Source organism: Lissotriton helveticus, chromosome 5_1, assembly GCF_964261635.1.
Source record: "Lissotriton helveticus chromosome 5_1, aLisHel1.1, whole genome shotgun sequence".
Taxonomy (NCBI): Eukaryota; Metazoa; Chordata; class Amphibia; order Caudata; family Salamandridae; genus Lissotriton; species Lissotriton helveticus.
Window position 1 is genome coordinate 1790508592 of NC_136065.1, and position 72089 is coordinate 1790580680.

The 72089-nt window shown below is 45.8% G+C and overlaps 1 protein-coding gene across 1 annotated transcript; it reads right to left on the reverse strand.

Annotated features, from left to right (window-relative positions):
- Positions 1–3112: 3112 nt before the first annotated feature.
- On the reverse strand, positions 3113–43630 carry METTL2A (methyltransferase 2A, tRNA N3-cytidine). The gene is made up of 10 exons (XM_078645099.1): positions 43608–43630; positions 43265–43524; positions 36640–36731; positions 31077–31453; positions 23428–23477; positions 15296–15356; positions 14732–14871; positions 7830–7936; positions 4740–4805; positions 3113–3725 (listed from the first exon to the last, which is right to left on the reverse strand). Exons 2-10 carry the CDS (start codon positions 43435–43437, stop codon positions 3553–3555), a joined length of 1239 nt encoding a protein of 412 aa, XP_078501225.1. The 5' UTR covers positions 43438–43524; positions 43608–43630; the 3' UTR covers positions 3113–3552.
- Positions 43631–72089: the final 28459 nt, after the last annotated feature.

Here is a 72089-nt window from a genome sequence, read left to right on the forward strand (position 1 = left end):
AATTTTCACAATAAAGGTTTTTAAAAGAAAACATGGTAGTAGTATATACATTGGTAAAGTTTTTAATAATAGTGACTGTTTTAGAATCATTAAAAGGCAAGTGAAATAAAGCAGACCAATTACATGAAGGGTAAAAGGTATAATACGAAGGAACGCAGTAAAGATAAATGGTCAAGGGCTGTTGTGTTTTCTATTCCTGCAACATAAAGTGATCGATAAGAATCTCATATTCAGGCGTATCGGCGACTAAGACAGCAGGTCGACCCTCTTTTGCTCAACGGCTCCGTCATGGGACGAAGAAACGCTCTTTTTCTCGAAAAAAGAATATATTTTACTTGCAGGACAGTTGTAAAATTTCCGGGAAAGTACATTAGCCTGGAACATTATAACATATATTTAAGAAAAAATAATGTTCGGAAGTAATGAAAAGCGTAATTTTTAGGTCATATGACCAAGCCTTTCATCATTACAATAAGAAAAGTAAAATGAACCAATGAAAAGTTTTATTAACAAGTCACATGACTTGTTATGCTTACGTTACGCGCTGCGCGCCCCGGATGACTTCCGGATGCGCTAACGCGGCGCGTCATATGACGCATTACGCGACAACGCAGGTACAGAATATAGTCAAAATGTCTCCACCAACCAGCGGTCGGAACACAACCCCTTTCAGCAGGCTAAATAGTTCTGTTAAATGACAACAGAAGGGACAGGCAACAAGAACCATCAGTCAAAGAGGGGAGGGCTAGTTCTTCTCTACCGGGTTACATTGGGGCGCTACCGGAACTGATCGAATTGGTAGTCTACAGTGTTTCTGGATGTTTCAGACTGAAGCTGGGGTTAGCATGAGAGCAGCACCATTTCGTAGCTCCGTCGTGGCCATTCCGCAACCAATCATGGCAGCCGCTCTTTATCGTTATTTTGGGCGGGGTGGGTGGCGGAGCCGAGCTGTTTTGCAGCCATCATTGTGTGGAGTTCAGTTCATCTCACTAGTTTTGTATTTGTCATGAGGGGTTGTTCCTAATGTTTCTATTTTAGCGAGGTCAAAAAGAGATCCCATTAGTGGCCTACTGATTTTGCTCGATTCCTTTTCTTTTTTTTTACACGATTTTTCGTTATCTGCAAAGACTAAACAGAGTATTGCGACTCTGTGTTTGTTTGTAAATAGAGAATGAACCAAAGAGAACTAATTCTAAAACAGTAAATACTTGGATAACAATCAATCAAATGGAGAGAGAAGCAGGCACGACGGATTACAACGGGGGCAAAGGCCTGCGTTAACTACCTTTCACTATCTGCAAAGAGAGAGTACTCCTAATAGAAATGAGGGGGGGGGGGCACCATTCAAAGCAGATCAGTGTGCATAAACACGAAAATGTTTTCACTTACCACGTACTTGACATTCGACAGCTTATGATATTTGCTATTAAAAAACCAATGAAATTCACTGAAAAAACCATAGGTTATAGACCATATATAGTTAGGAATTAGCATTTACAAAACCTTGAAAATTCACTGAAAAAACCATAGGTTATAGACCATATATAGTTAGGAATTAGCATTTAAAAAACCTTATTTTACTCACACAAAACCATTGAAATTCCATATATAGTTAGTTGCACTAACTATATATCGCGCACCCGCAATCCACTGCTGATCATGTCACATATTACATCATTCATGACATGGTCAGTGACATCACTGATGACATCACTGATGACATCTCAAATGACATCACTGATGACATCACTGATGACATCTCAAATGACATCACTGATGACATCACTGATGACATCTCAAATGACATCACTGATGACATCTCATTTGACATTACTGATCACATCACTGATGACATCATTCATGTGATAATACGATGAACCTCTTCAGACTCTAATATAACCTTAGATACACTCAGTGTAAACAGACACTCATAGACTGTCACTCATCCATGGAGTTACTCAGACACTTAGTCAGTCATGCAAAGAATCAATCACACCTCCATTTCCTCAACTATACAGTTATACACACCTTACTTATTCAAACATATACTAAAACATATTTACTCACTTCTACAATCCTGGATACAAGTTCACAATGATCCATACAGCCACTCACACATTCACTGGCTCTTATGCACAGTTATTTATATATGTCAACTCTGACATGTAATGTGTTTTACATATGTACTTACTTTGACATGTAGCACTGAGATATCCATTCACTCACCAATACACTCATGCACACAGTCAACCGCCCATACAGCTGTTTCCACATGCACTTTTGAACCCATACATCTAGTCAATCAACTGCTCACACATCTATGCAGAGAGTCATACACCTCCCAGCCACCCAGACACACACTCAGTCTCCCATACAAATGCTTGGGCAACCAATCAATAACCCATACAGTTAATCATATAGCTAATGATCAACACATGCAGCAGTTTACAGAACAACAGACATAATGATGCACAAATTAAGACAGTTTAGTCACTAACCCATGCACTCAGTGAGACACATTTAATCAGTCACTCATACAGTCAGCCATATGCCCCTACTAAATCCTTCATCAAGACACTTATACATCCACTCATTCTTCAATATGTAAGACATATTTTAACTTTACAGAATTATACAGTCACTGGATGTAGTCATCAGTGATGTCATTTGAGATGTCATCAGTGATGTCATTTGAGATGTCATCAGTGATGTCATCAGTGATGTCACTGACCATGTCATGAATGATGTAATATGTGACATGATCAGCAGTGGATTGCGGGTGCGCGATATATAGTTAGTGCAACTAACTATATATGGAATTTCAATGGTTTTGTGTGAGTAAAATAAGGTTTTTTAAATGCTAATTCCTAACTATATATGGTCTATAACCTATGGTTTTTTCAGTGAATATATATATATATATATATATATATACACATACACACACACACACGACTGTGTGATGGGGTAAGCTTATTTTTTGACTGACTGATTTATTTTTACGGCTTAAGCATGCTATGCGTAAGAAAAGGAAAACTCCTTCAAATATTTGCAAAAAACATCTCCGTTCACCCACATAGTTCTAAAATGTCGTTGCCTAGACACATTTATATAATGGCACTGTGTAGAATAGCAATTTATTAAAACGAGCTTTATGATTAATTTATAATAAAATACCTTAAAAAAGAAAGGGTTTGCATCTGAGTGGGCTCCCATGATATTCAGCCCAGTGGAGGTGAACTTCAATATGCTAAATGATACAGCAGATGAAAGTGTAAAACAAAATGTTAACAAGCAGGCTGGAGCTGGTGATGTTTGAAGAGATGACATACTTGGGTTTTACAGTGGGGAAAAAAAGATGCTCAGATCTTCTTCACTGGTCCAGAAAAGTCAATAGGAAAACTGAGAAAAGAGTCTGACCTGGGGAAAAAAGACGCTTCAGCACATGTCCGCCCCGTCTGTGGTGTTACTGTTTGCTATGGCAGACCATTCCCGTTAAATCCTTGGGGGGGATTTATAGATATCAGCTCACATCCTAAAAGCCAGTTCCGTTTAAGCTGCATCTTCACTGGTCTCACTTCCTAGAGGCAATGGCTTGCGGTACTTGCACTGGATCCACACCCGGTACATTGTTAGCTGCTTCCCACGATTCACCTGAAGGCGACGGTCAACCACATTCTGCACCTTCTCCAAGCCGGCACCTGTCAAGAGCTTGTCCAGCTCATCTAAGAAAGCAAAAGAAGGAACACTATTGGTTAATTAGTCACATCTCTTTTAATGTAACATGATTAGCTCAGCCTTCTGGCTAACAGAAATAGGACCCGATGGGTGACAAAATGAATTTTACAAAGCAATACTTTGTTCTACAGACATTAAGAGACAATGGGGAAACAGCCCTGCATAACATGACAGTTGTTATGCTGACCTCACTGTGCATTAATAAGTGACACTCACAGTGATTATCTGGAGTTGGAGCACAGAGGAAGACAATACATAAGCCAGGTAAGGCTGCAATTTAGGTGGACAAATGGCACAAAAGACCTGCAAAATTTATGAAACCTTAGTTTTAGGAAGGAAAAACTTACTATTTGTAGAAGTTAAGCAGTAACTTGTAGTCTGGATTAAGCCCTCTCAAATAGGCAATACACATGCGGAGCAGGGGCAACCTTGAATTTCTGTGGGGCTATGTCATAATATGACATCATACGACTGGAGAAGGTGGAAGTGTGGGCTACATGCTTAACACAAAAGATGCAGTCTCTAAGAACAATGATAAAGGGTGGGCAAATGAATATATCTAAGAAAACCATGTTGCCAAAATGTCCCTCTACATCTTGTGAGGTTGTCAGCTTCCACACAAAAATTGAGCAAATATGATTCAGACAGGGCCATAAGTGGAAACGGTGCAAACAGATCAAATCACTCTCCCATTTTTACCATAATGGACTAAAGACAGGTTTCATTCGTTTGTTGGAGATGAAGGGTTGTTAATTTCCTGCACACCAGCTTAAAAGGCTCTACGGGAAACATAGCTCACGTAAAATCAGATCTGTGGGATAGGCCGGCTCATAAATGTCACCAGCTTCTCCTCTATTTCGCTAATGAAATCATGCATAAATGTGTGGGGAAAGCTATCTGAGTTCCAGAGGTCTTACTAAGTGAGAACTGGTGTCCAATATATTCCAATCACAATAAAAGAGAACACTTCCTTTGCCCCACAGTAGATGGGCACTACTTACCTTGCGTGAAGAAATACACCCTGGTTCCATCCCCTCTCACATAGAAATTGTCAGATAAACAGCGACCTGCAGAAAAGGAGACATGATGCACCTTTACTTTTATTTTGAATATCTGCACAATTTACTAAACACACCAGAATTAATAGCACAACAAATATTTAATAGAAATACACAAATTGCACCTTATTAGACAACAAATCCTCTGTTGGGGAGGACCTTACAGAGAGAAAACATTTCACAGGAGACAATCAGAAACACATAACTGCAGACATAGACTGCTGGTGAAATCCCAGCAAAACAGGATATTATGGTCTGAACAAGCTGGTATGCAGGCCTCCTCAGAAGAGAAATTATGACAATTCTCAAAGCACCTAAGCCTGGTCACCAAAGCCCAAGTGGGAACATGAGCTATGCCTCTAGACGTTCCTATTGCTTCTGGCTAATTTTCGAGTTCACATTCATGACTATGGAGTCTGCAGGTGTTAGAGCAGAAACCAAATGTGAAGTTGAGCTAGCACAGACATCAGTAGAGAGTGTCACAGAGTTCTACGTGGTGAAAGAGCCGTGCAGGCTTAAATTCCAAAATGATGCAAGACAGGTGAAAATTCACTAGAAAATAGACTGCATGATCAGCAAGGTCTTAGTAAAGGAAAATCTGTGTTTGTAAGTCTAAAGAAATATATGCAAGAGACACAAAAATGATGGACGGAATGCGGAACAAATCAAACATTCACCCCAAGTCAAGAGATCTGGGTTAAATCCATTGTTCTTTTGCTCACCATGCCACCCCAGTTCTCCAAATTTCACGGGCAGTTTTGTAAAAATCGCTACCTTTTTACAAAACTGCTGATTTCACGATTTTTTTGCATATCGCGAAATCTTGGAGGGTCTGCTTAGCCAGGGATTTGAGTTTGAAAGCATGAGAGAGAAATGTGTGGAATGTATAGCGCTGTAGCAGTGGTGCGCAAATGCGCATTTGGTTGTACATTGAGAAATGGAGTTTTACCTGTATGCTTTAATGTGTCTTAAATTCTGACACTTTGCGCGTGCGCGCACCCCCCACCCCCGGTTACACGTGGTTATTCACGTTCAAGATTGTTTTCTGTACTTTCAGAGAGGTTTTCTAATTTTGCAAGCTTCACTAAGAGAAGGGGCTGGGACGTGTGGGAGCGCAGGACAATACTTGAGCTATCCTTTGCCTTGGAATGCTTGCATGGAGCTGGGACAGCACCTGAAAGTTTCCTTGCTGTAGAGGATGTCTTCTCATGCAATGAGAACATTATAAAACTGGGGTTTCTTGGCTTGGAAGCCGGATTTCTCCTGAGAAACAGACACGTTTACTCAGAGCTGTATTTCCCGGCTTGAGGAGTCTCTTGACCCCAGGACTGTGATTGGGAATCCCCCAGTCTTGTGTGGGTTAAGATGAAGATATTGTAGCCAGTGATTAATTTCCTCGAATCATTTGTATTGAGATATATGCAGAGATATAGTTATTTCTATATGTGTTTTTGTCTGTGTGCTGAATGACCAGCCTGTGAAGTATTTTTATTATTCATTGGTTCTTGTTCATTGGCATCATCTGATGTATTCTGTATATATTTTAAATGCTTCCATTCTGTGTATACATGCTCTTTATATTTGAGTCTTTCATTTGATAGTATTATTTCTTGTATTTGATTACTTGCATTTGACAATGCTTGATTTTACCGCCCATTATTATTATATTTGCTCTCTTGCATTTGATTTATGAGTATTTCTTTATTATAATCTGCTTATGTTTTGCATCATTATTAATATTTGACTTGTAAGTGCTTATTATTTACATGAGTTTTACCATAAATATCAGCTATTGTTTTATCCCATGCAATATTTGGTTATTTTGTGAGTGTTTCATTATTGATTGCTCACATACACATATTTACATGTGCCAATGTAGGGAAAGCCTGTTAAAGAATGTTGCAGTAATAAAACCCCACTCTTTATTCTGAAAACTGTCTCTTGATGTGCCTCATTTGGCGAGTGCTGCGACAGATTCCTTTCCAGGTGTTTTCTTGCCTTACCAAATGCCTCTTCTAGGGAGTGCTGATTTTTTTTTATTTGAGAGTGTAAAGCAAGACAATTTTAAGCCCTGCTTGACGGAGCATTTGTGCCCAATTACAGCTGCTGACCCAGTGTCATGACCGTGTGCACAGAATAACCTGACCACATTCAGCAGGTTCGGTGACCTCTCCACCCCTTGAAGCATGTAGCTCCTCATGTCTGAGCAGAGATGGGATTCTGAATTGTGCTAACCCCAAATGTATTTCCTCGCATAAACAAAGCAGGCCGCAAAACATTTGAGAGTTTAGAGGTGACTAGGAGCTAACAAACCATGGGAGCACCTAACCTCTCAGAAAGTACCAAACATCATACCATCTTCACTGTAGAAACAACATAATACATTTTTCAAGATAGCAGAAAACATTTTAGGTTGGAATCAATATGCTCAATACCAACAAGAAATATACTTGGAGGCTGGTTAAGTAATCATCTCATGACCTGCTCAAAAGTGATCTAAAGCAGCTGCCAGAACCTGGCTCCTTTGCAACTTTCAGTGATTTATTAGATGAGTTTAGAGTAGATACATACTGATGGAAGCAAAAGTGAAAACGCTACATTTATGTTTAAAAATGATTTTCCAGCACCTGTTTCTTAGGTGGCACTGCAACCGCTTCACTTTGAAACACACACTTTGTGCTAGCAACCAAGGGGAAAATAGTTTAAAAAACTGCATATGAATATTTCATCTATTATATCACTCTGTCCAACTTTCTGTTCTATTTTAAAATATCCACATGCACTTACATTTGATTGACCTTCCTGTGGTAAAAAAGTTGCTGCGGTCTTGTTTACAGAGTGAAAAAAACAATCAAGTCACAAAGTTTTCATGGTAACATGACATGTCTGCTATAGACAGGTCGCTGCACTGGAATGAATAATGAAAATGGTTCAGTGAAAGAAGGAAAGAAGATGACACGGAGAGGGGAAGAAAAAAAACTTCTGAAAATACCATCTCGGATTTGCATTGTGGCTGCTGAGAAAGTAACCTACCTTTCTTAAATCGCAACTGAGCCATGTCGTAGCGCCCATAGTCCCGCAAAAGGATTTGCCCCCCAGGTTTCAGCAGTCGGCCAAGTCTGCGAAGAACACCTAACATCCTGAGAAAAGAGAAGTCAGTGAAATGAGTATCTGCAGAACCCCTGAACAAGAAGCTACGAAATTAGGTTTTACTCACAAGCAGAAAGGTAATGTGGGCTTGGGAGAGGAAGACACTGGATATAGGAACACACTGAGAATGGTGAAATGACTTTAAGAGCAGGTGGCTGGGAGACATTCGAAAAAGGTGGCATTAACACAGAGACAACAAAATATAATAAATAAGCACCAGGAACAACTGTATGGTGTTACTAGGTGGTGTACTGCTAATGTGGGCACTGAGAATGTGGGTACACTGCTGCAGTGTTTCCCTGTATCTAAGGTACAGCTAACTATGCATTTTTGGTCACTCATCAAGCATGTTTGACTGACGAGAAGTTATCTAGCGCTTCTGTCTGATTTTAGTAGCCAATAAGTCACTCATGTAATTTGAATTAAATGGGACTATGCTCTGTAATATAAAGACATATTATGTAGGTTAAAAACCATGAAACAAATGCTTTGGTGAAGTCCTTTTTTCGTCAAGATACATTTCGGGTGAGTTGTCATCCCCCTTAAGAATTAAATCGCACTATTTCATATAAAAAAATAAATAGAAATAATTGAAGCCCAATTAAACACCGATACTTGTTATGAATACAGTTCTAGAGATTGTGTAGCTTTGTTCTGTACATATTAAATATATACACCAGCCATTCTTTTATATCCACCAGAAGGCTGCACCTGCCATTGAAAGAGTCACTATTGTCTTCTATTACGTTAAAAACCTTTAGGATATACTGTTCTGGGAATATCTGGGGTTGTGCATTGAAAATATACCACTGTTGCACAGTGTATGCGGTATTTGGTGTTGATACGTGACAGAAGTACATTACTTACTGCATAGAGAGGTAGATTTATACATGATGAGACAGGGGGTTATTAACACTAGGACAGGATTATACCAACAGGTCTACATGGAGACACCAATACTGGTCGAGGGAGGCAATCACTGATGTTAAGGCAAGGAGATGTCATCTATCTATTTTGACTCCAGGAAAACACACAAAACAATGTAGATTTGTGCTGCCCTATCAACTCACTACACGGTGAGGCCAGATTTCTGCAGAGGTATACTACCAAGGAACGTAACGCAGACCATGGGAGAAAAGGAAGCAGAAAGACATCAGCATTGTAGTCTATCAACCGTCTTGGGCTTGCAACCCTTTCTCCCTTTCAAACTGAAACAGTCCGCATAGAAAACCCACTGCTTTTTCAAGCCACTGAAATGCAGAAATCACCTCCAAACAGGCCAGTTCAACTGCACCATTTCCAAGGTTGTAAGGAGAGTGTATGAGAGCTGAATATGACATTGGTAGGATAGGCTAACACAAGGGCAGAAATAGAACCATTAAAGAAAGGTAGACACATAGGGCTTGATTTAGAGTGCAGTTCTCTGTCAGGGTGACAGAGTATTTTACTCTGTCGCACGATGGAGTGACGGTACTCAAATTCAGAGATGTACAGTGACCCCGTGGACATCTCTTACATTTGCAGGAATCACAGTCAACATAATTGAGTCATTCGGCACACTTTCAATTTCATTATTTATTTACAAACAAAGCAGTATTTTCTTTTTGATAGTATAAAAGACAATGACCTCCTTCACCATGGGAGTTTTCTTCCATGGAGCGGGAGTCATTGAAATGTTTTTACTTTCACTTATGGGCAAAGTAAAAACTTGCCATTTGCTTGTCCACTCTATCAAGGCTGGACGGAGATATGGCCAAACCTTACTCTATCGGGCCATTGGAGGTGTATGTCAGTGGTGGAGACGGAGTAGTCTCCCCCCACAGACATACTGAAGATCCGCCTGACTCTTAAATGAGGCAGGCAGACCTTTAGAACGGCGGAAAGGGTACTCCATCTCTGTTTCAACAGAGTACCCTTTCCGCAACACTCCATAATACGGGAACAGGATTAGTACAATGTATATGGGATCATGTTATGTAGACATTATCATGATGACTTGGCCACTTAAATCTTTCAAGGGGCAGGAGACATATAGCAGACAATTCAAGTAGTTCCCTGGTTGCAGGTGCAAGCAAGACCCCACTTGCTAAAGCTCTGCCTGAGGTATAATTAGGCTTTCCTATTTTCATTTTCTTTTCTTGGGAAATTCTGGTGGTGTTTTTTCAGTGTTTTCCAGTGATTTCAATACCTCAAAAGAACAGTGCTTTTCAGTGGTTACTCATTTTCGCGCCATAAAATATAACTGAAATAGTGTTTTACCGGTGTTTATGGAACACTTTGCTTTTATTGCTTTTTCCATTTTTCTTCAGAAATTGTATACTGCTCTACATTTCAGAAGCTTAATACAGTCATGAAATACTTTCCATTGTCCTTTGAGTCCGCTGCTCAGATTTAACAAGCATTTGCAATGCAATAGGTCTCGCATTTATGCAAGTTTAAGCTATTCGTGTTGTAAATGACAAAGCCTTTTATTTATGTTTTAAAAACGAAAACAAAAATACAAGGCATTAATAGTTGCAATGTCAATAGCTCAAACTCACATAAATGCAAGACCTATTGCATTACAAATGCTTGTTTTAAATAGAAGCGTTAATTGGTCGCTCAGCAAGTCGGAAGTTACAGTCTGTGTTCCAGAGTCGCTACCCCTCTCCTGCTCAGAGAGTGTTTCATTGCATTGTATCATCGAGGGGGTAAAGGGATGAGAAGGAAAAAGAGAAGGAAGAAGAGAAAAAAACTGAAGGAGGAGAGACAGAGAAGGAGGGAGACAATAGGAGAGGGGAGAGAGAGGGGAGGAGGTAAACAAAAGGAGGAGAGAGGGAAATAAATAAAAAAGAAGGGGTATCAGTGAGATTGGAGGAGAGAGAGAGATGGGCAAAAGCAGAAATGGAAGGGGAAATGCAAATGTGAGGCACTTGACTTGGCTATTGCAGCAAGTAAATATAGCCAGACATGCGCTAGACAACTCAGTTGAATTAGAGAGAAGATCTCAATTAAGAAATGGAACACTGATGTGCTCTGCTGTGAATTACTGCACTGTTCCCTGGAAGCTGCCGAGCTCCCTGCACCTTCTGAGTACAGTGATAAGTAGTGTCAGTGGGCCCCCAAATGTGAGTCAAGACGTGCTCAATCTTTGCTGAGGGTCCCAGTCTTCATGTGCCCCACAGGTCCCACTCGTCATGCTAAACTAGTACACGCATGCTAGGATAAACTAAATGCTTCTGGTGAGTAGTAATGGTTCAGGTGTGAAAAGTAATCCATATACTAATAATATAAAGAGAGAGACCAAACCGTTGAGGTGGGTAAGCTCCGGGACCACAGCGCCAACCGGAACACCGCATACAGCATTGGAAAGGTGAGGCAAAGCAGATGGACATAGGCTATACACCAGCGCAACATTTACTTTGGAAAAGGACAAAGCACGTTGTGGGACAAAGTAGTCCGTTGGAAGTAACACCAGCTCTGAGGTGGACGTGTGTGTTCAGCATTCTGGTGGGCGTGTGCGTTCAGCATTGTAAAGCGTGAGACGCCTGCAGCATTGTGAAGCGTGATAATAGCGTTCTATCACGTAGAAATGTGTGCCGTCTGAGTAAGCCGCCTGCAGCATTGGAAAGAGTGAGAATAGCGTTCAATCACGTAGAAATATGTGGCGTCTGAGTACGCTGTCGGATGACGTTAACGTGGTGTGTGGCGTCTCAGTGCACCACGCCGTGTGTTTGAAGTGAGTGAACGCATGAAGGCACCCGGGCTCATTATGCAGGCCAGGACAGCTGTGGCGCGTTTGAACAGTGTCTAATTGGGAGCGGGCACACACGCTCACCGTCTGCGCCAAGGACAGAGAACCTCAGAGCACACGCTCACCTTCTGTTCCAAGGACTGGGAACTTCAGAGTGGACACACACGCTGAACTTCGGCGCCTTAATCAGCGGATGCAGAGGCACATGAGCATCGCTGGGGCGCTATTTCACATTTAACGGAGAAATTTGGGACGCGCACAGCATCGCGGTGCCGCTTTTGGACACTGTGAGGCCAAGGGACTTGACAGCAGCCACACACGCTGAACGTTGGCGCCGTCATCAGCGGATGCAGAGGCACATATCGCTGGGGCGCTTTCGGGCAGTGGCTAGACAAACGGAGACACATGTTCTGCTGCAAGATACACCAGGCATTAGTGTGTCTGCACGGATCGACAACACAGGTAAAAAACGAGGTTTTGAAATAAAATATTCTTACCTATTCGAATTATTGCAGACATTCTTTTTCATACCCGGACAACGTCGGGACGGGCCGCTAATCCTTTATATGTTTGCTTTCTGCTCTACATTTAAAGAGGCAGTAGGCATTCTGAGTTTCAGACTCTTCTCCTTCGAGCCGGTGGAAATTGCCCTCACACTGAGCTCTTTAACAGATTCTGAGAGACGAATCCAAGGTCACCAGATCACAGAATGCCGATTCTTTTGAAAAGCATGCTGCATGCATTAAAATTAAAATAAAACTTTCATAGCCCTGTGGGGGTTGCAGGAGGCAGTAGCAGGATGACAGGTGAGCATTGTGCAGGCATCAGTTGGCACGCCTCGGCAGACACATACCCTCAGACTCAACCCGAGCCTCTGCTTCTCCAGTTATTATATTTTTTAGCAGAAGGCAAACGGCCAGGAGGCTTCCAGTGCAGCTGCTGGCAATTCTAGGCCTGCGACAGGCATACCAGGGACCTGAGTGCAGCCTGATCGGTTCTGCACCTGCGAAGCAGAACTGCAGGGGCGTGGAACACAGGAAGGGTTCTCGGGGAAGGGTTGGAAGGTACAGGTCTTCTCACTGAGCCTCCCCCTGGGCATGGGAAACCTTGTGATAGGGAAGTCCTACAGTCGTTTGTGGCAGCCAGGGTGAGACAGCTTCCCTGGCACACACACAGTACTTCACAGGTCTTTAAAAGACCATTTGCTTCTTAATGAGGCATTGTTGTTTCTCACCCCTTCTTAGAGCCCCTGCAGCTCCACTCTGCCTATTTCTGGAAGAATCAGCCATTCCCCCCAAACCCCCTCCCCGAAAAAAATTCTTAGCCCCCTCAAAGCCTGTCCCCGAACCCTGAAATTTAGCTCTAGTTGCGCTACTGTGTGTAAATACACAGTGGCACATTTTCAGTCGTGAAGGAGAGTAAAATTAAGCTTATTTACATAGTCAAGGTTTCCAACATCATTGCCATACCATCAACGCCTTTCTTTTTTCACTCCTACGTTTGTAATTGAAAGAGGCCCACTTCACCTTTCATCCCAATTAGGCAGACAAAAGCACAGTTTCAAACATGGTAAATATATGCTAAATAAATTAGCAACAGTGGAACATGCAGCCATGCCAGGACACTACAAAACTTCTGAGTTATAGTGAGTTTTGTACACGACCGGCACCCACTGACTGTGGCAGCTGCCGATCGCAAGCTTTCTCATGGAATTAATTAATCACACGCACACAGTCAGTGGCTGCATTGCAGCACCGCTCTCACACTTACTTCTTTAAATTGCAGTATCTCGAGCTCGAGCCACTGCAGGAATAACTGATTGCCGCGTGCCTCCTCAGAGAGTCCTGCACTGAGATGTTGCCGGAAAAAATAAAGCCCGTCTTCCACCTCGTGGGCTTTTGAGGTAGCTTGAAGAGCAACACATTTTATAAATGTACACAATTCGGGAAACTAACAAGTCCCTTTTTTTAAAAGCTATACCCACAGACTGAAGATGGTGTCTAATTAGAAGTAGCTTAGTTTTGCGGTGCGCTAATCCCGATTGGTGGTGCTTCCTACTGTCCCTTTGAATGTACAGCGGAGCATTTAACATCAGCCATTTACTCATCGCTTTTGCTAAGTTTTCAAAGTGGTTCTGCTCACCATTTTGTGTTTGCAAACCATGATTTCTTCTGTTTATGGGTTCGGCCGGGTATAACGGTACTTCGGCTGACGGGCTGGATAGTAGTGTCTTCTGCAAATGAAAAGTCCTTCAACCATGACCCGGCTGGGCACGACATCATTCCCTGCACATTTTATTAGCTTTAGAAAGAAAACAATCTATCTACTTGTTAAGTAATGGTCTTTTTAAAGGGGTGTGAAGTGCTCAGTTGCGGCCGCAGTAAGACAGACTGCAGACCACAACAGCTCCTCTCCCTCCTACTTGATCCAGGCAGGGGGCCTGGTGTTGATCTGGCCCTTGGGCCATTCACACCTCGGCTCCCCATGTGCAGACGCAGTGTTTTCCCCTGACACCTCTGCGCCAGGTCACCACAGGCAGGCCAATGGAATGCTTTGGCTCCACCAAGTGGCCAAAAGGCGCAACAACTATGAAAATCAGTGACACTCGGTTTAAACCAGGTCTGCTGATTTTCATTCGGTAGGGTTTTCTCGGGTACAGTAGTTTTAAACCGAATTCCAGACAGCCTAGGTATAATCCTTCCTAGAAAGATACTGAAAAAGAACCATGCCTCAGTTGTAATCTTGGGAATGTCCTCCGAGTTACCTTCCATCAGCTATCCTTTAAAACCAAGTAGGCTTAATAATCTTTAGGATCAAGTCAGCTGAAACGCAAGTGTAATCATTAATGCCATGTTTGAATGTCTCAGTTTCTTCTCTCCACATCAGAACTGCTGCAATGGAAACCATTTCAGAATCATTCTAAAAAAAGGCACTTATTCTATACAAGGGTTACTCTTTATTTTATTAAAGGTAATAAAACATGTTGTTGATGTCAGATTCATCAACGTGAGACAAGGAGTCACACCGTGTCAAGAATGACAGGTAAACATACTTATCTGGCAGGATTGCTGAAAGGACAAAGATCAAGATGATGATGTCCACACTTTCTGTAGGCATTGGGAAACTATTCTGCTCGTCCGACACATCGTGGACAAAGGCGAAACAACGAGAAGGATTGTAGTCTTCATTGACCTGCAGAAGAAAGGCATTGAAACAAATACTAGTGGAAATCAAATTGATGTAAAATGGAGAAAAAAAAGAGTGGGTCAAATCAGATAAAAATCAAGCGTGGAAGGAAAATGACCAGAAAGTTAAACAATCTAGGATTTGTTCATTGTAAGATAAGAGGGGACGAGATAAGACTGATGGGAGAAAAGGACAATTGTGGCACTACAACATAAATAACTCAACATTTAACAACAGTTCTACACGGAAAATCTTAATATGAGCAGAGAGTAGGCCAAAGTGAAGTGAGAAAACAAATAGTGTAATGTCAGTGAGCTATAATGTAGTGCTCTGTGGATATCTCTTCAATAATGTGTAGTGGATAGTAACTGGATCTCTGTCTCTCCTAATTTCAGTTTAGAACAATGTTAATGGGTCTTTTATGTCTTACCTTGACCAGGTCTACAGCTGTAGTAGAGAAGTCACAGCAGTATACAAAGAGTCCGGGATCACTGTAAGGATCAGATACACAAGTTCCACTTCAACATTTTTTGGATTAAAAAACTGTCTGTTGCTTTTTTTCCTTTTTAAGATGGGATTCGTAAAAATACACCTACTATAACAGGGCATATAACATCACATAACATAACCAGGGACAATGTAACTATTCATTTGTCATATAACCAGTCACATCACATGACAGATAAGAGGTGAAGGACATAATGACTTATTGACTCACATAACAAACTAGGCGAACATGTGTTATTCTGGACAGATGGATACCGATCCACAACCATAGGGAAACACCACCTGTCTCTAAACCAGTTTATCTTGAACTCGCATCCTAATGTTTCAGATCAGTACTGGCTCTTCCTACACTACCCTATCCTGGCAACCTATTTATGTTGAGAAAGACAAAAGGTCAATTTCACGAGAGCAGACTGGTGTAATTACCCTCCTCTTCCCTAGTCCCTAAAAAGCTGTTCATACGTTTGTGGGTGGGTTCTGCTTTTCTGTCTTCAGGTGCCTTCAAAACTAAGACAGAAGAATGTTTGGTAGAGAAAAAGGAGAGGCCACAATAGAGAGAAAGTGAAGGTTTATAAAGAGAAGAGAATGACGTGAAAAAGAAAAAAAGGACAGAAGTGAATGAAGCTAAAGATGTTCATGAGCAAAATAGAAGTGAACAAGCAAGACAAGTGAACCAGCAAGAGAGGAAAAAGAATGGCTAGAGAAAGAAATGTGAATGGGCAGAAGAAGGGAAAGAGAAAGAAGCGAAAGTAATGAGAGACAGAAGGGAGTAAGAAAGCAAAGGCGATACAGAAGGAAAAGGAGGGATGAGAAGAGAAATAAAAGAAAGAAGGCGACATCTTAATAGATAAAAAGAAAAGACAGCAAATGCAAGAGAAGACAAAGAGGAAGTCAAGAGACGAGTGATTAAAGTAAAGCAAAAAGAAAGATGGGAGAAAGCGAGGATACATAGAAGAGATCGGTAAGAGATTGAATGAAGGAACAAGGAGACCAAGAAACATAAGAAAAAAGACACAAAAGAAAATAGCAAGGGAAGAGAACAAGAAGTGCAACAGAAGAGAAGGAGAAAGAAAGGAGGAATGAAAATTAAAGGGAAGACAAACAGAACATGAGGGGAGAAAAAGTGAAGAGAGAAATTAAAAGGATGACTGGATAAATATGGGGTCGAGAGTAAAAAAAGATGAAAAGAAGAGTCAAAGTGATGGGAAAGGCGATAGGAGGGAAAAGGCAATTGTAGAAAAGAGACAAAGAAATATAAGAAACACACAAGAAGGAGAAAGAATGGAGAAAAAAAACCAAAAAACAGAATGACGAGAACGTGGTGAGAAGGAAAAAAGCCAAAGAAGAGAAAGAAGACAAGGGTAACAAGTCACTTTCATCTAGGACTTCTTCCCACACATGCTCTCCAGACAGGGAGTTGTGAGTCACAGGCAGAAGTCTTGATGAGCATCCCCCTCCTCACACAGCCCGTCAGATGTCAAAGTTTGGGGTCTCAAACTCCCCAACTTATAGTCGTTTTCCAGACACAAAATGTAATTAGTGTTGGAGTCCTTGAAGTTTTATGTTGGGGCTCTGCTCAATTGAAATGGACATCATTCCACTTTCTTCTAATTCGATCTCAGAGATTCCTAATTAACGGCAACCTGTCCGCTCCCTCTTCAGTCACGGTTGGAGTCCCTCAAGGATCAACGCTGTCCCCCACCCTCTTCAACCTTTATTTAGAGCCCCTTGCCGAAGTCCTTTGCACTGCAAATATCTCCTACCATATGTATGCCGACAACACTCAGTTCTACATCAAAATCTCATCTCTCGAGGAGATTCTCTCCCTGAATGAGGCACTGAAGCTGACCGTCCAATGGCTCTCCTCCAACCAACTCAAACTAAATGCAAAGAAAACAGAATTTCTTCTAATTTCCCGTCCTAAAACCGACTTTGAGATCCAGACATGGATTAAAGCCATAACAGCCTTAAATTGTCCACCGACCATTGTGGACTCGGCCAAATCTCTGGGAAAAACCTTGGATTGCAACTTGAACATGCAAGACCACATCAACTTAATGGCCAAATCTGCCAGATTCCACCTGAGCTACCTATGGAAACTGAAACCCTTCCTTGACGCTCCCGACCTAAAACTGGCAGTCCAAGGACTAGTCATTTCTAGACTGGAATATGGCTGTTCCACCCTCTCTGGTTTACCCAAAATCTCCCTAGCACCTTTAAAAGCCTGCCTCAATGCAGCCACCAGACTACTTACCGGCACAAGGAAATTAGATCACATTTCTAATCATCTGAAAGCGTTGAACTGGCTTCCTCTCGAGGCCAGAATACAACTTAAGCTAGCATGCATCACACACAAGTCCCTACACTCAAACTCCCCTGCATATCTTGCACAGAAACTTGTGGTATCTGGAGGAATCAGAAACTCACAGTCTACTAGTGACCTCCTACTGACTGCCTGCATGCTTTCGGAAGAAAAAAACCTATAATCGGACGTTCGCTGGGGCTGCACCAAGAATATGGAACTCCTTCCCACCCGCCATCAGAAGAATCCCCTCTCTTGCACGTTTCAAAAAGGAGGCCAAATCCTTCCTCATGGGTAAATTCCTCAGCTAAACCCTGTTCCCCCAACCACCACAGAGACTATTGCCTCCCTCCGTCGACCTTTCGCCCTACCAAGAACCCTGGGGCCGGTCCTCAGTAACTATAAAATTAACTGTATTTTGTATACTTCCATCCCTCTTGTACTCAGCACCACCCCCACCCTCCCTAATTTATGGTATACTCTTGTGATCCCATGCCTCTTGTACAACTCTATGACTCTGTAAAGTGCTCTGATACCCTAACGGGTCAAGTTCGCGCTCTATTAAACACATAAATAAATAAATGTGCTCCAAAATAACGCCTAGATGAGCATTTCATCTAGATTAAAAGTTTGAATGCACTCCGCCGGTGTGAATTTCGTTAAAATTGGACAACTAAGGATTACTGGTTGTATACTGGATTCATAGCATGAGATTACTGGCTTTTGCCAAAATTGGCAGTGCATCTTGATTCTGATCTCCCATTTGATGTTTTGGCAGCTTCCAGCATTGTCCTGGTGAGCAAGAATGCGTTGCTTGTGGAAGGTGGAGGTGAGTTTGTCATGTTGTCTTGGGGTCGTTATTGCATTGATTTGAGATGGGTCCCCTGCAAAGAGAAAGAGGATGACAAAGACGTGGCAAGTCTGGTTTGTTGTGTGTTTAAGGAAAGGGGATTATGTAATGACATGATGAGTCTGTGTATGCATGGGCTAAATCAGCTGTTCCCAAACTTTTTTGGACTCGTGGCTCCCTTGACCTAATTGGCAGTTGGCCGTGGCTCCCCACCATTTTTATTACCCACGCACCGGGGTGCCGCGGCGCACACTTTGGGAACCACTGCCATAGCCCACTGGCTGAGTTCATGCACTTATTTGTTTTAATTGAAAGCAATGAATATTGCCACTGTGGTGAAGTGGAGTTATCACTACCTTCAGTAGCATGTATAGGTTGCACATAGTCTTGTCCCAATTGAGAACTGTTGGTTCAGGCTTCTACTTTAGAAAACCTGGGATACAAGACCCCATTAAAATTGGTGCAGAAACTGTGGCTAGTGCAGAATGTGAAAGCTGGGGCCAGATGAGCGTCTGTGCCTTTGAGCAGTACATTAGAAGCTTGCTCTCTGCTGTACAGAGCACGTTGCTTGCACATCCAGTCACATCTTGATAATTTTCAACACTCTTTGAGGATTGTGCCCTGAATGTCTCAAATACCCTAGACTTACTTATGCTCAAATAATGCCCATCTGCATAATGTTCTTGCACGGGTTCAGATAAGTGAATCGTGCTATTAGTATTAGTGTTTAAAAAGTGTACTGTTTTTCCATGGAACAATATTCGATTATACAGTGCCAGGAACCATCATAGTGAACACGCTTTAAGAAAACGCATTGCTTTAGGTGCAATTTGCAATAATTTTAAATGTATTTTATAGCACATAAACACCTCTGAAAAGACATCGGAGCACTTTTTTTTTGCAACGAGGAGCATGCAACTCCTGAACCTAAGATTAGTAAATGAGTATGATTTTTTTTCTTGTGCATTAGTTGTGTTAGGATTGTGCTCTTGGTTGCTTGTTTGTTTGTTTACTGGAGTTGTAGTGGTATGGATAGAATGACAGGAGTGGGTTTGAAAAGGGGAAGTAGTGAGTTGTTTTTTAAGAAGTGGTCGTGTCTGCTTGTTAGTTGGGTGGCATGGCTGAAGGTGGGGTGAAAAACTGAGAAGGATGTTTCCGAATTCACAATAGCCAGAAAGTTGGGATGAGTCAGAGGGAACAGGGATGGGAAGGACGAATGGTTTATTTATGTTTTGTTACAACAGCAAGATGTAGATGCCAGTTCTTCTAAGGCTACATCTATTGCTTTTCCGTACTATGCACGTTGTGTGAAAGGTTGATAAATGCAAACCGCACGTCACGTATATCGGGGTTGGGAACATGCAAATCTTTGTTTTAACCAGGACCAAGAGCCGAATCCATGCCCACGAACGAAGTATAGTTTTCTATGCTCACTTCTGTCATAGATAGATTTCGCGCCCATGACAAGCACCAGGGACATATGAGCGCGGCAAATTTCTCTCCTCACCCCCACCTGTAGAAGGAAGGACAGGGCGCTTCTAGCGAAGACGGCTTGAGCATCCCCCACCCCCTCCAAATTAGAACAGATGTAAACGCCCCGAAACAATACGATTAAGGTCAGGCACGTGGTAAGACACCAACTCCCATAGAAAATCCTGAAGTGGACAATTGCGGGGGAGGCCACTGGGGCAGCAGGAGCAGCCCTTACTGGAGCCATTGAGATGCAGAGTGCAAGGATCACGTGACCTGGCAGCACAAAGGAGGGGGAGGAATTGCGGCTGCAATTTGCACAACCTACATCCTGCGCGTCAGCACGGCGCCCCTGGCTTCTAATCACAGCGCACCGGGGTGCCGCGACGCACACTTTGGGAACCACTGGGCTAAGGTATGATGTAAAATATTAAGGGTGGATGCTGTGAGCTTGTTGTAGGAAAGTGCCCCTTTTTGGATGGTTACCCCCTAATTTTTTTCCATTTACTGGATGACAACTTTAAAGTGTTTCCTGGGTCCCTGCCAATCAAGCTCCCAGAGCCTGTGTTCTTTCCCAAAACTGTACCTTTGTAACCGAAATCGGTACACCTCTGTGCCACCTATAAGTACCTTGTTAAAGGTACCCCTGGTACCAAGGGCCTTGTGACCAGAGAGGGCCTCTGAGGGTTGAAGCATGGATTGTGCCACCCTCAGCAACCCCTCACCTTAACACCCACACACTGCCAATGCAGGCTTCGTGTTTTGGTGCAGGCCAAACTGATAAGACAACATGGCCCACATCCCTGTGTGTCATGCCCACCACCACTGCCTACAGCATGGATAAGTTACCCCTGTAGCAAGCCTCACAGCCCTAAGGCAGGATGCACCATACCCCCGTTGGGGGCATAACTGCATGAGCAATATGCCCTTATAGTGTCTGTGCCATTCACAGCCTCTGTAAGTGCAGTGAAGCCATTTTGAGTACATGGGCTGAGAGATTGTCAACAGGGACTCCACAGCTCCATGATGGCTTTATTGAAGACTGAGACGTTTGGAATCAAACTTCTCAGAATAAAAAACTCACACTGATGCCAGTGATGGATTTATTAGAAAATTAACTCAGAGGGCATCTTAGAGATGCCCCCTGAAAAACAACCAACCTCTAGTGTATTGGCTAACTGGTCCCTGCCAGCCATTCACCACCAGACAGATTTCTGCCCTCATGAGGTGAGAGCATTTGTGCTCTTAGAGGTCAGAAACAAAGCCTGCTCTGTGTGGAGGTGCTTCACACCTCCCCCTGGCAGGAACAGCAACACTTGGCGGTGAGCCTCAAACAATCTCACCTTGTGATGTGCTGACTTGAGCAGCTCCAACTTGTGGAGATGCCTGTCCCCATGTCCCACGCCCCTCTTTTGGCAGCAGGACAGACAGGAATATTATTATTCAGAGTAGGAGTGCCCACCCTAGCCTGGCATACCCCTAGGGTTACCAGGAGCTGAGGTGAACCCCTCTCTTAGAAATTCTCCATCTTGAATTGGATAGGCCTAATAGGAACAGGGGTGTGCCCCTCTCCCCACAGGGATGTGCCCAGACCTCAGTAACGCCCTTAAATTCAGTATTTAAGGGCTCCCCTGAACATGGTTCCTCAAATTTGGCAACCTACGAAGAAGAAGGACTGAAGAGCCGTGCAGCAGTGGAGAAGAAGATGATGACTGACTTAGCTCCAGCCCTACCGGCCTGTCTCCTCCTGCAGCAACCTTGCTCCAATAAACCGGTGTGGCCCACATTCAACCACCTCCAAGAACACCGGGAACCTGTGCTGACTTCAACAAGACTCTTGTCTCTCGTGGACACCGGATTTTTGTCCAACCAAAAAACCTTTACAAGGACTCTAGATCTAGGCGGATCCACGATACATGCACCACTCTGCACCCGATGCCCACGGCTGAGTCCCGGTGGACCACCGGCCCACTGAAGTCTCCCCGGCGGTCCCGACCTGGGATTCAGCATTGGACAACATCCCCTGAGCAGCCCCCTCGATGCCTACAGCTTCAACCTTAAGGGTCCCTTGAGCAAGTGAGAAAACCCGACGCATAAAACACCCCTGCACCCGCAGGCCCCGGGCCTTGGTGTGCCCAACCAGCGGTGTCTCAGCATCCCCCCCACTATCTAACTCACCTCTCCAGTCGTGGGACTCCTTCAGCCAGCCTTCGAAACCGAGACTGCAGCTGTTTTGTCCAACTAAGGATCTCCATTGGTTTCAACAGGACCCGCAAGGCCTCCTTTGCACTGTGCACCCAGCCACCTCCGTGTCGCTGGTGGTGCAGTCTCAGTGCTCCTTGGTGGTCCCTCCAGCACTGAGCTTAACCCCAAGGGCCTGTGTCCCTCAACCACAAGTACTTACCTATTACAGGTGCCTCTTCAAGGTGCCCCCGGCCTCCGTAGGATAACATTGGCCGAGTGACGTCTGCACCCGGCTGCGCCAGTGAGCTGGTGGGTCAGTTCCTACCTTGGTCAGATCCTCACCCAGTGTTGACCAAAACCCATGGAGGTTGAACCTCAAACCCGTTTACTTACCTGTAAGTTACTCACCGGTCTTTTTCTCATAGGATTGCATTGGTCTCTCACTGTATTGTACTAAGTGTGATCCTGAATACAAAGTATATTTTTCTGTGCTGAAAAGCATTTCATGCACGTGTAAAGTATTGTTTGATGCCATGCAAACCTATTGCGAGTAATTTGAAAGTATTGCATAAAAGTCCACTGACCTGTAACTGAGTTCAACTTGGTTCCTAGAAATAAAAGTAGCTAATGTAATATTTTTCTACAACCATTGGCCTGGAGTCAGTTATTGAGAGTGTGTTACTGCCTGCTGAGTATGTACACCAAATGCATTCACACTACCCTCTGATAAGCCTAACTGCTCAGCCCAGCTACAACTAGATTGAGAGTAAGGTATTAGCCACTTTAACATCTGCTATACCCACTGTACTCTGTGCACACTATACCTCTTTTTGGTATAGTATTTACAGAGCCAGCTACCTACAATGTGATGACGCATGTAATGTAGTTGTACTACAGTTGGAGCTAGAATGGAGCCCTAACAGGACCTAGTATGCTGTGGCTGTAATCTGAGGGCCTAACATGAAATAAAGAACTTACCTCTAATCTGAATAGCTCATGTAAAGTTTCTGCCCCCCAACAACATCAAGGCACTAATGTATTGCAACTGGTGTATAGGCATTTCTGCCATAAGACAATCCTCTATATGCTAAGCCTTCACCTTTCCAGATATGGAAGCTGCAGTATTTCCTTTTGTAGGTTTAAGTAGAAATGAACTATCAATGGTAGCTAGGTCCAAGCTGCTTTGTGAACTTCAAAGTAACAGAAAGGAGGAGCTGAATTACAAAATTATAAAACACAAATAACTCACTTGTTCGTCTTTAAGATGGGAAAAACGGTATTGCCGACGCCACACCCGACCTATGGGATAAAATACATGGGACAAAAATCCAGTGGTTTAGATCAAGCAAACCGGAAGTTAAGCAACACATTTTTAATCTGCTTTGCATGCAAGCTTTTTTGTGTTGTTTTGTTCAAAATGCTGCAGGAAATTCATTTTTTTAGCCAGAATACATCAACATCTATTTTTGTGTGTGTAACTGTTTTATGTTCTTTTAGGTCCCTTGTTTATCTACTTTTTTTTACTGAAATGGGTAATGTGCAAAAAATACATACCATACCAACTGCAATCTCATACTCCTTATAGTGCATTAATGAATATTCCTGAGTGTGACTACCCAATCCAGCTTGTTAATTTACAGAAAGATATGTAGTTCACTTTCTATGTTCAACCCCATGTGTACTGTTCTGAGTCTATTGATCCACTTGGCTTCATTCTGTCTTAATCTCAATTCTTTATTTCCACCCCTAGTGCATTTGTCTAGCCTCTGTATTACATGGAATTCAAATTCCATCCCCTTGGGGGAATTTAGATTATACTGGACCATTATTTGCTTGCTGTAGGCAACCCATTACCAACTATTGGTATGCAGGGTACTATGTGATATCGAACTCCTCATTTTAAAATTGAGAAAGGACCAGATAGGTTCTGGGACAATAACTTAATGCAATATTTATGTATTGTGGATCAACTGTGAAACCTTATGAAAAGTCAATAATGACTAATTTACTTGAGAAATATGTCACCACTATCAATAGATTGTATATAGGTAGGGAGTTCTGAAAATAAACAGATCTCTGTAACTATTTGTTAACCCCTTGGCTGCTGGGGTAATTCCGTCTTGGCGCTGGGGGAGGGGGGGCACGCGGCGCCGCCATGCTCGTGACGGAACCACTCCGTCACGAGTGACGGGCACGCTGTGCTTGTGACGGAGTGGTTCCGTCACGACCCCCGCCCGCTCAATAAAACGGCTGCGCAGGCGCAGAATTGATGCCGCGTAAGCGGGGTGGCTGCGCTGTGATGGAACTACTCCGTCACCAGCACAGCGTGTCCGTGGCTCGTGACGGAGTGGTTCCGTCACGAGCACAGAAGGGGTTAATGGAAGCATGCGATGAGATATGTTCTTTTTGTTTCGTGCCATGCCTATCTTGCTTAGTTAGTTTGGAGGTCTCTTGAATTTCATGCTATACAACAGAATCTAAGATACATGTTTAATTGTTTTTACAGCCCTGAGGAAGTCCATGTGGGACGAAACGCATTGGCTGGGCAGATGTTTGCATTCATGAAATTATTTGTAATAAAAGAAACATTTGAATAAAACACCTTTCAAGGCTCCCTTCGCTATACTTTTTTGGAATTGTAAGGATTGAAAGACATTTACTGTATTTGACTTATGACTTGTTCAGATTTGTATGCTCCCTGACAACATTTTTGTTCATTGATAGAGGAATCGGTTTTTCTCTTATATATGACTTCTAAGTAATGGGGTTACGCCAGGTTGAGCATTATTGCAGCATTAGATAGATTGAGAAACTCTTGCCCACCAGCCGCGGTCGGTAGGGGAGTACCTGCCGGGGCGGTGACGTGGGGAGGGGCAGGGTGGGGGTTAGTAATGTATGGATAATGGAAGTTTGCAGGTAAGTAAACATTTAAATAAATCAAACGAATTTCGTTGCGCGCACTGCATTGCATTTGGTGATGCAGTGCACGCAACGAAATTCCCCCTCTACTCAGGATGCTAGGCTCAATACTCAACAGAAGCTACCCTCACATAAGTTGCAAATTTCATCACATTCAGCCATCATAACCACCTCTCTTCAATCCTCATACTCCGTGACCTATCTGCTGCTTTTAACACCATTAACAATGCTACCTTACCTACTTTCGCGAAACATTAGATGTTCACAATTCTGCACTAAAGGGGTTGTCTTCTCACCTCTCCAATCTCGCTCTCTATCTCCTGGAATTCTAGACCCTCACCCCTAACTCTGTGAGATACCCAATGTTCAGTCCCAAATTCTCTCCCCCCCTTAACACTATCCCTCTTGACAATATTATCTCCTAATTTGGCTTCTGATACCACCTATCTGCAGATAACACCCACATATATTTTCCATTTTCAACTGTCGTGCCACTTTTTCAAGAACTTACATCTGTATTTTTTACTGTTATTTATTACTGGATGATGTTACAGTACCGGATATTTAATTCCTTAAAAACTGCCCATTATTTTCTTTTGTCGTCCACACCTATGCCCTTCCATTGCTCCATCTATTTCCCATCAAATTAACATCTGCAACTTTTCATCACCTCCATAGCGATTGCAGATCCTCACCAATTCCTAAAAATAAGTAGGGTACAATCATTCATTCCATTTCACATAACTAAAGCACTAATAGTAGGTTAAACTATTGCAACATCATACTTGTCAGTCTCCCAGAGAACTCCTTCCTTACACTAGACGAGGTTCTCTATTTCGCCACTAGGATTGTATATAACTTCCCTAACACATATCCACTCAACTTATCATTAAGTTGCCTAACTCTCTGTCAAAACAGGTCCCTCTTCAAACGGCTAAGAATGGTATACAATGCCATTCACCGTCAAGCCCCACGGTAACCTTACTAACTGCTTTAATCACTACACCCACAACCGCAATGTAAAAATTAACCAAATCTACTATCTCCTAACCCTTCTAAACTCTCCATGCGCCGTATCTAGATTGTGTTCATTCAACCTACAAGGACCTCACAACTGCTCTCGTCCCCATGGCAAAAGTTTTATTAGTTTAGGTGGGAGAAGCAAAAAAGTATTTTATCTCGGCTACTGGTAATCACTCTGGACTGGATTGCAATCTATCATGTTTTACCCACTGCAACACTACAAAACATTAGGCTAGTTATAGCTATTACTAAAGGGTCAGAGGCTTAAATTGACTACTGCCATGCAACCACTAGATCATATGCACAGAAGGGAATTAAGATCCATGCAACACCCTTAAACCCATGTAGATTTTTCTATTCCTTGGTCAATGCACAAAATTAGTGAGGCTAGTCTAGTGGTGTGAGTCCAGTTAGGAATCGCATAGTTTTCTTCATTTAACAAAAAAGCCCTTTCAAGCATGTATCTGGACCCTAATAACATAGGACAGTAAATGTGGTGGGTAATCTATATACCAGACGGAAAAAGGTGAACTGTCAGATATTCAATAGGCTTTTGTGTCTTGTTAGACCTTGATGGTGAAACACAGCTAACCCCGGGACAAACCAGAGCAGAGGGCACAGCAAACAGGAGGTGACATTGCTGGGGTGTAGGGGGTTTTCATTAAACTTGGGCGGAGTATGCGGAGTGAAAAAAAAACTCTGCCTTTCTATGCGGAGCTCCGCAAGCAGCGGAGTGCGTTAGATAAATTTAGTTTGTGGTGATTTGTGTGCCAGATGCTTGCCCGCACTGTGCAATCATCGCAAAAGGCACCATGCACTGCGCAAGCGAGCCCTGCTTCCATTCTACCGCTCATGTAGATTTTTACTCCAGCAGCAGCTTTCTCAACGCGAACGGGCGGTTTCTCAGCACCAGCGGTCGTGAGCATAGGCGACCACTCGCAATGAGAAATCTGACTGCCCGCACTGCGAAATCTCGCCGGGAGACTAATTTTCCACGCTCGCGCTCTCCAACTTGATGTTGACAATCGCAAACGAGGAAAATCACGCCGGGATGTGAATTTTCCTCGCTTGCCAACTTGACATTGACGAACGCGGCGAGGGGAAAAAAACTCTGTGAGCTCCGCGGAGTACGGAAAACTCAGCGAGAGGAGTTCACTGCCCAGACTTAGTTTTCATGTGCTTAACGTGCTCCAAATGTCATGTAACTTTACTGATTTCATGGTCTACACTCACTGTGATCAGAATGAGGCACGATAATATTCTACAGCATTGATAACAATCTATAGAACCAAGTATGGTATGACTATGTCAGTAATTAACTGGATAAGTGTGGCTCAATGGTTAGAGCGGCAGACCCTGATGCAGAGGTCTAGCCCGGGACCAGGGTTCAATTCCCCGCCTCGGCGGGTCTTGGGCTCAAAAATTCTACGGACCTGATAATTCTCGCCTCGGTGCCTATTCCAATCATGGAGTCTCACTCTGCAACTCTGGGCAATAGCTTGCTTAATCTCCACAACGGCCCCCACAACGCTAAGGATGCCTGGCCTCCACCTTGGGGGTGCCCAGGAGTGGACACCTCACAGGGAAAGCCAGGATGGGTTCCACAGCGGTATTCGTACAAGCGCCTTGAGACCCTTGCGGGTGAGTAGTGCGCTATACAAATATCAATTTACATTTACAAATTGCAATGAAAGCACTTAAAAAACCGAATTCTCTTGACACTGGCTTTACAAAAAACTCCCAACAAAAAATAAAACTTTTACACAGAGAAAAATCATACTACAGTGGGATCGCTTGGTTGTTTTTAAACATCTATCCATGTGTATTTGGTAAACAACTTTCAGCCAATGACCAATTCCTACTAAGAAATAGATGGCCATGGAAGAGGAAACAACATAAACTACAAGGAGAAGAGGGCCTGACTGGATAATGGAGAGCCTGCAGATTTTCTGCAGCACTGCACTGGCGACTTCATGCCCCCACATATATATTTTATCGTTCTATTCTGGGTTCCTTACTGGTTTATCTCTGAAACTCTTCTCTCAAAGACAACTATGTACAAAAGAGCGTGACAATTACCAGACCTTTTTTTTTTACATTTTGGTTACCAACTCAATTTAGTTTAGAAGAGAATTAAAAATCACTACTGTCAAAAAACTGTTTGAGGCCTCAATGAAACAAGTGCATGGCCTCAAAACAGGTATCTGTGTTGTCTGACACAAACCTACCATTACAACAACTCTTTGTTCCCAGGCAGCCCTGCCAGCTTAATCAATCAATCAATCAAGGACATTTATAGAGCGCACTACTTACCCGTAGGATCTCAAGGCGCTTGGGGGGGGGGGGGGGTGCCGTTACTGCTCGAACAGCCAGGTCTTGAGCTTCTTCCTGAAGGAGAGGTGGTCTTGGGTCAGGCGCAGGTCGGTCGGGAGGGAGTTCCAGGTCTTGGCGGCCAGGTAGGAGAAGGACCTTCCTCCTGTTGTCGCTCTTCGGATGCGGGGGACGGCGGCGAAGGCGTGGCTGGCTGATCGGAGGTGGCGTTTGGGAGCGTAGAAGTTGATACGGTTGTTGAGGTAGCTCGGGCCTTGATCGTGTAGGGCTTTGTGTGCGTGGATGAGGAGACGGAAGGTGATTCTTTTGTTGACGGGGAGCCAATGCAGGTCTCTCAGATGTCCGGAGATGTGGCTGTTTCGTGGGATGTCGAGGATGAGTCTGGCTGAGGCGTTTTGGATCCGCTGGAGTCTCTTCTGGAGCTTGGCGGTGGTTCCGGCATAGAGGGCGTTGCCGTAGTCCAGTCGGGCTAGTGACGAGGGCCTGGGTGACAGTCTTCCTGGTCTCGGTGGGGATCCACCAGAAGATCTTCCGTAGCATGCGCAGGATGTTGAAGCATGACGAGGAGACGGCGTTGACTTGTCTGGTCATGGAGAGGGAGGAGTCCAGGATGAAGCCCAGGTTGCGTGCGTGGTCCGTCGGTTTGGGTGCGGTGCCCAGGGCGGGGGGCCACCAGGAGTCGTCCCAGGCGGAGGGCGAGGAGCCCAGGATGAGGACCTCCGTCTTGTCTGAGTTCAGTTTCAGGCGGCTGGTCGTCATCCACTCGGCTACATCTTTCATCCCTTCGTGCAGGTTGGCTCTGGCGGCGGCGGGGTCGTTGGTCAGGGAGAGGATCAGCTGGGTGTCGTCGGCGTAGGAGATTATGTTGAGGCTGTGTTGACGTGCGATGGCCGCGAGGGGGCTCATGTAGACGTTGAAGAGGGTGGGACTCGGCGAGGATCCTTGAGGGACGCCGCAGATGACTTCGGTGGCCTCTGACTTGTACGGTGGTAGGCGGACTCTCTGTGTTCTTCCGTCGAGGAAGGAGGTGATCCATTCCAGTGCCTTCTCCTGGATTCCGACGTTGCTGAGGCGCTGCACTAGGGTGCGGTGGCAGACAGTGTCGAATGCCGCGGAGAGGTCGAGGAGGATGAGGGCCGCTGTTTCTCCGTTGTCCATCAGGGCTCGGATGTCGTCGGTGGCAGCGATGAGGGCGGTCTCGGTGCTGGGGTTGGCTCGGAAGCCAGACTGAGGGGTCGAGGGATCCATTCGTCTCGAGGAAGGCGGCCAGCTGTTTGTTGACGGTCTTCTCGATGACTTTGGCCGGGAACGGGAGGAGCGAGATGGGGCGGTAACTCTTGAGTTCGGTGGGGTCCGCTGTAGGTTTCTTGAGTAGAGCGCTGAGTTCGGCGTGCTTCCAGCTCTCAGGGAAGGTGGCGGTGTCGAAGGAGGTGTTGATAATGTCCCGCAGGTGGGGTGCGATGACAGCGTCGGCCTTGTTGAAGACGTGGTGAGGGCAGGGGTCGGTCGGAGATTCGGAGTGGACGGAGTTCATTGTGCGGACGGTGTCTTCGGTGCTGATCGGATTCCAGGCGCGGAGGGTGGTGGTGGGTGGTGTTGCTGCGGTCGTGGCGTGCGTCGGTTGGATGCTGAAGCTGTTGTGTATGTCCGCGATCTTGTTGTGGAAGTAGGAGGCGAGGGAGTTGCAGAGGTCTTGCGAAGGGGTGATGTCGTTGTTTCCGGCGTTGGGGTTGGAGAGCTCTTTCACGATGTTGAAGAGTTCCTTGCAGTTGTGTGCGTTGTTGTCCAGCCGGTCCTTGTATGCAGTTTTCTTGGTGGCGCGGATCAGTTGGTGGTGCTTCCGGGTGGCAAGCTTGAGGGTGGTCATGTTGTCCAGTGTTGGTTCCCTTCTCCAGACTTTCTCGAGGGCTCGGCAGTTCTTCTTGGAGCTCTTGAGTTCGTCGGTGAACCATGGGGCTTTTTTGCTGCCGGGTCTGCTGGGCGGGATCCTCAGAGGGGCGAGTTCATCCACGCAGTTGCTGATCCACTTCGTGAGGTTGTCGGCGGCCTGGCTGGGGTTCGCTGAGCTGGCAGGAGGGTGCTGGCTCAGGGAAGCGGTGAGCTGGTCGGCTGTGATCTTGATCTTCATGCCGGAGGCAGAGTGTACTGGCAGTGCCACATTAGAAGCTGCATTATGGGCACAGTGCACGTAATGTGAATTAACATAAGTGACCCTTCAAAGAGGCTGCTTACAGTCTAACTAAAAAGCGAGTGACAGACTCATCCAACTCACAAGGAGAATCCCATCGACTGCACCGGATGATGAAGCTTAAACATTATCTGCTATCACATGAAATAGGTGCCAACAAAGTAGGTTATCTGTAAGAAACCCGTTCTCACAACAGTATCCCAATATCAGAGTTTCTTGACATAGTCACATAGTAGATCTTTCACACTACAGCCCAACACAACCCATCAGTAGTAGGTTTGGAACACCTGGATTGACGGTGGTATAAGAAATAGGGAAGATTGGATGCTTTCAATGAATAAATCATGTATGAGAAGTTTACAAGACAAATCAAGCCATACGATTTATCAACTCTACATTATAAATTGGGTGTTAAAAACAACATAGTGAGATATTACCTCCAGGATACGGTAAGAAGCAGAGGAGCCAGGGAAATCCTCATCACCAAGTTTCAGGTCTTCAATAGCAAGTGTTTCTGTCAACTCAGAACTGGGCTCCTTTTTTTGGGATGTGCTGTTGCACGTAAAGTTCTGTGCTGAAGCTGCTTTGGTGCCACCATCTTGGTCTTTACAGCACCGTCCCTGCCCAATGCACCCAATTGCAGTCCCCTGTGATGACAGATTGTCATGTGTAGATTTCTCGGTTTCATTTCGGGTCTGGTTTGGTGCAAGTTCAGGAAATTCTGTGAAAAGCCAATGCCTGTCTTTGAAAAATCGGTTTTCATGGAGGGAATAAAATTTGTCCCAGAATCCGTGAGCACCAACTTCATATTCAGCTGTGAACGAGAAGAAAAAGGTTATATACCAGCATCAGATGTAGAAAAATAAAACGTAAACCGGCAATAAGGTATTCAGAGACTTTTCATTAAAAATGATAGTTAGCTACAGAAGTAAGTTTAACCACATCTGTCTTGATGACAACAAAGTCCTACACCCTAGTCGGAGACCGACAAGCTCAGAATCCTGCGACTTATAAGTTGCCAAAATCACCTGAGTGAGATACTGATACCGCGTGGTTGTGTTTTTACCATATGAGGTTTGTGACCCCCATTCCTAACTTGCAAAGTCACACTGGGTATCACTGTGTGGTTGCGATTTTACCACATTAAAATCACAGACTGTCTCCTGTACAACCAGTTATCCCCACACAAAATCTTCAAAGGTGAGGCTGGAGAACTTTGCGTAGGGAACTACAACGGTTTTGAGTGCAGGTTTTGTTAAATTCTGAATCCATACTAGGGCGCAAATTTGTTTCACTTAATTTCTGATTCCAAGTTTGAATGGGACTCACTGAAGCCAGAAATTGCAGTATAGGGTTTTTAGTAAGGTTACCAGCCAAATGCTTTTGAACTGGTCAGTGAATTTTAAACCACTCAAAAGCTTTATATGCGGAATTCATGCTAAGCAAGGCTATCACCATGAACTCCTACCAGTACTATTGGAGACTGTGATGTTTTGTTCAGTTGAGCAGGTGAATTTTGGCGACTGAAGTATTTGCAGCTATGCGCCTAAGCAAAAGAACTGACCAATGAAGACCACTCATCTCATCTGTCCATCATCGGCTGCCAAAAACTATGTTCTGTCTGGAGCATTTGCCTGTTTGCTCACCCTATGCACCACCTCCTCTGTACATCCAACCTTGCGAAGACTTTGACAGACCTGGTTGGGAGAGGACTGCCAACAGACCCAAAGTGATGCTTAGTACATTTTCTAGACTTCTCTATCATACGCTAACATGGACTTCATGTTAACAGTTGGACACACTAATTAACACTGAAAAAGCTACATTCTTCTTTTAACAGTTTTACCTTTATAGATTTTAAGTGAACTGTTTTAGTTACTAGCTAATATATGATCATTTTTATGTACTTGATTTCGTCCAATAATTTGTATATTTTTTTTTAATGTTTTGCTTTTACCTCTGTATGTTATGCCTAACATTTGCTTGGGCCTGCTTTCTAAGCGGCATCTCTCCACCACTGGCAATCGCGCTCACATCTGAAAGCAAAGGAGCTGCCACTGGTCGAACCTAAGGCGGAGGAGCGTCACGCCACTGGTCACATAGAAAAATAAAATGATAATAATGTATCGTTATTATCATTTAAGTTTTCCAATAGCAGTCATCGCTCTCAGGGCGGGGTAGCCAGAATAGGAGCGAGTAGTGGTTTGCACTCCCTAAGTGTGTATGACTGCTTGGCCGGCTCTCTTGAGGGGATGTGCTCAAGACTACAGGTGGTAGTAGTAACGTAAAGTCCATAAGGTCTGACTCCATTCCGGTCAGAACCTTCAATTCATCTTGGACTACACTCCTTCCAAATCCTGCCATCAGGGCCAGACTGGGAACTAAAATCGGCTCTGGCAAAGTGCTCAGCCGGCCCCCCGTGGGGAGGTTGGGGGTGCGACCGAGCTCTTTGCCGGGGCCGGTTTTCAGCTGATTTTGTTACAGGGCCGATTTTGCAGCTTTGCTGCAAAAACGGCCCTGTAACAAAAACGGCCCCCAGGGGCCCAAAACCGGCCCCAACCCTTGCGGCGCACCGGGGGATTGCCCGGTGCCCGCAACGGCCAGGCCGGGCCTGCCTGCCTGCCACATCTGCGGTAAACAATAATAACATGAATGTAATCATCCCATTATCATTCGCTGAAATGAAGAGGGGACAGAAAGTGTCACGGAGTTCCCATAATGACCAAGCAATAACACCTGATGAAACATGCAGTCTGGAACAAGTATCAATACGTCAAGGCCATCAAGAAACATCCCCAGATAAGTCATCAAAGAGGTGTAATTCAAATTGACGTCCCCTCATTTCTCCTTTTCTTGAAGATAAGTCTAGGACCACTTCTCTGGCGCCTATAATCTATATACTAGATTCCTAAAACGATGTCAGTGGTTTTCTTCCCTGATAACGTTTAGTATTTAAGGACCACCACTCAACCCCTTAGGTAAAGAGGTCCTCCAGCTCAGATTATCCTGCAAGATACCATCAAAAGACGATCTTGGTTATTGCCGGCATTTAGAGAAGCTGATGCATCCTGCCTGAAGTTGATAAGAGCAGAGTACCCGAGGAGAGCTGCTACTGCAGCGCGTGTGCCTTTCACAGGGACAAGTCCTCCATGGCTCTTCTGATAAGGACAGCTCGAGGTATGCAGTGTGCCTCTTCTCCTCAAGAAATTCTAGTTCGCAAGTTGCTCTAGTATATGCTCTCCTAGAGTGGTGCATAGAAGTAGATTTTGGGTGTTGGGCTTTTAGATTACATTTTAACCAGGTTAGAAATTTTAATTTTATTCTCGTTGTTTGCAATGTTCCTTCTTGCTGTTTTAATGATATCTTGTGTGATTTTAGATGTACTGTGAAGAACTGTAATATGATTGCACCGATTCTGATAAATATGGCAAATCAGGCAATTTAGAGTTAGGTTTAGAACATATCAGACCTAGTTAAGCTGTGTGAATGTCACACTTGTGGTAGGAATTTTGGAAAGTATTGAAAATAATATAGCTTCTGCCACAAATGTAATAAATGACTATACAGCTTTGTTCAAGCATTTGCTGCATGACGGGAATAGGGATCCCTATATGGGTGACGTGTCTGAAGCTTCAACAAAGAAACTTCTCGAAGGAGAACGGAGAAAACTGGTTGAAGACAAAAACAGCAGTGCAAGAAGGCAATTATGGGTGCAAATGTGCTTTGAAACTAGAAAAATTGGATGCTAATGATTTTGACTCTGGTTGTTCGTGGTAGTTTGGTCAGCACAACTAAACTTAGCAGGGGATTCTCTACTAGACAACAACATACATGTGAACTTTGTGAAAACTGCGTATGAGCGAGGAGGATTTAGAGATGAATTGGTATTCAGCAAGCACTCCCAGTACAAACTTGTAAATAGTTAATGTGTCCAATGGAGAGTTGTGTGCACAAAGAGTTCTAGTCTAAGTGGTATGTCAAGGTCTCTCACAAAATTAGAACCAACTTTGGGGTGGCACCTTCTCCTTTTGAATAACTGACTATGAGTGAGTAAGCCCCTGACTCCGGGAATAGCATTCACAAAATGTTTCTTCTTATCCTGGGTAAAATATTCAAACATTTATTAAACCACTCATCAGTGTGGCAAAATTGGAGTTGCTACTACTGGAAAAAAAGACTCGGTTTTACAAAGGGTTTCTTAACCCCTTATCATGGTGCTACCCTTCATGAGCTTGACAATAGGCACTTAAAAAAAAGGGCACTGCACTCAAATACTGTATTATGTATTGTAAGACTGCATTTGACCAGGCTGACCAGCCAGCCCTTAAAACAAAAATTTTAAGTTTCGGAAGAAATCAACCTAGCCTTTTTACACCTCATCAGCCAATGTCATTCAAAGCTCATAGTACAAGGCTGAAAATTATGTAGATATAATAATGTTACTACAATCGTAATCAATAACAAATTGTGCTGAGGTGTGTACTGGTCCCATTTAATTTGGGCTTTAATTAGTGACCTTCCTTGATTACTATGGAAAAGGCCATACTTTCCATCACGGTTACCAACTACAGAAAAAATGTATCTGGAGATGATACAGGGATCTATGAGACTGGCACAGAAATCGGAAGAATTTACAATAAAAATGATATCATGGAAAATGACATCAAAATTAAAAGTAGGTGATTTGCTAAGAAATCAAATATATATATATATATATATGTTAAACATTTGGATTAATATGTTTCTACTTTCAAGTGATTCCATCTTTTATCATCTATGAGGAACCTTCTCAGAGGATAGAACGTGAGTTGCCCAAAAGAAAATTATACTTGATTAAATACATCACAGTAATAAACATCGGCCTTCTGTAAGTATGGTTTGTTCTTTGGATCCTCTCGTTAAGGTACTTAATGCTGAAGTGATTGAAATGGCAATAGTGAGACCTCATCCGAGAGCAAATAAGTCAACAAAAATTTGAAAAAGTGCCAAAAGATCTCTGCTTACGTACAACACAGAGTCAAATAGTCACTCCTCTTGTGGCACTTCCTACTATTCTTCAAGTACAGCCCTCTGAATATAAAACACTAAATACTATTTTTTGGCAATATTTGGAAGAAGCCAGAAGTAGTATACCCTAGGGCCTTATTCTTCTGGGAAGACGATAACTGTGGTACCAATAAAGTGTGTTTTACAGATAAAGACTTGTTTTTTTTGCCTAAAATGATTACGTTATCTTATTCATGAAGCTAGAATAAAGCATGCTATGAATCCCAGTAAGAAACAAAAATTGTGCCCATCACAAAGGAGATGACTCTAGGCAAGAATCTAGACTAATTGTCTGTTAAATCTCTGATATAGCTGAAATCATGGACGAGTGCTATAACTATTTTGCCCTGTTGGTAAAGACAAGAGCTAACCCAATCTGTAGTAAGAATGCTCAAAGAACATTAGTGCACACAATGTGAGACTGCTAGGTTTATAATCATTTGAGGCAGGACATGTCTTTCAAGATTGCATTTCACTGTGAACATAGTGTAAGTATTTAAACAAATGATTTACAGAGTGTATTACATTCTGTGCAAATATTGATAGCTAAATGAATCATATTTAAGATGTATTACTTGAGTGGCATCATGAGGGCAAAACAGTGGGGTAGGAGTAAGACAGTGCGCAAAAACTACTGCAACAATTGATTTCCCACAATAGTCCTTTACATTTAATGCAAAAATTATAAATGGATGTAAAGCCATACCCAATATCATACAAAAAAAGTATTTCCTCAAGTGTCCGTTTGCCTCTGTGAAAAGTGCAAAATGAAGAATGGGGAAATATGAAGACTTTATTGGCATGAGGCTTTATTTATTAAAGCCATGGCTCGACAACATCATATTTTAGCAGTTTGGAAAAATATTGTTTAAAAAAAAAACCTTTAAGTCAACATGAATTTTTTCCCCTCATCAGACGGGCTTCCAACTGCAGTATGCAGTAGGATCAACCTACTTTGTTTCTCAAGCGGCAGCAACTGCTCACTGTTCTCCTGTACTTTCTTCTGTGCAGTTGCTTCTTGCTCCTCGGACCATTTAACATTATCCCTGTCAAAAAATAGAATTGTGAGGTCAAAACTAAACAAATCAAACACATTGTGTTAAAAATATATAAAGGATGTGGTAAGGTATATTATCCATTTTAACAATGAAATATTCGTTAGGATGATTTACATATGCAATTGGTACTGTGTATGAAGTTGCCATTCTTGCGGTGGACAGGTCATTAGCTATGTGCCAATAGAAATCTTTCTCAATGTGATTTTCTCTAGTATGGAGTCACACGCTGAGCTCTTTAAGGTGTAGGTGTCCCTCTGTATGGAATTAGAGCTCTGGTGAAGTCAACCACTGCAGTGAAGTGCACTATTTAAGAGGATGAGTCTCATTTTTGCAAGCTCTAATTGGTCGCCTTAGATGATAATGCTAAACTCAGCCTAGTGAGTGTGAAATAATGTAGGTTAAGCCTAAAACTTAGGGGCGTTAGATGAACAACAAAGTCAATAACAGGCTATCAGCATGCACAGGGAATGAATGTTATGGGCTACAATGTTCCAGAAAGTCTGAATGGGCCTCATGCTTCTGCAAACAATCTTTGAATGTAATCTTGTAGGAGTGCAATCTGCGCTTAGTCCTGTAGCCTAAGGGAGTCTGGCACATAGCAATGCCATCTGTGCTCACTGGTTGGGGGCATAGCAATTCCTGAACTAGATGGATGAACTAGCTACAGTAATTATATTAAGGACACTCTCTAGGGCGTACAGCGGGATTCCATAATCTATGCTCATTTAAGGTAAGCACATTTTTATGCCAGCACATAATATATCATCTTTGGTCCCACTAATACAAACAGAAAACTATGCTCTGTCAGTACCTTATCATCATACTGTCCACCAAGGTGCCATGGGTACAAAAACAACCCTTTTTTATTAGAGTCTATATTATTTCTTATCATTTTTGCTCAGAAAATAAAAATGTATGGAAGAAGAGAACATATGAAAACATGGTTTCATGGAACTGGAATGCCTTCAGGTTTTACATGGAGCATACCCATTACGGAGATAGCTATTTAACTCAAAGCACAGCCAAACTCTTTTTCAATGCAGGCCTGGCAAGTATCACGCATCAGGTGTGACGCTCACGCATTTCAGTGTGGTGTTCCGCATCACCGCACTGAAATGCATTGTCACGCATTCATGCCGCTCTGAAACTCTAGCTAGGCAGGGTGCCAGCGCCCGCTGCGCCGGCTCGACTGCTGGGAAGTCAGTGCAGCGTATTGCTTTCAATATAGAAATGTTATCAGGAGCAAGCAAGGGCTGCGGATTGAGGATTCAAACACGTCCAGTACTTTCTCCTCGCGGGAGGGTCGGTGCCCGATAATACTATATAGGAGACGCTGCAAGCTTGTCTCTAACTGCTCTCTACAGAGACACCTATCTACCTAATGAAATACACCAAATACCCGTTTTTTTGGGGCATAGAAGGCTTTCTTTATTCACAATACGCACTTTAAACTAGCGCCGCCAAACCTGCCTTCTGTTACTTTTCACCAGGTCACGTCAAGTCGCCACATCTATACATTGTTGCGGGGAGGAGCAGTGTCCGGTCGGTGCGCATTCTGTGGCAGGATGTTGAATTTCCTACCTGCCAACCTGGCCCCAAGACACCCGGGAAATCTCCTGCTGCATGGCCCAGAGTTAAAGGAGGAAGCCGTGTTCGAGGATTGACCACTGGCTCACTTCCTCCTGACCTTGACATGTTCTGTGCTGTGCCCTGCCCAGGCAGAGCCCAACTTGTGCCCCAAACTCAGCAAGCCGGCATGAGTCTCATAGTGAGAGCAGGTGGCACAGGCTATTGTTAGGTCAGCATGGCTCGCTGTCTGACTCTCTGAAGAGGAGACAGGCTAGATATCTCTGCGGTGCCAGGCCAGCAGCTCCTCTCGGTGGATCATTCTGACAGCTGTCAAGAAATTCAGGTAAGTTGGATATTAATTTATTAATCTTCTAGTAATTATGACATTTGGTATGTTTGTTACGAGAATGGCAGGGGGCATAGCGTCTTGGAAATGGACAAACTAACGTTGTCTGTCTGTGCTGTAAATGCAGGGCCATCTAAGGTGGAAGTTGTCTAAACTAACAGCTTTTATGATTTATAAGAGCAAAGTGTTTAATATCCTTGCTTGACAGTGTGGCAAATGAAGCAGCAGCCTTTATTTTCCCAGTGCAGTGAGACTTGTTATGTAAGAAATTAGTCAGGTGATTAATGTTCCGCTGGCGAGAGGTCAGAGTTTTCTCTAGTGGCAGTTTCAGTTTTCACTCTAACCATTAAGTAGCCCTGAGGGGAGTAAAGGGGGAGTAAAGCTTTATTCAAACAGTATTGTTATATTTCGAGTTAGTGAAGCCTTTACCTGCTGAAGTCCAAAGTTGTGGATTGAGCCTGTCTGTCTCCTAGGAGATTCTGAACAGTAGCAAGCAGCTGCCCAGACCCCACCCCCAGGCCAGCAGACCATTGGCTATTCAGCTACCAGGCAAGTCTGAGCCCTCCTCTCACACCTGCCCAGGCCCCTTAAGGCCTTGCTGGGTGCACCCCAAATCATTCTCCTCCATCTTGTGAGTTGCAGCCAACATGTGGCCCAGATTGCAGTGAGCAGAGTCCAGGAAGTGGTAAGGAGACAGACTAGTGCTGTCTCTTCCCAAGACAAAAAGTTGTTTAAAAAAGATTTTCACTTTCTGTGTTTACTGTCTATGCCTGTGGTTGTTACAGTTAAAATTTGTAGTTTTAGCCTGCCTGTAATTGCATATTTTATCACCTGTGTTGTGTTTAAAATGTGTGGTTTTCCCTGCCCATGATTGCCTTCATTTAGTGTGTTGAATTGTGGGATTTGCAGTCCAACCTCTGTAGTTTGTCCCTCTCAATCCTTGGTGACAAATCTGTTTTCCCTCCAAATTTCTCCTTTGCTCTGTGCTTAGGCCTGTGTGCTCAAACAGTGCACCCCCAGCCTCCATTTTGTGTTCACAAGCCAGTGAGGCCAGCCCCCCTGCCTCCCCCCTCCCCCCCCACTCTCCACCCCCCACCCCCCCACCCCCCCCACTCTCCCTCCCCCCCACCCCCCCTCCCCCCAACCTCCCACCCCCCCTCCCCCCAACCCCCCCCCCAACCCCCCCTCCCACTCCCCCCAACCCCCCCTCCCACTCCCCCCTCCCACCAACTCCCCCTCCCCCCCACTCCTCCTCCTCCCCCCCCACTCCCCCTCCCCCCCACTCCCCCTCCCCTCCTCTCCCCCACTCCCCCTCCCCTCCTCCCCCTCCCCCCCACTCCCCCTCCCCCCCCTACTCCCCCCCACTCCCCCTCCCCTACTCCCCCCCCACTCCCCCTCCCCTACTCCCCCCCCACTCCCCCTCCCCTACTCCCCCCCCACTCCCCCTCCCCTACTCCCCCCCCTACTCCCCCTCCCCCCCCAGCAACAGGGATTTTCTACATCAGAGGGTGCTTCTGTGAGCTGTTGAAACTGTATTTACTGGGGCTGTGCACTTAGTTTTTTGGCCAGCAGGGGGAGTAAAGCTTTATTCAAACAGTATTGTTAGATTTCGAGTTAGTGAAGCCTTTACCTGCTGATGTCCAAAGTTGTGGATTGAGCCTGTCTGTCTCCTAGGAGATTCTGAACAGGAGCAAGCAGCTTCCAACTCCCTGGCCAGCAAACCTTGTCTGAGGTTGCTGGGACCTTATATGGTGTGCTAGTGGTTGGCACATGTGTACACTGATTGGTGGTTGTATCTAGTGTTTCTATTAGGTTAGGGTTAATGTCCTCATTGGTTGGGTATTTGAGGGTTCTGATTGGTTTCTCGGTCTGTGAATCAATCATTGCAGGGTTGGGGCTAGGGTTAGGATTTCTATTGGAAGTAGGGACTAGGGCTTCCTATGTTATTGGTTGTTGGGAGTAGGGTGGGACTAGGGCTAGGGTTAGAGCTTTAATTGGAAGTAGTGATTAGGGCTTCTGGTGTGATTGGTTGTTGGACCAGTTGTGGGACTAAGAGTAGGGTTAGGCTTTCTATTGGAAGTAGGGACTAGGGCTACCTGTACCATTGGCTGCTTTGACTTGGGTTGGGACTAGTGGTAGGGCTAAGGCCTTTATTGGACGTAGAGATCAGGGTTTTTGAACTGATTGGGTGCTTGGACTAGGGTTAAGATTGGCTGTAAGGTCCTGGTCTCCTATTGGTTCTAGATGCTAGGGCTAGTGTTGTGATTGGATAGTGTTAGGGCTAGGGTTCCCATTGGCTGAAGGGGTCACCTGATTACTAGGGCTACAAAAAAGGCCAGGCTTAGGGCGTCTCAGCCCGGGCGTCGAGGACAAGGGTAGTTGCCTGTTTGGGCCTGTTAAGGGTGGAGAGGACAAGGGTAGTTGCCTGTTTGGGCCTGTTAAGGGTGTAGAGGACAAGGGTAGTTGCCTGTTTGAGCCTGTTCGAGACTGGTCAGGACTAGGGCCAGAAATGCTGCCCTTTTTCTCATTTAACAATACTCAGCCCACACCATCCACAACCACAAACAGAGCAATACACTCACACCAAATATACACCACTCGCCAAAATAACCTTTTCTAGACTCTCTCCTGCTCTACCCCTCCTTGCATCATCTGACACCTCTTTTTACTACACCGATCCCCTAAAACAAACATTTCTGAAACTCTCCCCTCTGACTCCTTCCCTCCAAAACTCCTTTTTACTCACCCAAAAGCCTCTTCCTACTGCTAAGACTTTAAAAAAACAAACAAAAAAAATAATCCTTCACTCTCTTATCCCTCCACTATCCCTTTTCAATAAAAATTAACAGACTAACATGTTTCACTTCTCAAACTCCATATTCCATAATTCAACTATACTAATATACTGCCCAAATAACTGAATAACATATCTACTACTCAAATTACTTCATATTTATACTATACTAATTTTCAACACTAATCCTTTATGGGTTCCGGAGTGGCGTGCTACTCGCCAGAAAAGCGCTTCAACGCCCATCAGGGGTAACAAGTGCTATATGAATGCAAATCTTTCTTCCCCTCTTATCCATCCGCTATCCTTCTCACTCCAAGTAACAGACTAATATCCACCACTGAAATTACCTCATATTTCACCATATTAATTCACCACTAATCCTCTATATGCTCCCTAAATAGCATGCGTCAACAAGCGAGCGATAAATAAATACAAACCTTTGTCCTACTCTATCCTTCTGCTATCATTCCAAATCCAATTAACTGATTAACCTATCCACCACTTAAAATGTACTTGCATGTTTCACTATACTAATTCAACACTAATCCGCTGTGGGTCCCGGAGTAGCGTGCTACCCGCCGAAAAAGCGCTTCGACGCCTCGTCAGGGGTAGTAAGCGCTATATAAATGCAATTACAATACAATACAATATGCTTACTGAAAGAAATGTCTACAAGCATACTGTATTTTTTTGAACTGTAATATATGTGGATGGCTCAGTGGGTTGCAGTTTTTGTCAGCGAGATCCCTTTGTTACATGTGGTTCAGCAGCACCTGAAGCTGAGGTTGTGGTGGAGGGTGCTGATTTTTTTAGAAATCAAAAAATAGCTTTAATTGCTGCAGAGTTCGAATTTCTTGTTGCTCTAATGAGTGTGATTTCTGATATTCGTCTATTTCCATGGACTTCATTGCATGATTTTGGTCGTAAGAAAGTGCCACACATTTATGGTCATTGAATGACTCATAAATCCACTGAATGAATGAAAATGTCACACATAAGCAATCTCAAACATTAGGGGCTATACTCAAATGGGTGTCATTTATGCCATCTATACGATTCCCTCATCTTCCTGCTTGATTTTGCTCATGAGAAAGTGTCGCTCATAGTCCTTGAAATGTAACTCATAATTACACTGAAATTTTGAAAATGTCACACATGGCAATCTGAAACCTTGGCAGCTATGTAAATGTTTTGGAGTATTTTAGTAAAGCACATAAATGCCTATGAGTGGAGGGTGGAGAGGATTTAAACATTTTAGCTGACACTCGTCTCATTTCCTACAAAGGGTTACAATTCTGTGAATTATATGGTTTCATAATCACAAACGTCTCCTAGGGGACTCACAATAATACAAATGAAACAGATTTGACTAAGCTGAAACAACATTTAAAGCGAAATGGATGCGTAAAGCAGAACGTCACTTATTGGCAGACTTAAACCATTGAAATGTCACACAAAAGCTATCTAAAAACTTGCCAGTTATGAACTGAAATGGCAAGAACACTGACATGTACCATACACAGCACTGAGGCATTTATACTACACACGACAAGCAAATGAGTGTTTTGCAACAAAAAAAATATATATATATATATCATCGGACAAGGTCAAATTGCTCTATAGAAATGTCTGGGCTCTGAAGCAACAGATAAGCTCGCTACTTGCATTAAGACCTGCTTGTAAAATAGCCATGAAGCATGTCTCTACTAGCATGGTGGCCATGTTGGAGTGGGAATACTTAGTGGCTGTGAATGACAATACCCTTGTGATCATGCGTCCCCAGTCCGCCCTCCAAGTTCCACTCCATCTCACCAAGCGTTGTGCTGGAACACTCGGCTAGGATCGGTCAAGTGACGATTTCCGAATTGCGGTCTCTTGCCAGTAGGAGAAACTGAATTAACTCCAGAAGAACAGAAGCGCGCTGCCATGACGGTTCCCAGAGACCGGAACCGGAAATGTGCGAATCGCCACAAGCTTCTATGCATCCCTGGTTTCTTTCTCCCGAGGACAAAAAGTTCTTGGTTTCTTCTTCGCCATATGCTTTTCCTTCTCGCTGATTATCCTACCAATTCCTGTAAAAAAAAAAAGCCGATATAAATCACTAAAAAGGTACTGCCTCTCCTACCTTCTAGCCTAAAAACGAAGGTACACTTGCCCGGAAACGCGTCACTTGCTGTCAAATTGAATGTCACAAGATGTAAACACCCACTGGCTTCGATTGAAGAAAAAACAACTAGCGAGCTAACACCCTTTAGCGGATAGCACGAAGGCGGGGAAACCAGAGTTATGTAATGTGAGGTGTACCATTTCCCATATTCGAGATTAAAATATGTGTTTAAATAAGTTACAGCATTTCGTAGTTATAACTCCAAAAAGTTTATAATAATTTCCCCCAATCACGTTTATCATTCATTCACTCACAGGTCACAACTATAACCTCAGACTTCCATTTATCGCTTTTGCTTCTTGCCCTAGAAAATGTATATTCTAATTGTTGAAAAGTTTTAAAGACCAAACAGCCTGATTCATGAAGCTAAATTGCACTCGCAAAGGGCAAGATTCTCAGAATCTTGCCTTTTGCGAGTGCAATTTTGGCATTTGGGATTCACAATCCCAAATGCAAAAATCGCTAATGAAGAATTAGCTAATATGCGAGAATTAGCATTTAAGGAATCTCTATTAGAGATTCCTTAAATGCTATTCATGACACTTTCAAAAATTGCGATTTTGCAAATTTGGGCCGCTATTTACCGAGAGGTCAGACCTCTCGGTAAATAGCAAAAACTTAGAAAAATGCTTTTAAAAGCATTTTTCTAAGTTGCATGTTGCACACACACATGTCCTTTGGACATGTGTGTGCGCAACACCTGTTCACATGTGCATTTTAGGGGTGCTACAGGGTGTCCTTTGGACACCCCTGGCACCCTTAAAATCGCTATCTTATTTGTGAGTAGTAAATTGCTACTCGCAAATAAGGGATACTCCCCATTCATTCCTATGGGCCTTTTGGCCCATAGGAATGAATGGGGAGTTATTCCTTTTTTTGCGAGTAGCAATTTTCTACTCGCAAATAGAGAACATGTAGGAATCGCTATTTATTTAGCAATTCCTACATGAATACCGTTTTGCGTGTCCTCAATAGCGAGTCGCTATGATTCGCTATTAGGGCCACGCAAAACGGCCCGTACATGAATCAGGCTGAAAGATCACACACGTGTATAGGCCGGGTAGAGAGAAGAGACAATCCCACAGATCAGGTATATCATAGGTTTAATCCAAGTCCCGCAACAAACGTGTTAACATTTCAAAACTGGAAAGGGAGATTTCGAAAAAAATAATCGGTGAATGTATTTTCCTAATTGACTTGTTGTGAAGCAGGGGCAATTTAGTTATTCCGGGCAAGAGACAGATGAAAAAAATAAATTTTTGCCTCAAAATTTGGGGGTCTGTCGGCGTGAACGCATAGCTGCCAAGGTTTCAGTTGGCTATGTGTGACATTTTCATAATTTTAGTGTAATTATGAGTGACATTTGAACAACTATGAGTGACACTTTCCCTTGACCAAAATCAAGCAATGTAATGGTGCTAATTTCTCGCACAAACTACACAGGACTCAGGGAAACCCCTCCAATAGGCAGAAATAACTTGTCTACCTATAAGAAGCAGGCTTAGAAACAATAGCAAAAACAATAAATGTATGCCCAAGTGGGCCATTCACCCTTTTTGCTTCTTTCCACATGAGAGCGCTGCTTTACTCACAGCACGCCCCACACAGCGCAACCCGTGGACTCCAACATGTAAGTGCTGCCAGAACAACAAACACAAAGCACCACCATACTGCATCACATCATCCTGGCTGCTCTGATGTGGACAGCACCACAGCTGACAAACTCATAGCAACCTGGTGTCAGCTTCCATAAGCGAAGCTCCATTCACCACAGAAACTCGCAGTTATCTGCAATGAAAGCAACGGTAGCCCATGAGGCCCATGCCATCATGTACCAAATTAGGTATCCACCGAGAAAAGGAAAAAAAGGAGGAGGTGATGACAACTAAAAGCACTGGTGAACCCGCTGTTTAAAAGCGAACAACCATTTGCAAACTGTGTAATTATTTTTTGTTTCTGGCGCACAGTTGATGTCGGTCTGTCAAAGTACTAGAAATCTAACAGCAACACCAGATAAGTATCAATAAAGACAGCACATAAAATAACTTGTCACAATTTTAACGTGATAATTTGCCTCGGATGATAAGGGGTTAATAATGTTGCTGTCAGGAATGTTAAAATGAGCACAGCCTTATGATGTATTATTGCTCTATTTAGATAGGAAAAAACAACAAAGGTCTGCTTCAAACAAGAAAACCCCCCGATTAAAGCAACCCTTTCAGCCGGGAAAAACAAAAGTGCACCTTTTATTCGCTAAAATGTAATATTCAGTAAAATACAAATCTGCAGTGGTTGCCGACAGCTGAGCACGTCCTGTTCCTTGGCTAGTTGGATTAAGAGCCCTTTATTTCAGCTCCAGACTGACTCTCGTTTCTTGCATGAAATGCTCTTCCCCTAGGCAATCACTGCATAAGGATGTCTAACTGGGCAGAAAGACGAGTCTCCATCCTATTGGGGCTGCATAATTATGTTTCATCGTGGTCAATTGAAAACTTTCCTGCGTAACAGAACACTACGTGTAAAGTTTAACTACTTGCCATGATCAATGTCACGTCGGGGCGCATGCAGTCTCACTTTGGTTACAGCCTGCAGCCGCCCGGCTGCCCCTGTGTTCATGCCAGGTGTTCTGAGCTACTAACACAGCTCTCCTCTTTAACACGACCGGGCAGCAGCAGCTACTGACTGCAGGCGGAAATACCTGATCTTGTGCTGCTCAGTGCTGAAAAGAAAATTATACTTGAGAAGATTTAAATTCACATGCACAATGCTTCACTGAAGCAAGTGCAGTCTAGTCACTTACTTCAACTTGCGGCATCTCAGGCCGTGAGAGCCACAGGAATTCGGGTTTGCCGCCCGCCACCTGAGTCCATTGACAAAAGTCCCCGAGGCCGAACTGTCCGGGGTCAATTGTGAATGATTGTAAACGTACAGCGCAGCTGAGCCAATCTCCCATCGAACACTGCATGCAGCGCTGCGCCCAGAGATACTCAGAACAAGCCAGACTCCAACTAACTCCGAATTATTGAGCACTACAGGACGTCGTCACGTAACGAGCCGCAAGCCAGAGGACCAGCGCGCGCACACCCCAAGCCACACAGGCAGCGCGGCCCCCAGATTTACGTAAACCAGCCAGCCTCCAACTCCGAAGTCAAGTGAGCAATACAGGAGGACGTCGTCACGTAACGAAACCAAGCCACTGCCGGCACACAGGTGGGTCACAGGCATTGGCGCGTGCGCAGCACCCTGCCGAAGGCGAGTTTCAGAATAGCATTAGAAATGCGTGACAATGCATTTCAGTGCGGTGTTGCGGAACACCACACTGAAATGCGTAAGAGTCACGCCTGATGCGTGATACTTGGCAGGACTGGAACGAGATATCAACATTTTATTTTATGGCAGTTTTACATAAGCCATTCATGCCAATAGGCCTGATTCAGGAGGGAAACTAACATTTTTAAGCCAGAAATGGCTTAATTTTGGCCAGGCTCAGACTGGCATATAGGGCAATGAGGCAGTGTTCGACGGGCTGGACTGAAAGGTCAGTGTGTCAGTGGCAGGCGCGCAACACACATTGGGCTCACCGGGCTTCCGCCCCCCGTCGTGTGTCAGCCCGGGCTGAGACAGCTTAGCGGGCTGGCGACCGTCTAATTGCAGCCGCACCCGAGTACTTCCCAGGTCTTTAACCCCTTGACCGCGGTCAAATTCCGCCGTGCTGCTGGGGAATTAATGAGTGGGCGTGTTTCGGACAGCCCTGCAGATGCCCACTGTGACGTCGGCCGGCCAGGGGCCGTCCGACGCCCGCAACGGGTTAAAAGACCCTTTACTTGTCAATGAGGCTTTTGTTGTGTTTTCACCCCTTCTTAGAGCCACTCTGCCTATGGCTGGAAGAATAAGCCACCCCCCCCTCTGAAATCCTTTTCAGCCCCCCCAAAATTTGTGGGCTTGTTTTATGGTCTGTTGAGCTAGTTTTTACTGCTGATTTCCCTTATATTTAAACAAACACTTCCTGCAGCAAGCTTAAATGTATGCAGTCTTCCATACCTTGCAAACCACTTATGCAGTATGTCTTTCAGTGCTTGAATTGGAAAAATAGAAGTGCATGTACCCTGTACCAGAGTACCTGCTTGTTTCTGAGAAGTGCAGGTATTCTCCAATCAAAGTATTACATCACTTCTAAAAAGTGCAGGTCCTCTCCATCTCAAAATGTTAATGTGCAGGTACTCACTAATGGTGGGCCACTTTTATTTTGGTTGCCCGTGTCTATTTTCTTTCCCAGTCTAACCCAGATTTTGTCTGGCTCCCGTCTGAAATTGTCTATGTTTCAATAAAAGTCAATGGGGGAAATAGATTCTCCATAGCTGTCAAGGTTTAAGATTGCATATGCGTGACATTTTCATAGTTTCAGTGTACTTATGAGTGAGATTCAATGACCAATGTGTGGCACTTAAGAGAGACACTTTCATGCGAGTAAAATCTAGCAATGAAGTCTATGGAAACATGAATACCAGAAGTTACACCCATATGAGCAACGAGAAACTGTAAGAGGATCTTGAAACTGCTGCAAAGCACCTGAAATGGAAGGGCACTAATTTCTCTCTTTCATGTGCTTCATTTATTTGATAGTGCTCCTCATACTAGTGTAGGGTGTCAGAACACTTTATATGATATACACATTATAGAAAGACAATTAATCATATATGTGTAAATCAGTCTAAAGGAAATGTTACAGAAGATAGTGAGTATTACAAGTTGTAGAATCACATTTCATCCATACTAGTAGGAAGTATATTATAAGTGTTTGGTCTGGAGAACCACAAACTCAGGTTTTAAAACGTACCATCTAGTTGGTTTTTACTAAAAACAATTTGTTTATACCCAAACAAAACCTTTTTAGGAACATTAAGATAATGAAAGACTGTGGAGGGGGGGGGGGTGGGGGGGAGAATAACGTTCTAACCTATATCAGGTAGTTTGAATGCAGCTCTTTGATGACAGTTCATATGTAATTGTGCTACATTTATATTGTAACTTATGAACAGAAAGTAACAAAAGGGTCTCTGTGACAAAAGCAGTAACCCACTGAGCTAGCTACATAAAATGCAGTTTAATGATCTGCCACAGCAGGCACTTTAACCCTTTGCGCTACTTTATGATGGGTGAAAACTGCCACCAGACAAAAGGCTGATCTCGCCTCAGCAGGAACATTATTTACGAGAGTCACCTTGATATTTTTATTGTTGCCTGAGAATTCCTAAACACACAAGGAATTCAGCAGTAGGTAGTTTTATTTGTGAATACATAGCACCTGATGGGATAGGGGGTCCCCACATCATTGTAGTTAGAAGGGACAATTCCTAAGCAGCCCGACCGCTAATAGAGATAGAAAGGGACCACCACACCATTATCTTGCCATATCTGTGCAGAGCAAAGAAAAGGGAGAGTATGAGCCAAGCAGTGTTCCTCTCACTTGAGCGCAGAACCAGTAAAACAAAAGTAGGTGGGGCCAGCACTGGCTGCAACACCTTACAAATACACAGAACACACATGCCTCTGCACTGCATGAAGTAAAACTGAAACACCACCAGGAGAGGGAAACCTGGCATACGCAACAAGCGGGCCCCAGCACCACAACTGCAAACAAACAGTACTCTTTTGATATCAAAACAAAAATGATTCCTACCATGAAGTTGAATAAACATAAACCTCTCCTTACTTTGTGTTGGAATGTTGGTCCGGGTCTCTCCCAGCACCAGCACTGTATGGATGTTTACAGTCCTCATGTCAATTGAGGGCCACAGATCCAGAGAAGGGCGGTCCATGCTCCAGTGTGTACATTTCATTAAAGATTATCCAATCAGGAGAATTAAAGCCCCTTAACGCTGGTTTTTGCCCTTGTTTGCCTTACTGCAGCCCAGAGACCGGAGGTACTACACCATCCAGGCTGCTCCGCGGCACGCCCCCAACGTACCAGGAGTCCCTTAAGAGGAGGTCAGGGCTCCCGAAGCGCTGGACGTGCGGGGACGTTCCCGGGCAAAGCCCAGGCCAAGGGCAGGCCCGTCTGCTCCCGTCCGAGACTGGTAGAGGCTGGGCTGGATCTATTCTCTTGGCCCGTTAGTGGAAATCCCTTCATACCTCTATTGGAGTACCGCTGGTGGTTTATATGTTGTGCCCTGTTCCAGCCTCCAGCCGGACCTTTTGCTGTATTTTCAGCGGTTGTGAAGAAGGTAGGAAGGCGTCTGGCCTTTTTTTGTATTACATCTATGTAGGAAGGTGGCTACCTGACTATGGTTGCCCCGGATTTTTTTGCCTGTGTTTAGCTGGTTTTTTGACTTAGTTGACCTGGTTCCCTGCTAATCAGGGCCCCAGGCCATCTGCTCTCTCTGTAAAATGGATTCCATGTACCCTAGGTACATACCCCAATTGGAAATGGACCCCTTGTCAGCCCCTGTATAATGCACTATAGGTGCCCAGGGCATAGGGGCCACCAAGGCCTACCAGGGGCTGCAGCATATCTTTTGCCACCCCTGGCTGGTTCTTAAATTGACACAACTGGCTGATCACTCAGCTGGGGTGAGGTGGTGTAATCACCCCTTGCTTAGATGTAGTATACCTATATCTAAACCTATATCTGGACACATATTAACCTGTGAGCCACTCCTATGGAAGGCCTCATCAATCCTGGAGGCAGAGTGCGTGGTTTCATGTGAGATGGAGCTCTAGCATGAGCTGAGCCTGTCTGCAGCTGTCGGGAACAACTCCCTAAGCTGTTTCAGGATAATGCCATACCATATACTCTTAAGTGCCTTATAATCCTCGCGGTTATATAGCAACTTTGGTTTGGCTTTATCAAAACATGTCGTGTAAGGTGTCATACGATTTGGAATACTATCCCCTCGCCAGTTCTGGCGACGGGGATAGCATTCCACCCCTCTAGAGGGGTAAGACATGTTACTTTGCTTTAATGCGGTTGATTTCCTGGAAGAAACATTTGAAACGAAACTCTGGACCCTTGGACCTCCATCTCATCGTGGAAGCCCGAAGAATCTCCCTTGTGGTCAAGGAGTGACCACCCTGCAGCAGCAGGCACCATCCAGCCCTCGACGTCTACTTAGTTGCAGTTCCCGCCGGAACTCGAGCGACTGAGATCGACGAGATCAAGCTTGCCTGCCTTCCAACAGCCCGATCCACAGTCCCTGCAGAGCTGAGACCCGTGGAGGCGACCGGAAGCGTGGGGCACGCCATCTTGAATTGACCACGAGACGCTGACCGTGCAGCCCACGAGTGATCCTCGAAGCTGTGCACCGGGGTTTGAGAAGCCCCCACCCTGAGCTACTCCTGAGCCGAAGTTCAGCCCTCCACACTCGACGAGTGCTGCGTGGGGCCCTTTGGCACTATTTGGCTCAACGCGTTGGCCCGGTCACTTGCCAGCTGGCTAGTGGTCCCTGTGCCGACGAACTACCTAAGAAGACTCGTGAATCTGGTTGCTCCAGATCCACACCAGCTCCCCTGAAAAGGAGCCCCGACTCTGACCTTCCTGGTCCGAGTGAGAAGCAATCTTCCGATCCTGCGTGGATTGCTCTTACCAAGGCTTGTTTGCTCCAAACTTGAAGCCGACTGCACCGACGGTGAGAGCCTGCGTGGGACAGATCGTGACCTGCTCCTGGACGTCGCAGATGCCCCAGAGCCCACGTGACAGCGGAGAGAAGCTCCTCGACGACCACCTGATTGCGCCCGACATTGCCTGGTTCCGTCCTGGTTCCACCCTGGTCACTGCTGAGTGACCCAGACTCTGTCCCCTCTGCTTTCAGGTACTCTACAACTTGAGTCCACCCTTGGACTCCACCGGACACTTCATCTTTAACCCGCCTGCAGCCCTTTCAGCTCCAAGCACCAAGAGCCTGCGTGTCAAAACCCGACGCCACTTCGACCCTGTGCACCCACTTCCTGTGGGTGAGGTAACTTTGCTCCGCCGGTGTTCCCACACTGGTGCACACCTCTAGGGTCTGTGTGTTAAGTTTTGTTCCTCTAGGTTCAGCGGAAGTGTCCTTAAACTTTAACTCTTTGACTTTTACGCACCATTGGTTAACATTGGTGCATGCGTGCGCTTTCCGCACATCTCCCGAATCCCGAGGGCCATTCCCGACTTCAGCATTGCTTGTCCTGACTGCTCCCAGCGATTCCCTAGGCCCTAGGCCTAACCACTGTTCGAGTGGCCTCTCTTATACCACTTGTTTAGTATATGGTTTGAGTGGCCACCCGCCCTCATCCATAATTGTGCAACTTGTATGTTTAAACAGTGCTTTTGATTTAACGCTTGTGCCCCTTTATTCATAAAGAATACTGGGGATTGTTTTTAGTAATAAACACATATATTTTTATAATATATACTTGTGTGGTGTCCTTTCATTTGGTATTACAGGATTGTATGTGGTAAAACAGCTCGCTTAACACGACCTCTTAAGTTAAGCCTTTAGGCTGCTTAGTCCATGCTACCCCTAGGATAGCTTGTCTAATAAGGTTGACTTACAACCAGACACCATAAGGGATTGTTTGGTCAGGTAGTAGGTGGTTCCAGAATTGGAAACATCCCCTACCAGGCCAACTTCTCACAATCTACACTTGTATTAACTACGCAGACTGTAGAGGAGCCTGTTTGTAGAGTGTTTTTGTGCTTGGATATTCTGGAATTGTATTCTGACACACTTAAATACAGTCAACTATATTTGTTAAACCCTTGGAGCAACACTGGAGTTACATCCTGCTAGGCAAGCATTTTAACCCGTTAACACAGAATCTATTATGGGTAGGCATAAGGCGACATTAGTCCCCGGATGGGCTGCAGCAGGTACTACCACTTCAGTGACTACCATGGACTTGTTTCTTCAACGAGCTGCAGCAGTGCTGGATAAGGGGACCGAGCTGGTTAATCAACATCTCTCTAGGTCTCCCGTCATTGCTCTACCCTCTACGCATGCAGACATACACGTGTCGTTGGTCAGCGCTGACGGCGATCCATCAAACCTTCAAAACAGCACCGGGCTGCATGAGGTCGTGCAGGATTGTATCAGGACAAGTACTCATTCTACAGCTCAACTGTTACCCCTTTCTCCTGCTATTATTATCAGCAACAATGGGGGTATTGAAGCATCTTCAAATAAAAGGCATGTGGTGATTACTCCTGGTAAGCACCAGGAAACATCAACAGCATCCATGCAAGGGAGCTTATTTTTGGCCGAGCTGGGTGGTTCAGGGGCAGGGATAGGTTACTAAAAGGAAATCCCAAACAACAGAGGGGGGTAAAGCAGTGCTTAATTTGTAAAATATTACGTGCCAGGGCCCTGACCGGGAGGCCACTGCAGCCTGCACCCCCATTGCCCTCGTCATTGCTGCCAAAACAACTAGTAACCATCTCTCTCGCATGTAAATGCGACAGTTCAGATTCTTCCAGGACCCCAAAGCTAAAGGAATGGCTGGGAAGGCAGGTGTAAGCAATCTTAATGTATATTGTATTCCAAAACTACAGTTTTCCTGCTCATCTCTTAATTAGATGAGCAGCGCCACCATGTGGTGGACTGTTCTTAGTATGGTGTTGACTGTTAGGTACCGGTGCCGAGCACCGGAAATCAATTAAGTGCTGATGCTTAGCGCCGAAAAGCCCCGGCTCAAATTAAGCACTGGTAAAGCCAAAAGAACAAAACCTAACCTATTCCCTAAAGCCACAATGACCATGCAAACTTTGTCCAAGTCAGACTTGATGGGCGCACTGGAAACTCTCCAGGTAACGATGAATAACTTGTTGGACTCTAAGATGGGCCCCGATAATCCATCGCTTGATTGAAAAGAGTTTATCGGACCTCAAATGCTGTGTTTCACCTGTATTAACGGGAGGGATAACTGTTCAACCGAGACAAAGTATTCCATTGGATCTCCTTAATCTGGACAGCTTGCCTAAAAATATCAAGGGACAGTCACAGCCACTGGGAGGACAAGTAATTGTAAGTCACCCAGCGCCTATTCAGAGGGAAAACATAACCACAGGGGCAGATCGCCCATGCAGGCCCAGCTCTCGGAAGAGAACCATCCTTCAGGGGGGTGGCCCCAGCGGGGATGGGAAGCCCACTTGAAGCGCCTAACAGTGATTCATCTGCCAGCGGAATCTACCCCCTATGTAGTGGTATTGGGGAATGTGCCAACTCTTCCACAGGGTACGAAGGAGGATTTTCCCAGTTAAATAATAAAGTTTTACACTGCTAATTGCACAATACTACCCTGGGAATAAGGGTGGAGAAAAACATTAACATGGTTCGGAGAGTTAATTGGATTGGTAGTTCTTGCAAAGCATGTATGGGGGATTGTGTCATTGTAAACTTCAATAGGCCTCACATAGCAGAAAGGATCTTGTTCTCAGACCAAGATTTTGCTCTGTTTTGTTTAAAGTCGACGATCGTGGCCTTACCACTTGGTTTCTTTTATGAACCAGACCCACCAGGGTGTAATTACATGAACACTGCTAATTTTGTTCCATCTGAGGGTCCGTTGCAGAGAATTCCATCTATTAGGAATGTCCATTCGAACTGGCCTTCATATTCAGTTTATCCAAAAAAGGTGCCTGTACGCCAGCAGGATATTGATCCACCACCTTTAGAACTGTTAATCGGTTTACTTCCCTGTCTACGATGGATGCTTGTAATTGACTTGGTAGTTTCCCTCCATCGGTCTCAGGGAATCCCATAGCCCATAGGACTCGCTAGGGCAAAGCCATGGGTGTTTGCAAGCATACGATAATAATGTTATATCCTGGAATGTTGAGGGTTTGGCTAACACGTTTTCTGACCCATTGTGAACTGCATTTGTGAAACAATTTCGATTGATTTGTTTGCAGGAAACATGGTTGGCGGATTGTAGTCTATTTTTGGGGGGTTAAAAGTCCTTTTTAGGTTTCGACCTGGCGAAAAGCTGCGCAAGCAGCGATTCGCGCAGGCGAAATCTTATGTCTTACACTGTGTGGCTGGGAATCCGCCCCTTTGTTCCATTGGCTAGCTCCATAAATGGAGGCTAGCCATTGGAACAGAGATCTGTCCGTCAATTGCGGTGCAGATTCGGGGGCGTTCCGGCCATTTTTACTCATCCTGCCCCTTTGACAACGTCATGCGGCCGTGGGCGGGGTTTATTTTATTTTTTTTGCAAATTTGTTTTGGCCATTCCGCGGCCGACCGCCGCCGGGGGAAGTCCAGGTCCAGGTGAGTGCTGGCCGTTCCCGCGGCCCCCCCCTCCCGCTGTCCGTGCTTTTCCCGCCCCCCCCTCCCGCTGTCCGTGTGCCGTCCCCCCTCCCGCTGTCCGTGTGCCGTCCCCCCTCCCGCTGTCCGTGTGCCCGTCCCCCCTCCCGCTGTGAGACGCACGCGCACCGACACCACGCCCCCCTCTCTGGGTGCCCACAACATGCACTTAATTACCATCAGCATATCAAGCGCATCATTATACAAGCTGTAGACACATCGTCAACGTTAGATTTGTTTTTTAACTTGCCCGGCCATTCTTTCCCCTCTAACCGCCTTCCACACGTCAGCCGGGTCTTTCAGTACCAAGCGCCTCGCAGTTGGGCCAGCTTCTCGGCGACGCACGCGCACCGACCCCACGCCCCCCTCTCTGGGTGCCCACAACATGCACTTAATTACCATCAGCATATCAAGCGCATCATTATACAAGCTGTAGACACATCGTCAACGTTAGATTTGTTTTTTAACTTGCCCGGCCATTCTTTGCCCTCTAACCGCCTTCCACACGTCAGCCGGGTCTTTCAGTACCAAGCGCCTCTCAGTTGGGTCAGCTTCTCGGCGCCTGGCAGCCCTCGCATCCACACTAAGAGTGCGTGACAATGCAGGGCCTGTAAAACAGCCAATCGCCGTGCAATGGAAGCCAGACAATGCAGCCCGGATGAAAAACTCATTTGGAGCGCTCTCCGACCGCATCCTCAGTGTGACACGATAAAGATTTAACTGGTCTGCAACTGATTTTCTGTACTGTGATAAATCGTTAGCCGTCGTTCAAACATTGACAGGCCCCATAAGGAAGGCTCTGGAGCTGAGCCTGTTCACTTGAGTGCAACCAATAAACACATTGGAAATGACATGTATGGATGTTGTGACAATAATATACCATCTTATATAGGTAGATATGGTTAGAGAATTCAAATGTAAGAAATACGTCTACACGCGTTTTTTTCAAAGAAATGAAAACATTAACAACATGAAAGTAAATAAATTGCCTGCATGTCCAGTGTGAGTGATATACTTAATTTGCTACAAAACTGGCTGCGCTAAATGCAAAATTTCTCAACATTAAATGTGTGTGCTATCTTTCCATCTGCATACCATTGGCTGCTAAAGATGTATGAATACCTTTAATTCAATTTTAAGACTAGCAAAATTATGTAAGTTTTCCATTTACTTTTCGAGAAGTTAACAACTGAGAACATTTAGTTCTGTCCGATGACCGTGCACTCGCTATCAGAACATCTTGGACGCCGCCTCTAATCAGATTACTGCTCTTCCCGCTATATAACTCATGTTCTTAATATTGTGATTTCCACTGTGGGCTTTTGTGGCAGTGTTTTGCTTTTGCTGTTGCATGACAGGAAGATATAAATGATTTAAAACAGGCCACCTTGTCTCTCTGTTCTTTGCACATGGGAGAGCACCGGCAACTCCAAGATATTTAAAAACCTCAGTTTTTTAGGGTACAGTTTGACAACCTTCTTACTGCTAATTTCAGAACTCTGCGGTTTTAAAATATCCAGCAAGGTCATGCAACAGGCCGTCGCACTCTAAATCTGTGTGTTGCCTGTGCTTGTTTATACCCAGCCGGCCACTCATTCTTGTAAGGGTTCTAGCTTGCTAAATTGTATATTTCCGCCTTGCAGATTCTGCTCGGGTAACACTTAGGCTTTCTTGTTCTGAAGATTAAATAGCTCAATGATTCAGCTGAGATGTGTTTAGAGATCTGTTTTTAAAGCAAACTCCCTCCGAACAGTTTGAGTAAATTAGATTTTTATCCAGAAATCCTGTGTGTGTGTGTGTGGGGGGGGCTCTGGGTGTGTGTGTGGTAGTAATTGCTGTCTGCTGAGCTCGTCCGTAGGGTTCAATAGGTCTCACATTTGCGAGAGATTAAGCTAATGGCAATGTAAATGACAATGCCATTTATTTATCTGTTTTCAAAACCAACACATAAATACACATTTTGTCATTTACAATGCCAATAGCTCTAACTTTTCCAAAGGCGAAACCATTGCATTGTAAATGCTTGTTTGTTCCGGCTTCCCCTTTTATCGCTGGTAGACCAAAGGGTGGTCTTGTTTTTTATATTTCTGTAGCGGTAGAATGCCAGATATAGGTTTTGCCCCCAACAAGCCTGTGCATACAGTCTCTGGTTTTAAGAAAGGGGTCTAACAAACTGGGTCTTATTAATTTTTAAAATTCTATATCATGCTTCACTGGTGGGTGCAATATTACCCTGTTGGGGTCTTTTATAAGGCAACAGTATACAGCTGAAGCTCAACATCTTATGATCACAGGGGACTTTAAGATACATCCATGTGGAGATTCCAGGGCTACAAGATTAGCTGACCTAGGTTGTCCACGTGTGAGGGGGATTCATTTTGAACACTCTGTGCAGGGGGATGTTCTGAACAATCTCCTTCATGAATTTGACCTAATGTCCTTTATGTCACTAATTGATCCGCGTAGTAAGGGAGTCATCCCTTCTTTTAAAGGGAGAGGTGGTGGCACGTTTATCGATTTCATATTCATTTCATCACTCCTACAATCCTCATTTCAGGGTTTTTCCATACAAGAAAGTGCCTATAGTAACCACAATTTTGTGGACCTTTATTGACCTGTAAAAGATGCTTTCTACAAATTGGTAACAGAATCATGTGCCAGTGAACTAGCTCTGTGTACCTCGCCGCATACATCTCCGGGGGAGGTTATTAGTGCTTTAAATACCTGTTAGAGTAGGTGACCTTTTAAGTGTCCTGGCACGCAGGACAGTCATCCCAACTCCTAGATGTTTTATCTCTTCTTGTTCGTTGGCGGCAAGAAAGCTGCAGGAGTCCAAGATACCAGACCCTGGTTATAGCAAGCCATAAAAATTATACATTGAAACTGACCAAACACAAGTCTGTTCTGAAGGAGGAAGCATGGAGGGAGTTGTTGGAGGCAAGTACCCTGAGGAATAGCTCCAGATTCTGGAGCATTAATAATAGCCCCTTTTTAGAGCACGACAAAAGCAGTGCAATAGGCGCACATATCTCTGAGGATGAATGGGTGCTCTATTTTAAAACTATGTTTGAGAGCCCGCCCAAGTTGACCTGTCAATCAGATCGAGAGGAAATCATCCACAAATTGACCTTTGGGCTGGGGGAGGTCGAGGAGGGTATTGCCGGGCTGACAAGCAATAAAGCTCTGGGACCCAACGGCATCCCTCCGGACCTTTTTAAATCTGACCCAACTTTCTGGGCCTCGGTCCTTGTTGCCGTAATTAATTTTTTTTTTTTTTCAAATATATTTTTATTGCAGAATTAGAAACCACAGGATACAATCAATCAACCAGTGCACTCGTGACATCCCCTCGTCCACTAAGAAGTCCAAACTGTACACAGCCATTCAGCCCGCATCCCGGGGGCCGGGCGGCATGTTATTACATTCAATAGGAAAAGCACGGTGCACGTCCCACGGGGACCATGGTCGAAAAGTCGTTGTACGTATCTGCTTTTATCCCCCCCACCCACAACAACATCTCCGTCAGCCATCCCAGAGGTAAAGCAGTGACACCGCTCATATCGGGGCCTACCCTAGGTGCTATCGTTCTATCTCGCCTGGCTGCTCCCTCCAGCCCTTTCATACTCCACACTGTGCCAACCATCCTAGTAGAGTCAAGGCACCCAGGCGGCTACCATCCAGTGGCTTCCGTCCCACCCCGAACCCCCATGAACCAGTCCCCCCCAAGGCCCCCCCCCCCCGGCAACTGCTGGGCGTACGCCTCGTCCTGTCGAGTTAGATGGAACCACCACAGTGCGGAATATAGCACTTCTGTGTTCGCCCCGTGGTGTCCACTGGCTTAGTTCTCCCCATCCTCGTCGTCCACAAAAGAATCACGCAAGGCCTGCACCACTAGCTCCCATGCACGCGCCGCATCCAAAACCTTCTCATTCCCCATCTTAACAGCCTGCCGCATCCGGAGCACACTCTCGCAGGCAGACCACCGCAGCAATTCATTCTTCCATCTACGCAGCGAGGGCCCCCCCCTGGACTTCCAATGCCACGATATCTCCCTCTGCGCCAATATCAGACCCAGATCAAGGAACTTGCTCGTCACCTTGGTGCGTTTAGTGTGCGGGAACCAGAGCAGCAGGCACGCCGCCATATCGAATTCCACCTCCCTATCTGTCACTGCATTCAGGAGTCCCCCTACCTCCGCCCAATAGGTCCCCAATTGCGGGCACTTCCAAAACAAATGATCCATGTCCGCTCCCCGAGACGAACACCGTGGGCATCGGGCATCCGGCACCTGGAAGTACCGCTGTAATTTCTCTGGAGTTAAATAGGCCCTATGAAGCACATAGAAATGCACTTGCTGAAAGCGCGCATTTCTCGTGCCCTTCCACGTGCGCCGCAGGATGTGTCCCCAAGCCGTATCCGGTATGTGCCGGCCCACACTCTCCTCCCATTTAGCCTTGAGCCCCAGGAGTGGCTCCAGTCCCTCATTCAGCATCCTATTATGGAGGCACGTCACAGCTTTGACCGTGCCTGCTGCCATCACCACATATTGGCACGCCATAGTCGTCGTGGGTTCTACGAGCCCCCCTTTCCAGTGCTTCTGTATGGCAGCCACCACTGCCGCGTGCAGGAGGAACCCCCCGTCGGGCAGCCCGAACTGGTCCCGGAGCGCCTCGAACGGTGCCAAAGCCCCATCTATGTACAAGTCGCCTACCACCTGTAGTCCCGCCTCCTCCCAATCCAGCAACGGGGACCAATCTCCCCCGTGCGGCAAGGCCGTCAGCATGCCGATCGGGATCTCCGGCGCATAAGGCCGCGAAGCCCTCGCTCTCCGAAGGCTCCTCTGCCAACACAGCCGGAGCGTCCTTTCCTCCATAGTGAGGGCCCGCAACTCAAGCCTCTGCTGCATGACAATATAAGACAGCACGTGGCGTCGTATCCCTCGGTCCCGGTCCTCCTCTGGACCCCGGAACACCCTAGCTACGTTCTGTGTAAGAACCTGCAGCTGCGCCGCTAGATAATACAGCTCGAAGTCAGGCACAGCCATGCCCCCTTCAACCTTAGGGCGAAGGAGCGTGCTCAGGGCCACTCTACGGCGGCCGTGTCCCCATAAGAAGCCAATAATCATCGATCTCAGGTCTCTGAAGACCCCTTGGGGAATCCAGACAGGCAGCGTTCGGAAATAATAGAGGAAGCGGGGGAGCGCCACCATCTTCAAAAGCGCAATCCTACCCAGAACCGTCAGCGGGAGGGTCGACCAGAAAGACAAGCTGCCCCTCAGTGCCCGGACACAGCGACCAATGTTGCCCTCCAAGAGGTCCGCAGTCGCGTGGTAGATGCGAACACCCAGATAGGTGAAACAAGATGGCTCCCACACCACGCCCAAGTCGCCACCAGGAACGGGCGAGCCCGCTCGCAGCGGGAACACACAAGTCTTCGCCCAATTGACCTTAAGGCCCGACAGCCGGCCGAACTCCGACAACAGCTCCATCGCACCGGCCAATGCCCGCGAGGTGTCAGCCAGGTACAGGAGCAAGTCATCCGCATACAGCGATATATAATGCCACTGCCCGCCTCTCGCTATCCCCGCGTATCTGACACCCGACCTCGCATGGACCGCCAAAGGTTCCATCGCCAGAGCAAACAACAGGGGGGACAGAGAGCATCCTTGCCGCGTGCCCCTGCCCACCGGGTACGCCGCAGACACCAGGCCGCCCAAACGCACCCTCGCCGCCGCCGAAGCATACAAGACCCTTGTCCACCTGCGGAACCCCTCGCCCATGCCAAACCTCTCCAAAACTCCGTCCAGGAACGGCCATTCCAAGCTATCAAAGGCTTTCTCGATGTCCACGGATAGGACCGCCGGGGCTCCCTCCTCGTCCAAGATGGCGTCCATTATCCCCACCAGGCGGCGAATATTCAGCGCCGTGCTCCTCGTGGGTATGAACCCGGCCTGGTCCCTATGTACCAGGCCCGTCATATATGGGGCCAGCCTGGTGGCCAGTATTCGGCTCAGAATCTTATAATCCACCGTCAGCATGGATAGCGGGCGGTAAGACCTCACATCCGCAGCATCCCGGCCAGGCTTTAGGAGCGGCACAATCAAGGCCTCCCGCATGGACCCAGGCAATACCCCAGCCTCGAAGGCTTCAGCGTACACCGCCAGCAGCCTGGGCGCCAAACTGTCCGCATACCGCTGATAAAATTCAATCGGTAATCCGTCCACCCCGGGCATTTTGTTGCGGGCCATATGCTTAATGGCCGCCCGCATTTCTGAGAGCGTGATCGGGCCGCCCAGTTCCTTCGCGTCCTCCTCATCTAGGACCGGAAGCTGCCTCGCCCCCAAGTATTCCGCAATGTCCTGGACCCCCACTCCCAGCTGGCCCTGATACAGTTCCTCATAGTACCCCCTAAAACATTCCAATACCGCTGCTTGGGTGTATACCATCTCTCCCTGCGCAGTACGAATGCCGAGGATCGGGGAGCCCCTAAGTTCCGGATTAGCCAGTCTGGCCAAGAGGGTACCCACCTTGTCTCTTTCCGCATGCGCCCTGATGATATATTGCCTGTGATCATAGCATCGTAAACGTTCCGTCTCGGTGGCGACCACTTCTTTCGCTTCTAAGAGCTGGGCCTGTAAGTCCGGCCTAGCTGGCCTGCGGCGCTCCAAATCCCTCAACCTTTCTTCCGCTTTCATGAGGTCAGTCAACACAGCCGTGCGAGCATTCGAAAACCTACCCAAACACACTCCTCTCACCACCACTTTCATTGCATCCCATTCAGTGGACCTACTCGTGGCCGGGCCCTCATTCACTCCGAAATAGCTATCAATGCCTTGTCGAACCGCATCAGTGAACACAGGATCTTCAAGCGTTTCCGGCCGAAGCCGCCACGTTGGAATTACTGAGCGCTCTCTCTGCCACTGAATGTGCACCAATAGGGGGTTATGATCTGAGATCGTCCTAGCCAAGTACTCCGCATGGGAGATCAGCGGGGCTAGGGATCCACTGCAGAGCACCGAATCAATCCTGACATGCAGGTCATGAAGAGCAGAGTAAAAGGAATAATCCCTGGTTTCCCTGTGCCGCTCCCTCCAGACATCCAGCAACCCCCATCTATCCTGCCAGTCCTTCCTGTGCGCGGCTAACCTGCGCACCGGGGAGTCAACCAGGGGGGGATGGGACCTATCCAGAGCCACATCCGTGATCGAGTTAAAGTCCCCCCCTAGCACTATTGGGGCCGCCAGGAAAGAGGCCAAAGACCCCGAGAGGCTATCAAAATATCGAGCTTGATCAGTGTTCGGCGCATACACACAGCAGAAAACCACATCCCGTCCATATAACCTCCCCTCCACCGCCACAAACCTGCCATCCGGATCCACAACTTGATTCAGTAATTGAAAGGGTATCCCCGCCCTCACCCAGATCAGCACCCCCCTGGCATACGCCGAGTAAGTGGTGCCAAACACCTGGCCCCTCCATCGTTTCTGCAAGGCAGTACACTCTTTCTTAGTGAGATGAGTCTCCTGGAGCATGGCAATCTGAACCCCCCTGCGTACTAGATATGCATGGACCTTATGACGTTTCACCATAGTTCGCAGCCCCCGGACATTCCACGTCAGGCATTTCAGATTAGGTAACGTCCCCATTCCAACTTCGTACAGTCCAAATCAAATAACGAATGTTCACAGCCCCCCCAATGCAGTTGCCCCCCCCCGAACACCCCCAAAACAGAAAAACTCCCCAAACCCCACTCCCCAGGACAGAGCACACGAACCCAATGTCCGCCCCCATCCAAACCTTGAACCAACTTCACACACTCTTACCCTGTGGTCTCCACCACAGTCGGCCTTAAGGGCCCAAGGGGGGTGAGTCGCCGCCGACCCCAGCAAGCGGAGCCCGCACCCCGCGCCTCCATCCCTCCCGAAGCACACAGCCTCCCCTCCCGGCATCCCGTCCTCCAACAGCAGGATACCACCCTACCATGAAGTCTCGAACTAGCCCAGTCCAATCTCAGCCGCAAAAGATACCATCTGAAGTCTGTGGGGTCACCGTCGGCCCCTTCGAGCTTTCCGCCTCCGAGAGTTCCTCGCCCGTCTTGCTGCCTTCCCCTCCCGAATCCGTTTCTGCCCGTTCACTGTTCTGTTGCGACCCTGTAATGGCCGCCGTCGCTGCGAGTGCATCCCTCTTCTCCGCCACCATTTGAGCCTCCCGTTTCTCCCGCTGGCGCCTGTTGCGGGATCTGATGCGTTGCGATTGCCTCACCCGGGGCCGCTTGGGTTCATCTCGTCTGCTTTTATGCGATCTGTCCGTCCCCGCTCTATACGACTCCAGCCAATGCCAAACCTCGTCCGGAGTCTGAAAAAAGTGCGTAGCCCCATCCATGATGATCCGCAACTTAGCCGGGTAGAGCAAGGAATACTGAACGCCTTCCTCCCTGAGTTCTTTCTTCACCGCCAAGAATGATGCCCGGTTTTTCTGGACCGCTTGGGTGTAGTCCGGGAAGATCGTAACCCTACTGTTCTCCACCTCATAAGGGCCCGACATCCTGGCCCGCTGAATGAGGAGATCTCGGTCCTTGTAGTGGAGGAGCCTCACCACCATCGGTCGGGGGGGGCGGCCAATCCCCGGCGGGCGAGCAGGTACCCGGTGGGCCCGCTCCAGCGTGAAAAAAGGAGTGAGCCCCTCCGGCGCCACCACAGTGCGGAACCAGGTCTCCATATAGGCCACCGCATCCTCCCCCTCAATTCGTTCCGGAAGGCCGACGACCCGCACGTTGTTCCGCCTATTGCGGCCATCGGCATCCTCCGCCCTCCGCTCCAGCGAGTCCAGCCGGGCCAACATGTCCGCAATCCTATGCTCCGCGGCCACCACCGATGGTTTCAGGTCCAGCAACAGATGGTCATGGTCCTTAACTCTGTCCGCTAGCTTCGCATGATCCGCGCGGAGCAGCCCTAGGCCCGTGGCCACTTGGGCGATGTCTTGGTGCAACGCGTCCTTAGTCGAGGCGATCGCATCAAGTATGGCATCCAATCGCCGGTTCAGCCGCTGTTCTCGGTCAAGCTCCGGGGAGGGACCCTCGCCCAGCCGAGTCGATGTCGCCGAGCCCTCCTCAGTGCATCTCCCGGCCATCGGCCCTCCAGTCGCCGCCATTCCAGGGTGCTGCGTCACAGGTCCTGGAGCCCGCTGTCGTCAGCGCCCGTAGGCTAGTGCCGGTCGTCGGGCACCGGGCAGAGCAATGTCTTCACTGAAACTCACAGGAGCAACGACCAGCTAGGTACACTCCGCTCCGCCGCCCCCCTCGGGAGCCTGAGGGGGAAAGGATGAGTCTCCGGGCGGCAGCCAGTCAGGGTCCCCAAGCTCCTGGTGAGTCAAGGCAGCGTCACTCGGCCCCAAGGCATAGCACCGCCGACCCCAGTGCCTCGACCAGCTGAATGCAGGATCTCCTGCCAGTATCCCTTGCCAGTCGGCGACAACTCGGCTCAGAGCTGAAGTTCGGGGCCCGCCGAACTCCACGCCGCCATTTTCTTCGCACCCTCGGCAACACCTCAGCCGCTTCTTCGACTCGGTCTCCTCGGGGCCTGCAGTCCCCCAGCGGCTCACCAATAGTGTCCAGCTGTCCCCTCACACTTCAGAGGGCAGGAGCGTCATCTCCGGGCCGCCTAGGGTTCCGAAAACAGGAGAATTAACGGGATTCTGCGCGGAGCTACGAGCTCACGCCGCCATCCCGATCGGCGTCCAAGCCACGCCCCCCCTTGTTGCCGTAATTAATGGTGCGGCAAGGACTGGATGCCCTAAGTCCTGGGCTACTTCGACTATAGTGCCAGTTTTTAAAAAGGGTGGCCGTGATAGTACACTTTGTTACAGACCGATAGCGTTGTTGGATTCGGTGGTCAAGGTAGTGGGCCGTGTGCTTTAAAGATAGGTTGACCAGCTGGGCAGATGAACATGACATACTATCAAATGTACATTATAGGTTCCGCCCAGGCTGGTCCACGATGGTCCAGTGCCTCAACCGTACTATGATTCTAAACAAATACACTGTTGCACGTTCCGGCACCATTTATTTAGCTTTCATGGACTTATCTTCCGCGTTCGACCGCGTGAACAGTGCTAAACTGTGGCAGTCCATGAAAGATAGTGGGGTAGACAACAACATCGTCCTTCACCATGCAACCAAGGCCAACGTTAGATTCTTGCAGGACCTACTTGTGTCGCGGAATTTTGATATTAAAAGAGGTGAACCCAAGGGTGTATCTTGGCCCCCTTTCTGTTAAATCTTTTATATGAATGACCTAGATAACGCCCTTTTATTAACAGGGGTAGATTATCTGCATGTAGGCCGACGTGGTCTTCCCGTACTACTCTACGCGGATGACATAGTTCTTATATCTAGGACTGCTTGATGCCTTTTCTGCCTTTATGTCAGATTCAGATTTATCCATAAATGATTCAAACTCTTATGTCATGCAAGTGGGGATACGCCCCAAAAAATCATTCCAATTCAGGGTAGGTACGGCTAAGGTACCTTTCACAGACGTTTTTTCATATTTGGGGGTTGTATTGGATGACCATATAAAATGGGGCCCTCTTAATCAAAGAAAGAAGGGGGACCTGGTGCGGGTGAACGCAGCTTTTTTTAACTTTGCCTCTAAACTGGGAAACTGACCTATTGCAGCGCTGCTGAAGATCTACCAAGCTAAGAGTGTAGCAACAGCTTCATATGGAAGCGAAATATAGGGGCATATCAACACAGAGGATCTTCAGGTAGTCGAGAACACTTTCTTGAAGCGCCTACTGGGTGCTCCCCGTGGCCTGTCTAACATGGTGGTACATGAAGAACTAGGGGTGCCCATTTTAAGTGATATCTTGGCACTCCTTCCTCTAACGTTCTGGTTAAAAATTTGGTTGAGTGAGGGATTAATGTTGAGCCAGTCGATTTTAAATGAGTGTATGACCCTTGACTATGCACTCTGCATACCATGGCTCAGACACAATAAGTGTGGGTTTGAAAAGTTAGGACAAGTTGAACTGTACACCCACCCTGAACTAATAAGCAAAAAGGATGTGGGGATAATAAGGGAGTCCTTCTGCAGTTTAAGGAAACTGGAAAGGGAAGAGCTGAAATTGCGAAACCTAGTGTCCGAATTTTTTTAATGCTAAAGACAACATCATTTGCTGAGCCTTATCTTCTGGGGGTTTTAACTATTTATGAAAGTTTTTTATCGACCAGGTTTCGCCTGGATCTCTTTCACCTCCTGCTTGCCAAACCTAGGGGAAGCAGTAGAGGTCAGTTGCTCACACCCTGTGGCTGCGACGGAGAGTCTCCACAGAATTTGCTACACTTTGTATTATTTTGTAAATTTTATGAGGTCCCCCGGGAGTTTTTTATTGTTCCGATCTTAAAGAGGAAGACTTTTAAGCAGGCTCGTCCAGCTCTGCTGTATCTACAATTGCTGAAGTATGAATGAATATTCTTTGTCCTTGCCTATTTGAAATCTGTGATGAAGTCTAGGGCCTGTCTTGATTAAATACTAAAAAGAGTCAGGGTTTAAGATTATTTTTAAGATATATATACCTCAGTAAAAGTCTTAGGATAGGTTAACCTCATTGGCGGGCTTTTAAATTAAGGGTTAAGATTATTAGTATTTGAATTTTGCATCTTATGTTACTGATTACCATGGACTGCCGTGGAGTGTATTTTAACTGTTATGAATTGTGTCAATAGTTTATGAATTTCTGATATATTTATAACTTTTATGGTTTTATATTTCTGAAACTGAATAAAGTTGTTTTTGGTTTGGTTTGGTTTGAGGAGCATTAAAGCCTCATGGTGCATAACAGCTCAGGCCAATGAAGATTGTAGACATAAGCTGCGTAACTTATTGGCTGTAGGGATCCTCAGCCTCATCTTCCAGCTACTGCAAATGAACTACTCAGCAGCCAGATAGAGGGAGACCTCATGCGACTTAAAGCAATAATGCGTGATAACTTTGTGCACTTGCAGGAATGCGGGAAATACGATTAAAATGCGTTAGTATAACACTAGATGTGTGACATTTGGCAGGACTGATTCTCCCGATTACTTTTGAAAAATCTATCACTTTCCTCTTCGAAAATGTTGACTTGTATGCATAACACTAACAAAAACTTAGTTTGAAACTCTGCTTGATACAACGTTTTACTCCCAGGGCATTTTTTTAAAGATTCACAGGATGTTTCAGACCTTAAGCCTGTGATTTGAAACTGCATCCCCCAAGTGTGCTGCAGGATCAGATATCCGGTCAGTGACAAATATTCTTTGTTTTTCCCTTACCGGGAAGGAACGCGGAATCAGCGATGTGGCAAGCAGACAGGGTGACAAAGGGGTTGTGCTCTATGTTGCAGTAGCAGGTCACTACGAGCCTAGCCCCTGTAGGCTGAAGCCGAGCCAAATGGAGGAATACATTCCTTTTGTGAGTCCTCACGCCTTGGCACGTCCAAACCTCACTTTTAATACAGTAGGAAGCCGGTATCTGGCTTTAGGGTGGACTCAGGTATACAGCGCTGGCAATACTCAGGGCAGGGATTATTTCCGAGCTCAAACTGCCTTGTCTGTCGCCAGCCGATCATGATTCGACCAAAATCAGATTTCTACATGCAGGAATCAGGAGGAGGGAGATTATCTGTGAAATTGGTAGTTTCCCACCTGAATTGGGAGAGTTTGCATGTATGACACAACATCCATCTAACATTGCCAACAGACATCCCTCAAATGTTCCCTTCACTCCTAAAGAAGACTCATTTTAGATGATAAATGTTCACTCTAGGAGGTAACAAGACAGACAGGCATGACACTGCATTATCTTCTGACCACGCAAAACTCAAGACAGACATCAAAATGTCAATATGAAAGATAGAAAAAAGAATACGTTTGATGTGGCACCAGATAAACTGTACGCACAACCCGAAACACACAATATAGGGGCACACAAAAGGTAATTGACACAAATACTTTCTTACAATGGAAAGCTAGTAACTCACTACCAAGAATCTTGTTGGGAACATAATATCATATGCTTCATTTGGAGAATTTGAGGCCCACCCAAACCCATCAATGTCTAATCACAAACCGCCGTTGTGCGCATTAGTACTTCTCTCGCTGACACCCAATTGCACATCATCAGTCGCAGGATACATACCAACACTGCAGATTTATGCAGAGAACTCCTGATTTTCTTAAGCCAAAAGGGACTTTAGTGTTCTCTTAAAATTAAGTTAAAGGGGAAATTTACGTCTCCCTTTTCTTCCTAAATGTTCCTCTTTTCTTTCGTCATATGATAGCATGCAGTCTCCATTTTAGCAAAATGGTGTTAACTGGCACCATTAACCTCTCTGCAAACCCTTTTGGTAACACTGCCTGGCATCCCCCCTTACCCATTCTATATTGCAGCAATTCCCATTAGATACATAATTTGCCTCCTCGTTTACTCCCAGCCCTTTGGAAATTGGGGACCTATTTACTTCAGACTTTCCACCTTTCCTTTACTGCCTTCCTTTAGTCAACATTTTCTATCTATGTGACCTTGCACCATGCAAAGTGCCTTCTCATTTTCCTTTATTTATACAATTTGTGTTCCGCATGATGATCTTGTAGACAATATTTGAGATGTAATGTCACTTTCCCAGGTACAGACTAATGTTTCTCTCTTTAGGACTTTGGAGCACACTGCCTTACGGAGAGCAATTATTTCAAGGCCTCACCTTTTGGGACCATTGTGCGATTCTCATGAAAACTTGTCCTTGTTCTGTTGTGGTGCCGGAAGAGCATTAGGGATGAGAACTACATTATGTGAATGTGTGAGATAAGGCTGAATAATGTGATTTCAGAAACTGTATTGTTGTTTCTTTGACCAATTCATCTGATTCTAATGTAATTGTATTCATCTGTGGTTTGCTATGTAGTTTGTATTAGAAAAGAAGTACCCTATACCATGTTCACTGACTCTTGTACTATTTGCAAAATTGATACTACAATGAATATTCATCTGGGGTTTGTATTGTTGTAGGCAGCTGGCTCGCTATATAGTATACTAAAAAGAACTACACTGTGTAGAGAGTCCAGTGGATCCCCAATTGGCTTACAGAGGCTAAAGTAGATAATACTAACACTCTATTTTGTGGTAGTGTGTGCGAATAGTTAGGCTTATGAGAGGGTAGGGCTAAGCATTTGTTGTACTCACAAAACCAATAAATGAGACACACTCAAACAACCAATCCGGGACCAAATTAGAAAAATATCACTTCTGTTTATATATTTTGTGAAACCAAGAACTTTGTTCAAAAGTAAGTACTGTTTTTGTTATCAATTATTGCAGGTAAGTAATTCTTTCAAACCTGTGCTCTTTTACAAACAATGCAATCCTAAGGAAGGAAAAGTCATAAATGCATAACGGTAAGTACAGTCGGTTTCAGGGGTTCAGTAGCAGTGGGCCAAGGTCCAAAGTACTCCCAGCAGTTCTTCGGGAACTGCCCAGGTTTTACCGGGAGCAGGGTGCTGGTGAGGTTGTAGCTGGGCATGCTATGGTGAAAGAGGGGCACCTGAAAACGGGCTGCACAGGGGAACTTGGTACATGTCAGACAGCTCCCAAATGGAGACTTGGGTCGAAAGGGGTCTTGGAGCAAGGGGACATAGCCAGTTCTTCGGTACCCAGGCCGGGCGGCTCGGGTGCAGAGTGGTTAGGTCGGCTGGGCTGGATGCTCAAAGGTGCCCCTTGCATTTAGGGACAAACAGCTGGCAGGGGTAAAATCAGGACAGCTGGTCCACTCACTAAGTGAGTCTCAGCGATGCTGACGTCCCTCGCTGGCTGCTCGGTCGGGGTGCAGTAAGATTCCGGATTCGACTTTCTCTGTTGGTGTTTGGTGTCCTGGGCTTTGCTGCTGCATGGCTCTGGTTGGTCCAGGTGTCTTCACACTTGGTGGGGAGACAGATTTGACCTTCTAGAGTACGAGTACCTTCTCCTGGTCGGCTGTGTCATGGGTTGGGATGGGGAGCTGCAAGGCGGTGGCCCGGACTCTGCATATCAGTGCCTGCGGACTGCAGGGGAGTAGTGTCATAATGTGCAATCCTCCGCAATTCCTCCCATGCTTAGAATGGAGCCCATGAGGAATTGCGGTTCGATTAGAACAGAGAATGAGGTGTTTTGAAGGTAAGCAGCCAGTATCCGGCTGCTCTTGGGGAGTTGCTGAATAAAGAAGATTTTATTCTACCTGGCGTATGTCCCTTCTTACGTAGGATTACTACAAGTAGCTCCTCTATTCCTAAGGAGACTGTAGGCCATTTTCGAAGTGCTGGCAGGCTACCCAAGGCCTTGTTAGTTGTCCAGCTTGCAGGACGATTCACTCTGCCAGGATTGTCGAGAGAGTTGCCAGCAGGCAGGGGTTCATGCCTAAAAGTCCACAGGTCTTTTATTGTTCTCACCAGGCAGTGAATCTTCTTTATCCTTCTTCCCTTGATCCATCGAATCGTACTTCTTGGGTTCAGGGGGGCCACCTAAATACTCAATTTAGGTGCGTTATGGGGTGTGACGGGTAGAAGCGAATGGGCTAACTACCTTCAGGTGTCTAAAGCCTCTATATGACCACGACCTGTGAAATGTCGGCATAGCCCTGACTGTAGCAGTCTAATTCAGTCAAACACAAGATGGAGGAATTTGAAAAGGTGGTGTCCTCGTCAGCTAGTCCTCCTTAGGGGTAGTGCTGGGTTGGTGGAGGCACACCTCCTAATCTTACTCATTTTCCCACCTCTCGTGCTGCCAAAAAGTGGGGTCAGGACAGGGGGGTAGCATCTCCACTATCTGTAGAGACCTTGGTCGCCTAACAAAGGCAGCAGGGCCTTTGAAGCTTTCCGCCCTGGAATGCAGTTCCTACATGTAGGAGGTGTAAACACTTCTGCCCAGTTGTTCCGCAACTCTGAGAGCGATGGCTCTCACCTCAGGAGGTTAGAAACGTGTCTAGGGTGGCTGGCTGGTCGAGACCAGTCAGTGAACACACTAGTGGTCGGTAGGTTTTCAGGGGGCACCTCTAAGGTGCCCTCTGGGTGCATTTCTTAATTAATCTAACACTGGCATCAGTTTGGATTTATTAAGACGAGATGTTTGGTGCCAAACATCAGGGTGTACAGTTAAGCAATCATGTTGCTGGGGAACTCGTAATCACGAGTGTCCAGCCTATGTACTCGATATGGCTTCCCAGTGCACTTGTGGTATCTAAGGGCGAACTTAGATATCACAGGGACACATCCACTTCCACAAATATGCCCACACATGGGTATAGTGCACCCTGCCTTAGGTCTGTAAGGCCTGCTGTAGGGGTGGCTTACATAGATTTTGTAGGCATGAGACACAGCGATGTGTGCCATGTCGACTCTTCACCAAGACACGCAGGCTGCAACAGCAGTTTGCATGAGTTAGGTGAGGGGTCCCTTAAGGTGGCTCAATTTGTGCTGCAGCCCTTAGGTACCCTCTTTAGACCCAATGCCCTAGGTACCATGGGCACCATTTATTAGGGACTTATATGGAGTCTAAAGTGGTGCCAATTGTAGAGCAATGGTATAGTGTAGGGAAATAACACTGGTACTGGGGACCTGGTTAGGCAAAATCTCAGTCAAAGTTGCATCAGATACCAGGCAAAAAGTGTGTGTGTGGAGGGGTAACCATGTCAAACAGAGGCACTCTCTTATACAACCCCCCCCCCCTCTACGAATCAGGATGAGACTATTGTTTCCCGAGAGAGTCAACAGTGTCTAAGTTGAAGATCCTGGAAAGTCCATCTGCATTGGCATGGTCAGTTCCAGGTCTGGACCACCTCAAAAGTTTTGGGTTTTCACCTTTCATCTGCATTAGCCATCTGAGAGGTCTGTATTCGATTTGGACAAGGAAGTGAGTGCCAAAGAGGTGTGGTCTCAGCTTCTTCAGAGGACAAACCACAGCAAAAGCTTCCAACGGCACTCCAACACTGTTCCCTAGCGAATAACCTCCTGCTAATGAAAGCAACAGGCTGGTCATGGCCATCATCTTTGGTTTTGGATAGGACGGCTCTTATCTCTTAGTCAGAGACATCAGTCTGCACAATGAACTGTCTATAAAGTAATCTGGAGCTATGAAAATGGGTTCTGAGCACATTGCCTCTTTCAGTGTGTCAAAAGCTGTTTGACAACT

Bases quoted from the DNA above. Each gene is read 5' to 3' on its own strand.
- METTL2A (XM_078645099.1), bottom strand. From the start codon at position 43,437: ATGCATAGAAGCTTGTGGCGATTCGCACATTTCCGGTTCCGGTCTCTG. The intron at 36,732-43,264 runs GTGAGATGGAGT...ATTTTTTGACAG, and splicing joins GTGTTCCAGCACAACGCTTG to GGATAATGTTAAATGGTCCG. The intron at 7,937-14,731 runs GTATGTTTACCT...CTCTTTTCTCAG, and splicing joins TCAGCAATCCTGCCAGATAA to GATGTTAGGTGTTCTTCGCA.